This window comes from Zingiber officinale, chromosome 7B (genome assembly GCF_018446385.1).
Source record: "Zingiber officinale cultivar Zhangliang chromosome 7B, Zo_v1.1, whole genome shotgun sequence".
NCBI lineage: Eukaryota > Viridiplantae > Streptophyta > Magnoliopsida > Zingiberales > Zingiberaceae > Zingiber > Zingiber officinale.
Genome location: NC_055999.1, coordinates 42,993,123 through 43,065,211, shown reverse-complemented (window position 1 = coordinate 43,065,211; position 72,089 = coordinate 42,993,123). Strand labels below are relative to the sequence as shown.

The 72,089-nt window shown below is 38.8% G+C and overlaps 1 protein-coding gene across 4 annotated transcripts; it reads left to right on the top strand.

The window, feature by feature from the left end:
• Positions 1–16,403: 16,403 nt before the first annotated feature.
• Positions 16,404–46,119, top strand: LOC122005708 (3beta-hydroxysteroid-dehydrogenase/decarboxylase-like). Of its 4 annotated transcripts, XR_006118469.1 has the most exons (11): positions 16,407–17,030; positions 17,144–17,314; positions 18,286–18,402; positions 18,500–18,579; positions 24,867–25,062; positions 26,265–26,367; positions 26,523–26,697; positions 28,010–28,166; positions 45,207–45,273; positions 45,362–45,695; positions 45,811–46,119. XR_006118469.1 is itself a non-coding variant. In XM_042560838.1 (10 exons), exons 1-10 carry the CDS (start codon positions 16,557–16,559, stop codon positions 45,508–45,510), a joined length of 1,689 nt encoding a protein of 562 aa, XP_042416772.1. In that variant the 5' UTR covers positions 16,407–16,556; the 3' UTR covers positions 45,511–46,119. The 4 variants fall into 4 exon arrangements, 3 of the variants coding, with proteins under 3 accessions (XP_042416774.1, XP_042416775.1, XP_042416772.1); XM_042560838.1 differs by having other exon boundaries at positions 45,362–46,119; XM_042560840.1 differs by lacking the exons at positions 45,207–45,273; positions 45,362–45,695; positions 45,811–46,119 and adding an exon at positions 44,526–44,909 and having other exon boundaries at positions 16,404–17,030.
• Positions 46,120–72,089: the final 25,970 nt, after the last annotated feature.

Sequence of the window (72,089 nt, the reverse complement as noted above, 5' to 3'; positions counted from 1 at the left end):
CATATAGGATATGGACTGGGAGAGATGCGCAGGTGTCTTTTATGAGAATTTGGGGTTGTGAGGCTTACGTTCGACGTCAAGTCTCGGACAAACTAGGACCCAAATCCGATAAGTGTTATTTCATAGGATATCCCAAGGAAACGAAGGGATATTACTTCTACATTCCCAGTCAACACAAAGTAGTTGTGGCTAAGACTGGGTATTTCTAAAAAGAGACTTTGTTTCTAGAAAAACTAGTGGGAGTACGTTTAATCTTGAAGAAGTTCAAGATATGGACCATAGCACTGAAGCCTTAATGGAAGTTAAACTGGAGCCATAAAGAGTTGTGGATGATGAGATTGCTCCACAAGGAGTTGAGGAACAACAACCAGTTCAAGTAGACCTACCTCTTGGCAGGTCTGATAGGGTACATCGTCAGCCCGAGAGATACTCATTTCTCTTGTCTGACCATGATGACGTTATGCTCGTTGAGAATGAGCCTACCTCCTATCAGGAAGCTATGATGAGACCAGATTCTGAGAAGTGGCTAGAGGCCATGAGATCCGAGATGGAATTCATGTACACCAACCAAGTATGGACTTTGGTTGATCCACCTGAAGGTGTCAAACCCATTGGGTGTAAGTGGGTCTTTAAGAGAAAGGCTGACATGGATGGACTTATCTATAAGGGTCGTTTGGTAGCAAAAGGTTTCAAGCAAATTCATGGTATTGACTATGATGAAACCTTTTCTCCAGTAGCGATGTTTAAGTCCATTCAAATCATGATTGCTATTGCAACATACCACGATTATGAGATCTGGCAGATGGATGTCAAAACCACGTTTCTGAATGGAAACTTTCGAGGATGTGTACATGACACAACCTGAGGGTTTTGTAGATCCACAACATACTGGCAGAGTATGCAAGCTGCATAAGTTCATTTATGGACTAAAGCAAGTTTCTCGGAGTTGGAATCTTCGATTCGTTGATGCTATCAAACAGTTTTGTTTCATCAAGAATGAAGATGAATCCTGTGTCTACAAGAAGGTTGTTGAGAACACAGTTGTCTTCCTTGTATTGTATGTGGATGACATACTACTTATTGGGAACGACGTCCCTTTGCTGCAGTCTGTAAAGACTTGGGTAGGGAATTGTTTCTCAATGAAGGACTTAGGTGAAGTAGCACATATTCTAGGTATAAAGATCCATAGAGATAGATCTAAGAGATTGCTTGGCCTAAGTCAAAGTACCTATGTTGACAAGGTATTACTACGGTTTGCCATGCAGAATTTCAAGAAAGGATTTCTGCCGATGTCACATGATGTGAGTCTTTCGAAGACTCAAAGTCCCTCTTCTAGAGAGGAGAGAGACCGCATGGATAAGATCTCTTATGCTTCAGCCATAGGATCTATCATGTACGCCATGCTATGTACTCGTCCTGATGTTTCATATGCTTTGAGCATAATGAGTAGATACCAGTCAGATCCAGGTGAGCGTCCAGGTGAGCGTCACTGGATAGTGGTCAAGAATATTCTTAAGTATTTAAGAAGGACTAAAGAATATTTCTTGATATATGGAGGCGATGATGAGCTAGCTGTAAAGGGTTACAGTGATGTCAGTTTCCAAACTGACTAGGATGATTATAGATCACAGTCTGAGTTCGTGTTTTGCTTGAATGATGGTGCTGTGAGCTGGAAGAGTTCGAAGCAGGACACAGTTGCTGATTCTACAACAGAGGCCGAGTATATTGCTACATCTGAAGCAGCAAAGGAGGCAGTTTGGATCCGCAAGTTCATTACTGAGCTTGAGGTGGTTCCTAGCATAGTTGATCCTATAGAGCTCTATTGTGACAATAATGGAGCAATTGCACAGGCTAAGGAACCTCGCTCACACCAGCAGACCAAACACATACTACGGCGCTTCCATCTCATTCGAGAGATTATCGATAGAGGAGATGTGAAGATTTGCAGAGTACCCACAGAGGCTACCATCGCTGATCCCTTGACCAAAGCTTTGGCACAGAGAAAGCATGATGGTCACACTAGGTCATTGGGCCTTAAAGCCTACACTGATTAGCACTAGTGCTAGTGGGAGATTGTTAGTTAGAGCCCTAGAGCCAATCATGTGATTATTGTTGTATGGACTTGATGTATCATATTCCTATATATTTATAAAGACATTTCTTTATGGTTATTATACTTACTTGTATTGGTGTCAAATAACTAAGTATAATAGCGTCCTTAAGTAGAAGGTTCTTATATATATCAATCTATTGGTTGAATCGATAGTGAGATGATATAGGGAACACTACTCTTAATCATTCCTAGTCAAGTATTGACATTCAGGGACAATGTTAATGCGACGAGACTAGCATGTAGGTCAACTCGATGACTTGATCTCACAAGTCATGGATATAGAGATATCAAGTTGACACATGGGTATGCATTGGAGAATGTATACTGAATGACCCGCCATGAGAAAGTATCATGGATCGTTATATAAGTGTCATATACTTTCTCATGTGACTATTAGTATGACTATTAGGCCTTAGACCTGAAGTCACCATGGTTCTCTACATAAGGAGTTGCATACTTTGGCTTCATCAAACGTCACCCGTAATTGGGTGGACTATAAAGGCGATTACTAGGTATGTAACAAATTATATGGAGGGATGTGAGTGATGTAGATGTAGATGGGATCTACCCCTCCTATATGACGGAAGTGACATCATTATTCTTGATAGAGTGAGACCACTAAGAGCATAGTCATGCCCAAATGAGTCAATATGAGATATTGAGCTCATTTGATTAGAGTGAGTCTACTTGGAGTTCAAGATATAGATTGTTTAGAGGATGACACGGTCTATGCCTCAAATTAATCAATCTAGATGTCAAGGATAGAAGGACATTGTCACATATTATGAGAGTCACAATTAGTAGTCACAACGGTGATGTTGGATCTTAATATTCTTGTAACTTGGGTAGTAATGATGTGTTGCTAGATACCGTTCATTACTTATGTTTCTAAATGGGTTTAGGAGCATTGCCAACGTTACAAGAACCTATAGGGTCACACACAAAGGGCAATTAGATGGAGATTAGGTTCATAAGATGGACCAAGAGGATTAGGTTCATGTGATGAACCAAATTGGATTAAGAGTAATCTAAATTAGACTAATTGAGTTGGACTCAATTTGATTCATGTTTCCAATGAGTCTAATTTGATTATGATTCATTGAGTCAATTTAATTTAATGAATATAGATTCATTAAATTAAATTGGTTCGAATCAAATGGTTAGATTTGATCAATCATGAGAGATAAGAGGTCAAGTTTGACTTGATTAGAGAAGGGAAGATGAAGGGTCAAGTTTGACTTGACCAAATGCCACCTCATTATGACATGACATGGGGCCGGCCAATGATGGTGTTCCACATCATCAAGGCTTCTTTACTTGGTCAAGATTGGCTTGACCAAGTGCCACCTCATGAGGGAGACCAAGAGCCATGACTCTTAGTATCCCATGGAGGTTTAAAACCCTCTTAATGTGGCCGACCACATAATGGTGCTTGAATAGCATTGTGTGCTCATTCAATCTATCTTCTTCCTTCCTCTCTTCTTCTCTTCTCTCCCTCTCCTACTTGGCCGAGACTCCTTAGGGTGCTAGCATACTCTAAGGTTTCCTCTCCATCTCTTGTTCGTGTGGATACTTCTAGAGATGTGTACACTTGAATACACTTGAGATCCGACGGACCTTGGACAAGCGAGATTTGCGAAGGGTTTCGCTTCAAAGGTATAATCACTTTCTTGTAGATCTAGTGTAGATCTAGGATAGGAAATATGTACATGTAAATTTTTATATCTTTGCACGGATCCGTGGCAAGACTTTGGGATTTTCGCAATGCAAAAAGTAGTTTTTACGGCCCGAAAGTCCCAACAACAACCATGACACTTGCGGTTTCACATCAACCACAAAGGCAAGGACAAAGTACGTGACAAGGGTAATGATTTTAACCTCTTTAGATTTAGGATTGTTAATCATAGGACTCATTATGGTATACTTGATATGAGAAAAAATTGTCAATACATGATATTTAGATGATCATGTTTTGACTAGCCTAGGCCTTAGGGATAATATTGATTGGATGATAAGCTAAATAGGATGGAATGAATTGATAAGTATGACATATCCAACTTAACTTAGGATAATCCTTGAATTTAGAGGAGGTTGATATTTTGTAAGGTAAAGGATATCAAGAAGGTCGAATTACTTTTCATTTACTTAACAATGATCATTATATGACCTTAGAGGAATTTGAATTTGATTTTTATAAAAAAAAAATGACCTTGTAGTCAAGGAATATTATCATATGAGGATTAATCATTGCTGAAACATCCCTAATTTATCCCTCATGTTTTTTTTAGATAACCCCTTTCGGCATCTGCTATGTAAATAACCCCAATACAATTCCATTGAAACAGACTATCTCATTTAAAGTAAATGACAACATCCCAAACATAAGTTCAACAAATAAGAACAATGTATTCTCGAACATTTCTCTATACAAATAAAGAACCTCCCACAAAGGAACAAGTAAACTCTGCACTCCTAAATGTCCGAACAGTGCCTTGCATCCATCTCGCCTCCTCATCTACACCGTCCGCATGCCTTCCGTCATATCCTAGGTGATGTCCTCACCTGTAACGTAGGCATCATGAGTCTACGAACCCAGCAAGTATAGTCCACTATGAATAATATGACATCCGTAAAGTAGCAGGTATAGTAAATAGTAGGCAAATAAATTCTCAAATTCAGTAAACCGTAGAAAGATACGATATGTAAAGGCTCCTACATAGCTAATAATGGTGAATATGTCACATATCCGGTAACCACAATTAGAGCCAGTCAACAGTCTCATGAACCTAGAGGTACCTCCTAGAGAACATGCAATCATATAGCCGAAGCTAACATAAATTTCAATATCAGTCAAGTTTGGATGGGCCCTCCCCGGAGCTCATCCCGGGTCACCCATCCCATACTGCTACCACATATGCACATATTCAATCAACTAGCTACATAAAAACTTATTCTACTCATAACATAATATAACATTACCTCCATTTATCAAATTACAGTAGCCATATAATATTCCATATCAATCTGCATACAGTCTTATCATAACCTAGAAAGATTTATAAGCAAATTCAAAATTTCATATGCAAGAAAATAATTGATAATTAGCAACTAATTTGCAAAATAAAATGCTTGAAGAAAAAAATCATTACATGATCAATTTAAAACTTGTAATACAACCATAACTTACAAAAAAGAAATCAATTCATTTCAAAAAAGACCTAGAAGTATCCAACTCAATTCCCACTACTAGATGTAACTAGATCTTCCAGGAAATAAAACTTACTAACAAGGCTGTAAACTCTCAAAATCCGCACGAAGAACACCTCCACAAATGAGTCAGCTTAAATCTTTCTACACGTTATAAAGAAATCAACCAACAATACAACAAGACCTTCACGAAATCTTCGAATCAAAAACTCGGAACGATTTCATATAGCAGAGTAAGTGTATCAAGTGGACCAACACCAAGATTTCAGAGCAAAATTCTCAAGGAGACACAAATTCAACTCTAAATCTTCACATCATGTCCCAAACCAAAACTAGAACTCTATGGGAAACTCAAATCACAACAGCATTTCGGTCTAACATTTAGACAAACAAATAACGCGCAACTCACTAAACCATGTTCATCACTGAAATCACGAATTCAAACTCAATCCCCAACTCATAGAACACCAGCCAAAACATTCAGGAGAGTATACCGTGGAATACGAACTTCATCGAACTGAACTTACTGCCAAAACTTCAGAATCATATGCGAACCCAAACAAAATCTTCAGCCGAAACCTCCAACAAGACACATCTCTACAGAGAAGAAGCCAATCTAAAACGTCTACCAATCCAAAACGTCTACAAGGGAAAACCAATTGGGTGCTTCCATAAGAGAAGAAAACAATCGAAAGCGTCAACCAGAAAGCAAATCAGAACATCTCTGTTGACGAGTGGCTCATATTTGGATGAAGGGATGTCATGGAAGAAAAATCTGTTAAGATTTTTCGTAATAAAATTCTGTTAAGATTTTATATAACAGAATTTTGTTATGTTTTTCATAACAAATTCTGTTACGTTTTTACCGGGTCTAGGGGTTTAGCAGTATTTATAGGGATCATTGTAAACCCATTGTAGATCAGAAAACACAAGAATCATTAGATGTGATTTTCTTGTGTAGAAGAGAATTCTAATAAAGCTTCGGCCGTTTTATGGAGTAGGCAAGTCGCCGAACCACGGTAACTCTTTTTCTTTCTCTTCTTCTTCTCCTTCCTGGTGTTTGCTCTCTTTTGTGAGTCTTTGTCTTGTTGTTCCGCGCGATCTCTTTTCTCTCTTCCTCTTCTTCTGCGGTTCAGAAAGGTTGAGAGGTATTGCCCCCTTCTTTGCACAACAATTGGTATCAGAGCTCCAGGTTTTTGGCAGATTTCTTCAACATGTCGAGGACGACTTCTGCGAAGTTTGATATGGTGAAGTTTGACGGAACCGGAAACTTTGGATTATGGCAGAGAAGGGTCAAGGACTTGTTGGTGCAACAAGGCATGGCGAAGGCGCTAGGAGAAAGAAAACCGGAAAGCATGGAGAAATCAGATTGGGAAGAACTTCAGGCGAAGGCAGTAGCAACAATCAGGCTTTGTCTTACGGATGATGTGATGTACCATGTCATGGACGAGGAGTCACCGGTGACAGTTTGGCAAAAGCTGGAAAGCTGGTACATGTCAAAATCATTGACAAACAAGCTGTATCTCAAGCAGAAATTATTCGGGCTGAAGATGACAGAAGGAACCGATCTGAGCCAGCACATCAACGTATTCAACCAGATTGTAAGTGATCTGAAGCGGATTGATGTGAAGATCGAAGACGAAGACAAGGCGCTGATGTTGTTGAATTCTCTACCTTCATCTCCTACGTACGAGAATTTGGTTACTACTTTGATGTGGGGTAAGGAAACTCTCAAATTGGAGGAGATCACAAGTGCATTGCTAGGTTTTCACCAAAGGAAGAAAACAAGCGATGAAATTTCTCAAGGAGAAGGACTTGTGGTAAATAGCAACCAAGAGCGTGGTAGGAGCAAATCTCGACATGGATATGACAACAACAACAAGACTCGTTCTAAGTCGAGAAGGAAGAAGGTGATCACGTGCTACAAATGTGGAGGTAAAGGTCATATCAAGAGAAATTGTCCAGAGATAAAGAAATATGTTGCAGAGAACAAAAGTAGTTCGGCAAAGTCTGCAAACATAGTTGAAGAAGAAAATTTAGAAAGCGGTGATGGAGATATGCTATCAGTTATGTCAAGTTCGGAGCAGCTGACGGATGCATGGATTTTAGACTCTGCATGTTCATATCACATGACTCCAAACAAGGATTGGTTTGACACCTATAGGGCAGTGGATTCTGGTTCAGTGTTGATGGGAAACGATGCATCATGCAAGGTTATCGGCATAGGGAATGTCAGAATCAAGATGTTTGATGGTGTGATCAGAACTTTATGTGATGTCAGATATATACCAGAGCTAAGGAAGAACTTGATCTCACTAGGCACACTGGATGGTATTGGTTGTAATTACAAATCAGTGAGCGGGGTGATGAAAGTCAGCAAGGGAGCTCTGACGGTAATGAAAGGACAAAAGGTAGCAGGAAACATCTACAAGTTGATAGGGACTACAGTTGTAGGTGGAGTCGCCTCGGTGGAGTCTGAATCAGATAGTACTGTCTTGTGGCATATGCGCCTAGGGCATATGGGTGAACGTGGGATGCTAGAACTTCACAAGAGAGATTTGTTGAAGGGTGTCAAAACGTGCAAGCTTGAATTCTGCAAATTCTGTGTTCTTGGGAAACAGAGCAAAGTGCAATTTAAGACGGCAACAAACAAGACGGAGGGGATTCTGGACTACGTACATACGGATCTCTGGGGACCGGCCAGTGTAGCATCACGTGGAGGGCACTTGTATTTTGTGAGTTTTACTGATGATTTCTCACGAAAGGTATGGGTATACTTTATGCGTCACAAGTCAGAAACTTTTGCAAAGTTTAAATTGTGAAAATTTCAAGTAGAGAACCAAATTGGAAGGAAGATCAAATGCCTTAGGTCAGATAATGGGACTGAGTACACAGATTCAAAGTTTCAGGAATTCTGTGAGCAGCATGGGATAATGAGGCACTTCTCGGTTCGCAGGACACCTCAGCAGAATGGGGTAGCGGAAAGGTTGAACAAGACAATCATTGAGAAGGCAAGATGTCTCAGGCTCAATGCAGGGCTTGCAAAGAATTTCTGGGCGGAAGCAGTTAACATGGCATGTTATCTCATTAATAGATCACCAAGGGCAGCACTAGAAGGCAAAGTATCAGAGGAAGTATGGACAGGGAATCAAGTAGATTACTCTCATCTTCGAGTTTTTGGATGTCCAGCCTATATGCATATATCTAGTGAGGAAAGATCAAAGCTGGATGCAAAGTCAAAGCAATGCATTTTTCTGGGCTATCAGAAAGGAGTTAAAGGCTTCAAGCTTTGGGATCCTAAGGCAAACAAGGTGGTGATCAGCAGAGATGTGGTGTTTGACGAGAAAGCTATGTTACAACGTACTCAGGAAGAAGGAAAGGAAACACCACAAAGCAACAAAGAGAAAGATATTGTGCAAGTGGAGCTAGAGACTCATGACTTCGATGATTCTAGCTCAGAGCACATGGAGCATCGCACTATAGCTAGTGGTAGAACGAGACGAGTCGTAAAACCACCCACTAGATATGGATTCGAAAACTTGGTATCTTATGCACTTACCACTAGTAGCGGAGACCCTACATCTTTTTAGGAGGCAATACATAGCTCTGAGAAGGACAAGTGGACGGGTGTTATGGCAGAGGAGATGGAGTCGTTGCATAAAAACCAAACGTGGGATCTAGTGGAACTTCCTGAAGGAGAGAAAGCTATAGGGTGCAAGTGGATATTCAAGAAGAAAGAAGCAATGTTAGAGGGAGAAGAAGTGAAGTTTAAGGCTCGGTTGGTAGCAAAGGGGTATTCACAAAGAAAGAGGATTGACTATGAAGAAATTTTCTCTCCAGTGGTAAGACATACGTCAATTAGAGCGGTATTAGCTTTGGTGGCACATCACGATTTGTATTTGGAGCAAATGGATGTGAAGACGGCATTTCTTCATGGAAATTTGGAGGAGCAGATTTTTATGTCACAACCTGAGGGATTTAGTCAGTCCGGACAAGAGCAGTTGGTTTGTAAGTTGAAGAAATCGCTCTATGGACTGAAACAATCTCCTAGGCAATGGTACAAACGTTTTGATTCATACATGATTCAAAACGGATATAGGAGATGCGAGTATGACTGCTGCATATATGTGAAGGGCCTTGAAGATGAATCACTGATTTTCTTACTACTATACGTAGATGACATGCTCATTGTTGCGAAGAAGATGAGAGAGGTTGACAAATTGAAGAGGCTACTGAGCAAGGAATTTGACATGAAAGATTTGGGAGAGGCCAAGAAGATTCTTGGGATGGAGATTCACAGGAATAGAGTTGCAGGAGATTATGGTTGTCTCAACGTAGCTATGTGGAGAAGGTGTTGGATAGGTTCAACATGAAGAATGCAAAGTCGGTGAGCACACCCCTGGCGCATCACTTCAAGTTATCCAGTACACAGTGTCCAAAGACGGATGACGAGATCCAAGAGATGTCAAAGGTTCCTTATGCCAGTGCAGTTGGTTGTCTGATGTATGCCATGGTTTGCACGAGACCAGATTTGGCGCAAGCAGTTAGTATGGTAAGCAAGTTTCTCTCAAATCCTGGTCGACCACATTGGGATGCAGTGAAATGGATTTTCAGATACTTGAGAAATACAACTAATTATGACATCATGTTCAGTAGACAACCGGAAGATCCTTTAGTTGCTAGGTACGTAGATGCAGACTATGCAGGAGATTTAGATAACAGGAGGTCTACTACAGGATACGTATTCACTGTGGCAGGAGGACCTATTTGTTGGAAATCTATGATATAATCTATTGTTGCATTGTCTACTACGGAATCCGAGTACATGGCAGCAGCTGAAGCAGCGAAGGAAGCTTTATGGCTTACAGGGTTGGTCAGAGAACTGGGTGTTCAGCAAGGTGGAGTCAAGTTGTTATGCGATAGTCAGAGTGCTATCTATTTGGCGAAGAATCAGGTGTATCATGCGAGAACCAAACACATTGATGTGAGGTTTCACAAGATCAGAGAGTTGATTGCTTCCGGGGAAATTCAACTTGAGAAGGTTTACACTGCAGACAATGCTGCAGATATGCTGACAAAGCCAGTGACCACAGAGAAGTTTAAGCATTGCTTGAACTTGATCCATATCTCTAGATGCTAGAGGAAGGAAGCCCAGACCCAGAGATCCAGATGGAGTTTTGTCCAGATATTCGTATTCTTCGAAGGGGTGAATATTCGCCAAGGTGGAGATTGTTGACGAGTGGCTCATATTTGGATGAAGGAATGTCATGGAAGAAAAATCTGTTAAGATTTTTCGTAATAAAATTCTGTTAAGATTTTATATAACAGAATTTTTTTATGTTTTTCATAACAAATTCTGTTACGTTTTTACCGGGTCTGGGGGTTTAGCAGTATTTATAGGGATCATTGTAAACCCATTGTAGATCAAAAAACACAAGAATCATTAGATGTGATTCTCTTGTATAGAAGAGAATTCTAATAAAGCTTCGGCCGTTTTGTGGAGTAGGCAAGTCGCCGAACCACGGTAACTCTTTTTCTTTCTCTTCTTCTTCTCCTTCCTGGTGTTTGCTCTCTTTTGTGCGTCTTTGTCTTGTTGTTCCGCGCGATCTCTTTTCTCTCTTCCTCTTCTTCCGCGGTTCAGAAAGGTTGAGAGGTATTGCCCCCTTCTTTGCACAACAATCTCCAAGAAAAAATCATTCAAACCGAACATCTACAAGAAGGGAACAGGCGAAACCCATACCAAGCCTCACCTTCCTTAGGTTTCTCCACCCCTCTATACTTCATAGATCTCAAATTATCACAGTAGATACACTTGCAAAATGAATCAGCACTGTAAACCTTATAGGAAGATGCAATAACAGCATAGAAACTTCAAGCCACATTAGGACATCGCTGAAACCTTAAGAAATCTTTGTGTTGAAACCATAACACTGGACCACAATCCCTCAATCCACCATGAAAGGCCAATCTATTCCCGAACCAAATTATGAACGCTCAAATCCAAATCGGAAACCAGAACAATGCAAGTCAAACATGAGATCAATCGGGAAAAAAAAAACTCATATCACAATTCAAGCAATCGTTGAGCATCTCATTCGAGCATTTAGACAAACATATAAATCGCAGGAACCCGGAGCACTAGCACCACGGATCAGCAACCCAAAACGAACACAAATCCATTCACAGTCAATCAAGCTTTGGCATCGAACAATCGACTTCTACCAGTTTCCTAGACCTTACCTCACAGAAGTCATGTCCACATAAAAGAAGTACTTGCCTTTCCTCTTCCTCGTACCACCGCTCGAAGCTCTCGTCGAGGCTTTTGCATCGTCGGAGAAACCGTAGCAAGCTCCGCATCCAGTCGCGCCATTTCCAGAAGCTCATCCGCAGGTAGTGGCGCCTGACCGAAGCTTAGGGCATGGTGGGAAGCACCGTGCGGAGGTGATTAGCGAGGAGGTGTCGGCGACTTCGGGGAAACTGTGAGAAATCGGGTGAGAGAGGTGAATACCTAGGTCTTTTATTCCTAACCTTATGTTAATTAAGTTAATCAACTCCCAACCTAACCGAGTATCATAAACTTCCCTCAAATTTAATAGTTATATCCCTTAAAATATGTTGTATAAATTCAATTAAATTTTGGAAAAATTCCTAGAATTCATAGAATATTTCATAAATTAATCCTTTAATTAGCACTTGTGCAACCTTAGACAGTTTCGTAAATAAATTTGTTAATTTCACTCGTGGGTCCTTACAATTGCCATAGCCTGAGCCCTTGATTATGATTTGATTATGACTTGAGAAAGCTAGAGAAAATTCGAGGATTGTATGGAGTCTTGCATTGTAAAGCATATGACTATTTGGAATGGTGATTTTTCCTACTAGCTTCTTAAGGACCATTTAACCCATCTCCTGAGCCCCAACCTCAATTATCCACACAAGTTGTCATATTTATACATTCTTTTCTTTCTTTTGTTAGTTCTTCTATAGGGCATTTGGCATATGATTTTTTTGACATCATCACTACCCTCTCTGCCATTATAGAGGAGCAAACTAAGCAGAAATAATTGGAGCTGTACTACTAGAGAGACAATGATCATTATCACTAAATGGAGGAGCGCCCTATAGATGGGCAAATATCATCAGCAATAAAATGACTTATATTCTTTGCACACATTACTTGATAACCTCCTTAACTTCCCTCCTTTTCCACTTCCTCTAGAATAAATTTTGAAATAATTGAGGACAATGTTTTATTCAAGTCTAGGGGGTTTGGGTTTAGTTAGTTTGTTAGTCTTTAGTTTAGATTTGTTACTTTTTGTCATGTATTTTTTTGCATCATAAAATTTTCTTTTTAATCATGCTTAATGTTAGTATGCATGCATTACTTGTTTATTTCCTATAGCATCACATTAGCATGATAGACTTTATATTCTTATGATAGTATAAGTATGCTTAGCGATCTATTTTCTTTTATCAGTAGTAGTATAACTTAAGTAGTATTTTTGCCGTAAGAGTTTTGGTGTTGGCCTAGTTATTTAGGATCTTTTGTCACATCATGCTTGATTTTGATAGTTGATATATTCAAAAATAGTCATGCTTCATAGAATCGGACTAGTACTCTTGTTTCCTAGGTTATCTCTCATTGCATTTTGGTTATTAGAAAGCTCGAATCATGGTACTCATTGGGAAAAATCAAAATTCTAGAAAAAAAATGTGAATAAGCAAGTTTCTCAAGCATTGCACATTAAAGAGAATAAAGATTAAAATATGAGATAAAAATAGTTGACATAAGTGGAAACTGATAAGGTACTCCTTTGAAATCGAGTTAGGTTATTAGAGAAATACCTATCATGTTTCTCTTGATACCAAGTACTCCTTTAAAATCTTATGTAGACACTACATAACACTTTATGGGAATGAACCTTATGTGTGGCAGGTAAGTGTCTATCGCTGAAAGCATTAGTAACACCATTTTCTAAAGACATCGACAATGCAACGCTAAGCATCTCTTCTCCTCTATCTTCCATTTTGGATTGTAAGAATGCTTTATTTTGTCTTTGATTTGTAAATCCTTTACTATAGAGTAGGCCTCTGATTCTTAGGATGTAGGAAGTAATCATGATATGTTGTTGATACATGAACTATGTATTTGTTTATTTTCTTGTTCGATGAAGTGTTTATAATTTGTTCTATGTGTGTTGTATCTTGTATATGTTTGACAAAAATATGTATATGATGCATGAATGTAGATGTGAGGGATTTGTCTTTATGTTAAGTTTGACTGGACTGGATAACTAGGGGATCCTTAATGATAGAGGATATCTACTTTCTGGACATACTGTGCCCTTAGTGACAAAGGGCATCGATATTACCCCACTTTCTGGAGGCCTTGATATAGCGACCAATCATTTGCTAAAGAGGCTAATTAGAGCTTTAGGATTTTTTTTTCTCAAATTAATGTTAGCAAGTGACTTATGTAATCTAGCGATTGTATGACCGGGAGACTCTGTAACAGAAGGTATCCCTTTAATCAGACTTTTTAGGTTACCTCTTCTAATTAATATCATTAATCTATCATTAGGAAGTATATTAGATAACTTTAGCGATTGTATGACTAGGAGACCCTAGGATATCCCTTTATCCAGACTTTCTAGAGTTATTTTTTTACTTAATGGCCTTAGAACTATTGTTAACTCTATGGTGCAACCTATGCGAGGTTGTACCAGACTTTAGTTAGAATCCCTACACGAGTGTAAGCATGGAGTTAGGTCAATGAAAAATTTATAGGGTCATTAACTAGCATCATAGTAATACCGAAACCCTAGAATCTTCCCCCAAAACCAATTTCTCTCTTCAATCTCTCTCTCTTACACTCTCTTCTCTTCCTCTCACTCTCCTTCTCTCTTTCTTTCTCACAAGAGTTTAACGAAAACAGTTGACACACTGAATTACAAAGCTAAACTCAAATAGAATTGATTACAAGTGTTCTTACCTTTTCGGATCAGGGCTGTATTTATAGTCCTGATTGGGGCGCCTAGAAGGGTTTCAGGCATCTGGACGTCGATAAAATTTTATCCAGATCGTAATGGATCGCGACATGTTGAGTTTCGATAAACTTTTTGATTCGGGCACCTGGACCAGGTTGGGGTGCTAGGACTGTCTGAGCGCTTGGACTTGGTTTAGGTGCCCAGACTTAGGTCAACTTCCATGTTGACTTTTTAGTCCGGGCTCTCGTTCCGACTCTGCTCGCTTGGATGATTTCAACCATTCAGAATAGGGCTCACCGGAACCCATTTTTCAATCTTCTCGAACAACCTTTTGCTCTTGCTTCTCGTCCCTCAGAACCGCCACGCGCTTCCTTCTCATCCGCTAGCATAATCTTCGGCAGAACCTCGTTCCTCGAATGTACCGAGCCCGTCGACTCTCTTTTGTGTCGTCCTTCTCACTAGCTACGTCTTTTGCTTGACTTTCTGTGCTCCTAAACTTGTGCACACTTAGACACAAGGATCAAATCATAACAGAATCTAACTTGATTTGATTGATCACATCAAAATTATCATGAGGTATTTACATAACATACTACCACAACAAAATATGTGAGTAGTCCAGTACTCTCGTATAAAGCTACACTTAGAGTTTTCGTTTTTAGAACTTCATTTTACCATATTTATTATTCCATTAATCTTTTTTATCATTTTTATTAAATTCTAAGGGGGTGTTTGGTTTAGGGGAATAGGAGTGGGGAATGGAAATGAGAATTATTGATTGCCATTGTTAATGTTTAGATTATAGGAATAGGAATACAAATAAGGGAATGAATCCTTAAAATTGGGTAATAACTCATTCTCATGTACCTCCCCTTCAATGAGCCATTACCCTATTTTCATCAATCAAAATATTCTCTTATTCCAAAAATACTCTTGACCTAAAACTAAAATTTTCTCCCTTAATATCAAATATCAAAATTTATTTATTTATTTTTCTTCATATCACTTCTCTATCCTTGTTCTCTCTCATCATATTTTCTCTCTCATCATTTTATCACACACTTTCTCTCTCCTATCACACTCTCTTTCCTCTTTTTTCTAATTACACTTTCTCTCTCATCGTACTTTCTCTCTCCTCACTCTCTTCCATCACACTCTCTTCCTTTTTTTTTTCATCATACTTTCTCTCTCATCATACTTTCTCTCTCCTCAATCTCTCCCATCACACTCTCTTTTCTCTTTTTTTTCTCATCATACTTTCGCTCTCATTACACTTTCGCTCTCATTACACTTTCTCTCTCCTCAATCTCTCTTGTCACACTCCCTCCTTTTTTTTTCCTCAACACACTTTCTCTCTCATCATACTTTCTCTCTTCTCAATCTCTCCTATCACACTCACTGTTCTCTTTTTTTCTCATCACACTTTCTCTCTCCTCAATCTCTCTCATCACACACTCTCTCTCCCCTCATTTTTTCTTATTACATTTTCTATCTCTTCATCCTCTCCCATCATAATTTCTCTCACATCATATTTTGTCTCTCATCTTCTCTCATCATTCTCTCTTCTATCACACTCTCTTTTCTCATTTTCTCTCATCACACTTTCTCTCTCTTCATTCTTTCTCATCACACTTTCTCTTTTTTCATTCTTTCTCATCACACTTTCTCTCTCATCATTCTCTTTCATCATATTTTTCTCTCACATTCATCTTTCTCTCACATTTAATTTTTTTCTCTTATTTTCCTTTAAGGGTAAAAAAGGAAATATTGATTTATTCCGATAGAAAAGTATGCAACTAACCAAATATTACTTTTAAGAGTGATATCCATGCTCATACCCATTCCTATTCCACAATATAATGATTCTCATTCCGATTTCTATTCCCATGCTCATACCAAACGCCCCATAAGTTGATATCTTATTGATAATGTAAAGGTATTTTAATTAATTTATATTAAATAAAATATTCATTTGATTTTAATTGAAAATGGAAAAGCTTATTCAATTTTTTTTTTTTTTTTGAATAAGATGATTTTAGCCAAATAAATTTTAGTTTGCTCTTTATTTCTTGCTGGCTGCCTGGCTCGTGGCTACTTCCTTTCACAAAATCCTAAACTGGCAAAACCTAATTAATATCGCTCATCGTTTTGTTTCGCGAACCCGATCCTCAGACCTTGCTAAACTACCGTTACGTTGCTATAAAGCCGTTGCCTTTTTCGCCTTCTACTCCTGTTCGCCTGACTTCGCCATGGCGATCGCCGATCCCGACCGTCCTCCGACCTCTGCGGATCTCGCGATCTGCACGGTTGTCTTTGGCCATTCCACATTCCTTGGTCGATCTCTCGTCTCCTCCCTCCTCAGCTCCGGCCGCTGGACCGCCCGGGTCGCCGACACCCTCCCCCCTCCCTCTCCCGGCCCGATCCACCCAGACCTGGCATCCTACTGCCATGTCGACGTCACCGATCCCTCTAGCCTTCGTTCCGCCGTCGCTGGCGCTGTTGCCGTCTTTCTCGTTGATCCCCTCCCTTCCTTTCCCTCGCGGCCGCCAGTTGGGGACTTCCCGCGCCTCCATGAACTTTCCGTTATCGCCGCCAAAAGCCTCATCTCCGCATGCCGGCAGTCAGGCGTCCGGCGCCTCGTGTATACGGGCTCCGCAGACGTCGTCTTTGACGGGGAGAATGATGTTTGCGACGCCGACGAGTCGTTGCCCTACCCTGATGCGGTTTGTGCCTCTGGACGCTTTAGTTTTTATTCTTATTACTGATTTTTACAGAGCTACGGTGCAATTTAACGGGGAAAGACATGCGTTTTAAAGGTTTTGTTGATCTTCATCAGTATGAGGATGCGATAAATGAACTTCGGATGCAAGTGGAGGTATTGGTGTTGAGTGCTAATGGAATGGATGACTTGTTGACCTGCGCACTACGGCCAAGCATTATTTTTGGGCCAGAAGACCCGTATTTCGTGCACTTTATTGTGAAGGAAGCTAGATCTGGAATAGCGAAGGTTTGGAGATGGCTATCTTGAACTCAATTATTTGAATATTCTATTCCGTGTCCTCATTTTTTTTAATACTTTTTCAATAGAATAATTAGATTTTTTTAGGTTTTTTCACATATGAGTTCTAGTATTGACGGAAGAATGGTTAGCTGGCATGGGAGAGTAAAACAGAGATTCATCACTAGGCTTAGCCCCTTTCAAATAATTAACCATATATTTTCCTTCCTTGATCATGCATTGATTTCTATTTACTTGAAAAAAAATTTATTCAATCTCGTTCTATTAACATGGATTTTGCAGGATCCATTTGTGACTTCTGTCATCTGATCACAATTCAATTTTAGATAGAATTATTGCCTGGAAAAAGCTCATTTGAGTGAATATTGATGGAGTGGAAAGATCAACATAAATATAGTCTATATTATGTAATTGAACTGGAAGCTTCACCTTTTTGCTGATAGGAATTCAGCAAATCTGAACAGATTAGAGTTCTACAAATAGCTGAATTAATGATTTCTTTTCTGATGTCCTGCACTAAGGTTGGTATTTTTAGCTTTGCTCAGATCAATAAGCTATGAAAGTGCATTTATACATATAAGTTGAATTTCTTGACAGTCGTAAATAGGTAAATGTTTGTAGAAAGTGAAATTTTCATGTCTATTATAATTCAATTCTTGATTAATTTTGAACTTTTAAATGATTATTTTGGCATAGTTGAGGTAGAACTTTCAAAATGATTGATTGATGGGAACAAATGCTTAAGGCGATATAGAAGAGGATGGTAGGTTCATAAAAATAATCAAAAGATGACCATGAGGCTTGTATAAGACTTATTTCAAGGGTGAAAATTTGAAGTATTTCTTCTATTTGTCTTTTCTTGTAAGTCGACTATATTATGACTAATTTATGTACATCTACATAGTCGAAATGTTATGGGTTTTTTTCCTCACATCCATGTAACGATGCTTTTGTTCCAGTTTGTCATAGGAAATGGTAAAAATATTTGTGATTGCACCTACATAGACAATGTGGTGCATGCCAACCTTTCTGTGGAATCTGCTCTTAGTTCGTCACCAGCTTCTGTTGCTGGAAAGGTATTAGCATGCACTCTGCTGGATGGAAAATTCATGCTTCATATATCTGAACAAACTACAGCTGATGCACTACTTTTTATTCATTTCCCTATTGCAGCCATTTTTTATTACAAATGACGAACCAGTAGAGCTATGGGAGTTCATTTCTTACATATTAGAGAATCTGGGGTACAAAAGGTAATGTTCGAGGAGATTCATTTGATTTATAGTTAAAATTAGTTTATTGTTTGTGGTTATACCAAATTTACTTGTTATCACACTTGTATCCTAACTAGATGTGTTAATCAAATTAGAAAGTCAATGCTGAATCACACTAATTATTTTCCAATTAGTATTAGTTGTATACATCAAGTGAACTTTCTTTAGCACACTCATTTTCGTCCATGGATGAGGTTTGATTCTGATTTTCTTGTTGGACTTGACATCATGGTTTGAAATCTTGTCTTATGTCGGTCTGCACAATCAAAACATAGCATTATGATAGAGTATCAAATTTGAATATTAATCAACATAGATAATCTCTTTTGTGTTGATCATGCTGATAAGTAGTGTACCGCGCTGACACTCAGCATGTTTTAATTCAATTATTATCTAATTGCTATAATCATAACTAAAAGTATGCAAACTAAGTGGAAGTCAATTATAGGTGTCACGTCCCGACTATAAGGTTGCCTAATAAAAATCGGACAGCACCTCACTTGTAGCAGTGACAAATGAAACATGTATACAATGTTACAAGGCTACTCATAAGCTATCAATAGCCCACACGGCTGGAACATACACAACCATACAGTTATATACACAACCCACATGGCTGGAACGAAAAGAACATAACCACGCAATTGTATAATAAACAACCCACATGACTATACTAAAAACACAGCGAAAGACAAAAATAATACACAACCTACACTGCTAGTACAAACACAAACCATGCAAGATAATAGGCTGTCTATATGCCGGCATGACTTACACCACAATAAAATCCGAAAATGAATTAAAGTGGCCACAAGGCTCAAAATCATATATAAAAGAACATAACACAATACCAAATCCAAATACAAAATACCAATAGCACAAAATAAAATAGCAGTAGAAAATTAATCTCAGATGTGACGTGGGACTGGCGATCCCCTAAGCAACTCCTCCATCATCTACTTGTTATCTGGCGAAAGAAAAATCAGTATAAGGGGTGGTGAGTGTGGATCACTCAACAGGTAATAAGAACATGGTAGTGCATGGACAAAAAATGTAAGGCGATCAAAGATATACAGTCTTAGTAGGGAAATAAGATCATGATCATAAATGACATGATAAACACACATACCAGTATCGATCTAACACACATAATATAACGATCAGTAAATCACTAGGGATTAGCAACAAATCTGCTCATAACACCTAAGCAATATATATAACAATATAACCATGTATAATAAGACAGTAATAGATCACCAAATGTAAGAGCAACGCTCCATCACAAGAATTCGTCATATGTGGGAGCAACGCTCCATCATAAGCAATCCATCGTACGTGGGAGCAGCGCTCCACCACAAGCAATTCACAGTATATGGGAGCAACACTCCACCACAAACAATCCACAAGTGGCCAAAACATCTAGCTATTTAGCTAGGGGCTGCGAGATCACTTTTACCACATATCACTGTGAGTAGTTCGAAATATTAGGGTCCCTGTCTGCACGAGATCACTCTACCACAGATCACTGTGGGCAGACAGGAAGTAGCTATCTAGCTATGGGCTACGCAACTTTACCACATATCACTGTGGGTAGCCCAGGGTATAATAACCCGATGATAAAACCATAAGCAAACCATCATATATGGAAGTGATGCTCCACCACAAGAAAATACAAGTGACCAAGACATCTAGCTATTTAGTTAGAGGCTGTGCAAGTCACTCTACCACGGATCACTGTAGGCAGTCTGAAATATCAGGGTTCCTGTCTGTGCGACATCACTCTACCACAGATCACTTGGAGTAGCTATTTAGCTACAAGCTGCGCGAGATCACTCTACCACAGATCACTGTGGGCAGCCCAGGATATAACACTAACCGTCGACTGACTTTGACCTCAACCTACAACAGAAGGGAACCCTGGTCAATAGGATACATGCAAATCCAGATGCATAATAATCATTGTCAAGTGGCTCCGACTACAAGGGAGCAATGGTCGTCAAACTAACTCATACCACATTGGAGCAATGGTCGTCAAACTAGCTCATACTGCAAGGGAGCAATGACCATCAAACTAGCTTATACCGCAAGGGAGTAATGGTCGTCAAACTAGCTCATACCACATGGGAGCAATGGTCGTCAAGCTAGCTCATACCGCAAGAGAGCAATAGTCGTCAAACTAGCTCATACCACAAAGGAGTAATAGTCGTCAGCATGCATATAGTGCAATGATGAACATAATGTAAATAACCATGATACCGATACAATGATTATCAATGCAACAACTCCCTCAACATAGGTACAATATGTTGGTGCGGGAAGCATCCGACGATTGAACCCGAGTTTTGATAATGGCAAAGGATTCAAAGTTAAGGTGTGTGGTGATCTGACAGTCTGAATGAGATTGCAGGAAAGTCCTAAGTGTACTTAGGCAAAAACTCTAACTGTGGTTAGGCAAGGTAAAAACCCTAGGGGGTGGTAACCCTAGGTCATAGAGGGTGGTAACCCTATGCGGAAAGTCTTGGTGGATCGAGTGCTTCAGGCAAAAGTCCTAGGGGGGTAACCCTAGGTGGAAAGTCCTGGTGTCGCGAACCAGGTGAAAGACTGGACCAGCCGGGAAGCGGAAGTCCAACAGAAAGTCCGGAAGCATCGAGCGCCGAGCAAAAGTCCAGTCGATCTGGAGGATCACACTGGTATCAGGTAAATCTCCTGAGTGAAGTAGGTGAGGACGCGTTCCCCGTAGAGGGAACAGTAAGCGTCGGGTCGACCTAGGGTTTCTGGTCGGAAACCCGAAGTCAGACTCGGACAGTCCGATGATTGTTGTTCACTTATATTATTATGTTTTATGTACTAACTTTGTGCTGCAGGGTATATTTGGGATTAATGTATCTTGCAGGGACCAAAGTGCAAAGAATAGCCTCGGATGAATAGTTCCGAGGCGCCTCTATGGAGCTTGGAGGCGCCTCGGGTGCGAGCCGAAGCCAGCTGTCCAGAAGGGTTGGAGGCGCCTTGAAGGAAGCTCAAGGCGCCTTGAACAGGTGGCTTAAGGCGCCTTGGACAGTGATGAAGGCGCCTTAAGATGGATAAAAGGCAGCGGTCAAAGCTTCATCGCAGAGTCATTTCCGGGATAATACTTAGGGATTCAGGGCGCCTTAGAGCTTGATGGAGGCGCCTTGAACACCCTTTATAAGAGGGTCTTGACCAACAGCTTAGATCAACGAATTTCAAGCGATCCCTTTGCAACTAGCTGCTGACAAGACGACCCGGAAGTGCTGCGACTTGACACCGACAACCCGGAGCTCCGAAATCTTCAGATTACTATACTGTTGTCGGTATAACTGTCCTTTTTTCAAATTGTATTTAATTGTAATATTTGTACTCTATTCGAACTTATAGTTGTTGCCCACGGAAAGCGATCAAGGATCGCGGGCTTTCGAGTAGGAGTCGTCACAGGCTCCGAACGAAGTAAATTCCTTCGTGTCTGTGTGCTTGTTCTAATTTTCCGCTGCTTATTACTCTGTTATTTTTTTGTATGATTTACGAATTCGAAAAGTGAAAGCCACGAGCACTATTCACCCCCCCTCTAGCGCTTCTCGATCCAACACAATATAATCAACATGATTCTCTAATAGTACACACCAGACACGTGTGCATACACTACACGGGTATAATCAACATGATACCTCCAATAATATACACTAGACATGTGTGAACACTCAACATAGGCATAATCAACTAGAAACCTTCAATAGTACACACCAGACACGTGTACACACGCCACAACACAGGTATAATCGATAAGATACCTCCAATACTACTCATCAGCCACCCGTACACACACAACAAACACGTGTACACTCATAACATAGATATAATCATCGAGATACTTCCAACTAAATACACTGGATACGTGTGCACATAACAACAAAGGTGTAATCGACAAAATACTTCCAATAGAACTCACCTGACATGTATGCACACACAATAGATCCAAAAGCATAATCCATCAATCACATATAACCATATGCATGAAAAGATCCAACATGTGTCTACCACATCTACGATACGTAGCAACACCTATACACGTGCGCACACTAATATATGCATAATAAGCATGATAACTCCTATAACACACACCAACCTCATGTGTGCCCTACTGCATATAAACAATCTAAATGCAAATTCCTACCGTACATACTATACACATGTGCATCCTACAGAATAGGAATATTAAACAGTGAGACTGTATAGACAATAAAGAGATCATCTCAAAGATCAAGCATATAAATATCAAACACAGATAAAATACGAGTGGAGTCAAGATAAAACAACCTAATCTATTAGATAATCCATGCACTAAGTTCAAAGAACAATAGAAGTCAAAGAAGAAGTATCCGCCTTTATCTGTAGCTCGCGTCAAATAAACCTCATGTTAAGACACTCATCCCAAATCAAAGTCCTCCAAAATTTCTCCAATCTGAGAACACAGGTACTGACCCACGGCTAGAGCAGCTGGCTACCGGAAAATGGTGACCAGAATAGTGCTGAGGCCAAAGCTAAGAAGCAGGGCAATGATTAACACACAAAAAAAATCCCAATAAGGAAAATAGAAATAAGATCTTAACCATTTTAAGTCCAATCGTGCCTTACCCAATACTGTGTTGGTAGATCCTTCCCTCCTAGAGATTGAACCCCTGGCTGCCCGACAGTGTTGTTTACAGCTAGGCTCGACTTAAAGATGATGGGCGGCTGAAATGGGCTGGTGCTATGACGCTAGAGGGAGAAGGGCTCGACAATGGCGGGCTAGATTAAGAGGTGGCAACGGGTAGGGTGATGATGGATGCTTCACCGACGATGAAAGGGGGAAGGACGAGAGACTCGGCGGCGTGATGTGGCTGTGGACTAGGGCACAACTCGTGGTCGGCGGTGGCTAGCAACGCGAGAGGGAGAATTGGGCGATGTAGCGATATCACTGGCCTGATCGTGTTGTTGGTATTAGCCCTAAGAGTCAATTATGAGATGATTAGGTTTTTTGGGTTACTCATTGAGTTAGACTCAAATGAATCCACTCATTGGATTGAGTACTAATTATATTGAGTCTAATTCAAATTAGACACATTGGATTAATGGGTTAAACTCATTGGATTATTGGATTAATGGGTTAGACTCATTGGGTTATTGGATTAATGGTTAATCCAATATAATAATCCAACCCATTAAGAGGAATACAAAGAGACAAAAACTTGGAAAGACTCTTGATCTTTCCTTCTTCCTCCTTGGTCGAATTCTTGCTCTTGGCTGAACCTCCATGTGTGGCTAGCACCATAGTGGTGGTTCTTCTCCAAATCATGAGTTCGTGAGATAGACGGAACATGTTCGTGTGGATACCATTGAGGCGCGAACACTTGATTGCGCTGAGATCTGCATTCAAAGAAAAGTTGCTGTCGGGATTGCGAAGGGAAGACAAGAAAGGTATAAATCTCATCAAACTTAGTATATGTGTTTTTTCTCCTTCGCATGGATCTTTTAGAGAGGATCTAGTTTAGTTTTTCCGCTGCGCTTTCTGCGTGTTTAGCGCGCTAGATCCCTAACACGCGTGGCCTCCAACAATGGCGATGGTGTGGAGGCAACGACGCTAGGGCATGGCTCGGAGGGGCGGCGGTTCGGCACCGGTGATGATCCAACTGTGGCGACGCGAGTGGAGAGAGCGACGGTGATTGGGTGTGACCGACAACACCCTCGATGACCGATAGTGGCTGCTTCAGCGCCGACGGCTGCTTCGCTGGTTGGCGACGAAGACGAGATCAGCAAGAGGTAGAGGAGATCGGGAAGATGTGCTGTGTGGTGATGTGCGGTGATGAGAGGAGAAGGAAAAGGAGAATCAGATTTTAGGGCACAGTAAGTTTAATTATTAATCTGAAATGGTATTTAAATTGTTACACAATAAATGGGTTGGCAATTGACTTGAATAAATTGTATGAGTTGGTGTGCTGAGACAGAGTTAACAGTTGATGGATGGGAAAACTAAGAGATGATAAATTTATTAACTTTGTGAGAATAGGATGGATTTGGTAAAAGCTGAAAGTAAATAGTAGATTTTTAAAAGTTGAATAGTTTGTGACCATTTTAGTAATTAATCCTTTTCCTTTAGATGCTTCTTGATGCATAACTTATGACACTATGTAGTGTGTTGTGTCACCCTTGCAACGTTAAGGGTAAATAGCTTTTGCATACCTTGGATTTAGCTGATGTTATATGGAAAATTTCAGGCCTACCTTTCACATTCCTGCCAAGCTTGTATTGCTAGTTATCTCACTTTTGAAGAGGGTTGGCGACAAGTTGAATGGTGGAGTATCTAGTCATGTTCTTTCTGCTGCCACTGTGCATACGCTCTCTAGCTCGAGGACATTTGATTGTTCAAAAGCTAAGAACCAATTTGGTTACTCATCCATTGTTTCATTTCAGGTAATTCCTTTGATGATTTTGTGCTCACACTATTATCTTTTACTTGTGTTTTCTCTGTATTTAACTATAGTGAACAAAAAATTATTGCTTTTTATTTACAAAAAATGAATATGTTGCATTATACTTCTCAAACTAAATTGGTCAGTAATTTTTAATGAAGATAATATCAGTATATAAAGTACAAATTATTTTATGGAGGTTTTAATCCATTGTGCATAGCACATGTATCCATGTGCTTTCCCATAATGGACTAGATGGAATTTGCTTGATAGCCACAATATGCAATGAGTTCTTTACCTCTGTAGTTTAGTTACTTTTTTTTATAATTTTTATCTTCCCTAATTGTGGGATAGAAAGAAATAATATTTTATATTTTGAAAATTTTGTTTTTGTAGTTTTTAACTTTATAAATGTATTCTGCACTAAGAAACAAGGGAAATGACACCTACATGTTACCAGTAACTATATTCATCGTGTTAATTTGGACATGCTCTCCTTCCATTCTAGTATTGGCGGGTGTGCGTAATTATTTTTTATTTCCACCACATTAAGTTGGACAAGCTGACCTTCCATTCTAGTATTGACTGATTGTTCATTATTACATTTTATTTCATCAGTACATACGACAAAATTTTAAGAATAGGACAAGATTACAGGAGAATTAACTAGAAATTTATGAGCTTATAGGATCTTGAACATAGTCCAAACCATCACGTGAACATAGAATAAATATTTTTATCTAACCATTTGAAATTTATGTTGCCCATCACTTGGATGAATAATTATGTGGTTTCTAAACACTTCATTGAACAAGAAGTTCAATGTAAAGAAATTTAGATTGGCCAGATATATAAGTCATGCTCCATTAAATGAATATATCCTCTTAATTAAATCCATGTGAAAAAAAAGAAATCGATGAGGAGTCAACAGAAAATAGTTAACTGGGCTCTTTGAATTATAAAACAATTTATCCAAATCCGTTCACAAAACATGAGTTTTTCCCCCTTAATGAATGCATTGAGAAAATTTTCATTTATTTCTGTTCACTTATGTGCAATACATCAGTTTGTGTTTGGAAGTAACTTGAGAAGGATCTGGTCATTTATTCTAACCATTTTATATAGTAAATGTCATTTATGTGTGTCAGTATGCTTCACTTTCGCTCATGTTGCCTAACTCCAACTTATTTAAAATGGTGACAGAAAGGTCTAGATTTGACTGTGAAATCACTCCCACGATTAGAAGACTTGGGTAATTCACAAGAGACCAGATCAGAAGCGGATAGAATGTTGGGAAGTGGAGTAGGTTGTTTCATTTATTTTTTCTTGTCCAAGAGCATTTAATTTCTTTGATTCATAGATGATCCATCATTTTTTTTTCAGTATCGTTGTTGCATCCCTTGTTCTCTTTGCCTTGTATATGGTTTCTTCCTTGACTTCTTGAATTTGTTTTATTTTCAGTGGCTGATATACTTCTGTGGAGGGATGAAAAGAAGACATTTGCTTTGGTAGTTACCTTGTTCGTGCTATTCTATTGGCTATTCCTTTCTGGGAAAACTTTTGTTGCATCAAGTGCCAGAATCCTTATGGTGGTTTGTCTATCTCTTTTTATCCATGGAATTCTTCCTTCACAAATGTAAGTATCATGTTGTTTCATGGATGTTAGCAATCTTCTTGTTTTTAAAATTCCCAGTAAATCTACGTACGAGATGCATGTCCTGGTTTCGAATTTCATGTTGAATTGCTGTGTCCAAACTTTGTGAGAGCTGAGGATAGACTAATTAATGAAGTATACATACAAAACTTGAAACGATTTCAACTTTTAGTTTGCTGTTTGAAGTTTGTGGTCTTTAGTCAAAGCATGGTTTTTAATATCAAGCCGTACTGGTCAACATGGGCAAAACATCTTGACACGACTGATATGCCAATGGATTAGCAGAATTTCACATCGTGAGCACCGTCTGCAGAAGCTCATCACAAGAAGCTCTGAGATGCATCACAAGTTTCTTCCCTGAGAAGCTCCGAGTTCACATATCAAAATATTTCTGATTGCATCACGACTGTCCTTTGAATCATATCATCGGCACTCTCCTTAGAATTGCATTGTGAGCGTACTCCACAGTGCCTAAATCCAAGTTTACCCTATCTCTTACATCAACTAGTGAGGGAGATGCCGAGGTGTGTGTTGCCACTCATGTTTCTCTAGTGATAATGATGCCTCATCTAGGCATTCTTTCTCAGTTCCTCCTACTCTTCTTCTTTCCCTCCTCCTCCTTCGCCTCCTCATCCATCATCCTTCTCTTGTTTCTTATTGGGGCAATTGACACCTTCTGTTGGCACGGGCCAAAACGGCATGAAATAATTTTGTTCTGGATGGGCACCAAAATACGGCCCAGAATTAGATTTTAAACCTTGAGTCAGAGTGCCTTTTACATAGCAGGATATGAAACCCAATCTTCTATCAAGTGGAACCTATTAACTTTATTTCTAACTTATAATCAACTTCTGTAGGAAATGATTCAATGCTGGGAAATCTTGCTGATTCTAACCAAACATTGAATTTTTTTTTTCTATATTATCATTAATTAATTAGGTACTCTGTGCTTATTTTGCAAAGACTATTACACCCATCTTCCAATAAGTAAATAGCTCACTATAGACTCTCATATATTAGCTAAGAACACATTATTTTAGCTTGTAAGTCATAGTGGACTAATTGCTGACTACAACTAGTTTATTCTACTTTCTATGTGGAAATCAATCCTTTTACAACTCTGATTTTTTCATCAAATGAACCTGATAATTTGTTTTCTGTATTCCAGAACTTGAATACTTAAGCACACAAATTATAGGTTGTTTGATGTTGAACTGAAAACTTCAGTTGGAGACTTTCATTTTCTCTTCATGTGAATAATGTCTAAATCTGAATCTGGGAACACTTTGTGCAGGTTTGGTTTCAACCTTAAGAAGATACCCTCCTCCTGTTTTGAAGTCTCAGAATCAACTATGAGATGCATTTTTTTGACTTTAGCATCCTTGTGGAATCAAGGAATTTTAGCAATGAGGTTGCTAGCTCAAGGTGATGACTGGAGTATTTTCTTCAAGGTCAGAAACTTAACCTAGATACTGCAATTGAACTACTTTGCATGCAAGGTTTATGCTAATTTGATTTTGTAGAAAAATGCTATGTTAATTGTTTTGATTGGTTGGCCATACAATTTAGTATTCTGTAATAGCCTAGAAAGGAAAAGTGTAACGGATGAAAAAGGAAAGTGCAGTTCAAAGATGATCTTGAAGTCATCACTGCATCGCAAATCTTGTTCTGCATGCCACATTTAACCTATTTCTCATACTTATATTCTGTCATCCCCAGGTTTGAAATCATCAATTTTTTAAAATTATTTCTTCCAAGATTGCAAGAAAATTAGTTACTTTTGCTATTTCATCATCTATCAAATCACAACTATAGGTTAGAACTTTTCTCTCTTCTCTATTTATGACATATTTTTCTCTCTCTCAAGAGAAAATGACGAAATTTTACTCTAACCAAGGGCTTCTTCAGTTGGAAGGATGGATGGATCTACTATGACTACGTGGGTAGATAAAGATTATTTTGCCTTTCCACGTATTTGTTTGGACGGATGTATGGTCCATCCATTCATCCACTATTTCACTTGTTTAGTTGGAAGAATAAGTTGAAGGATCCATATAATTAAATTTGATAAAAACATAATATACCTTTTTCTCTATAACCCATGCTATCTTCTCTCTCATTTTATCCAACTTTCATACAATAATTTATAATCAATAATCTATAAAATAAAAATTATATAGTTTGTAAATTTTTCTTTTTAGATGAACTGAAACTTTTAGGTTTTAATAAATATTGTCTATAAATCAAATTTCAATTATGAATTAACTTAGCAAAAATAAATAAGTTTAAAGACTGCACATGATACTATAATTGAACAAGTTTTTAATTATGAATAAACAATTCATAAAGTAGAATGTATTTAATTTGTCGATGTTTCTTTTAGATGAATTGAAAAACTATATGATACGGGTTATAGTGAGCGAATCTAGAAGATGATGTGGTAGTCAAAGTCAAGGTGATGTGGCGATCAAAGTCGGGATAGAGAAACATTCCACACTTGGTCCTGTTGATCACATAGCCTTAAAATTCTCGGGTCCTGCCTGTGCGACTCTGAAGCATGGCATTCGGATAAGGCAAGTTGGGTATACATCCGGTCAAGTATAAGGACTCTAGGGTTTTACTTTGAAACTAAAGAAATAATGCGCTCGGTCAGTAAATAGCTGGCCGGGTTCAAAGGAGCCTAGCCGAATGAAAGGCCGTCTAGACACTAGGCACTTGAAGTCTTATAAAATTCTTAATATATGATCAGCTGGATAAAGGCCGGTTGAACATAAGACTCTCTGTGTACGCCCGGTTGGGCAAAGTTCGGCCGGGCCTAAAGACAGCCTCACAAAGACTTTAATATGCAATCAACCGGATAAAGGCCAGTCGAACATAAGGCTCTATGTACGCTTGGTCGGGTAAAGTCTGGCCGGGCCCAAAGATATAACCTCACAAGGATCTTAATATACAATAGGTCGGATAAAGGTTGATCGAACAGAAGGCTTTATGTGTACGCTCGGCCAGACAAAGACCGGGCGGGCTTAAAGACACTTAGTCTCATAAATCTCTTTATACTAAATCGGTCGGATAAAGGTCGATCGTACGTAAGGCTCTTTTTGCACGGCCAGCCGGGCAAAGGCCAGCCGGGCTTAGCGCCCTTAACCTCGTAAAGATCTTAATATAAGATTGACTAGATAAAGGTCGTTTGAACATAAGACTCTTTGTGTACGTCCGGTCGGACAAAGATCGGGCGAACTCAAAGACATTTAGCCTCATAAACCTCTTTATACTAGATTGGCCGGATAAAGGTCAGTCGAACATAAGGCTTACGCCCAATCGGACAAAGACCAGTGGGCTTAAATACACTCATCTTTAGGAAACACTGCATATACGGTCGGTCGGGCAAATGTCGACCAGATTTAAATTAATGCCATATTGTCCCTAAAATAAAGTTCTAACATACACGATGTTAGATCTTTAGCATATTATGGGTACTATATTAGTCTCTGAACATATCTTGGCAGTATTTAACACACAACAGAGTAGATTGATACCAATACAGATTAAAGGTGCTTCATTTCATAGGGCTTACTATAAATGCCCGGCCAAATGAAAGATCAGTCCAAAATATATTCAATGAAAGACATTCTAGTTAAATAGCCGGCTCAAGGACCGGCCAAGATATATTTAGTAGACAAGCAGAAAACATTCTGACCGCCTGTCAAAGTTGTCAGGGAATATTCCTTGGGGATTTCCTCACTAATTGATCCGTTACAACAGTATACTCCAACAACCTCATCAAAGGCCTAAGCTATAAATGACAAAAGATGTACATTTGTTGGTAGAAAAAAGATTCCTCGGACTATCATTACAGACTGCACTCTTTCCATCGCCTAACAAACTCTAACGCAATAGGTTACCTCATGATCACGGAGGTTGTGAGAGGTGATATATAAAGGGGGGATTCTCTCCGTTGATAAAGTACGCAATTTTGTATCATCTAGACCTTACTCTGACGCATATCCACTACTATTCTTCTTCGCCGACTCGTCGGAAAGTGTACTGACTTGAGCATCGGAGGGCCTTGCCAGGGATCCTTTCCTTGGTTTTTGGTCACTAACGCTTTATCGGATCGTCTGACTGTGTACAGGATTAGAGGAAGGTTCCATTCTAAGCTAAAGAAGTCTTCTGCATTAATAATCAAGGTTGTTATTGTCAATTATAATATTTCTCGTACTTTTATTGATACAAGCAGCTCAGTTAATATTATCTTTAAACAAACATTTGAGCAGCTGCAAATAGACCCGAGCGAGCTTCAGCCTAGGGTGACTCCTTTATACGGGGGTTCACAGGCAACGAGGTTCAGCCACTTGGCCAGATAAAATTGGCCATATCTTTAGGGGAGGAGCCTTGATGAGAACGCGTCAATCAATCTTTGTGGTAGTGGATGCGCCCTCCGCTTACAACGTCATTTTGGGTCGACTGACCCTAAATGAATTCTGAGCCGTAGTTTCAACCTTATGCCAAAAAATAAAATTCCCTGTGGGTGACCAAGTGGGAGAGGTGGTAGCGCGTAAGTGTTATGTGAAGATAGTGAAGATGGAGGCTAGTGCCGCTCGAAAAATGCAGAGGATGGAGGTCAATACTATTTAAGAGAAGCCGCCTGTCCTGATATATGAGGAAAAAGGAGTCCATATTCAACCTGGTCGTCTAGAAGCTGTTACTCAGATAGCAACTGACCGGGCTCCTGAGCTTAAGGCCGAGCTGGTGGAATGTCTAACATACAATAGTGATGTGTTTGTCGGGACTCCCAGAGTAGTAATGGGTGTGCCCCCAACCATCATGGAGCATGTGCTCCATGTTTATCCCAATGCCTGCTCTGTCAAGTAAAGGAAGCAAGATTTCGAGGCTGACCAGAATAAAATCAAGGAAGAGGTGGACAAATTGTTGGAGGCGGGCTATATCCGGGAGGTATAGTTCTCGAGTTGGCTGGCGATTGTTGTCCTAGTCTCTAAACCCTGAAACAAGTGGCGAGTCTATATCGACTTCAGGGATCTTAACAAAGCCTGCTCGAAAAATTATTATCCCCTACCTCGTATTGATCAAATAGTAGATTTTACTTTTGGCCGTGCATTCATCTGTATGTTGGATGCTTATTAAGGATATCACCAAGTCCTGCTCGTCAAGGAGGATTAGGAAAAGGTTAAGCTTCATAAAGGACACTTATTGTTATAATGTTATGTCATTCAGACTAAAGAACGTAGGGCTACCTACCAAAGGCTTATGAACAAGGTTTTTCAAAAGCAAATCGGGAGATATATGGAAGTCTACATGGATGATATCCTCATCAAATCTCTCTGAGTTGTAGACTTGTGCGCAGATATAGAAGAGACTGCAAAACTCTGAGATAGTACGGACTTAAGCTCAACCCCTGCAAATACTTATTTGGGGCCAGAAGTGGAAGATTTCTGAGCTACATAGTCATCGAGCGAGGGATCGAAACTAATCCCAACAAAGTACAAGCTCTACAGAACATGGTTTCCCCATGCAATCTGAAGGAGGCACAAACATTGACTGGTCGAATCACCGCTCTGTCTCGTTTCATCTCCCGATCGACTGATCGAAATATGCCCTTATTCAAGATACTTCGCTGAGCGACCAAGTTTTAATGGGATGTTGATTGTGACAAGGCGTTCGAGGAGCTGAAAAATTATTTAGCTACTTTGCCCATATTATCTAAACCAATAGTGGGTGCAACTTTGTGGGTTTATTTATCAGTTGGTGAGGCAGGAGGGAAAAGAGCAATAGTCTGTATACTTTTTGAGTCATTTATTAAAATGAGTAGAGTGCCATTATATCGCACTCGAGAAATTAGCGTATGGATTGATTTTAGCTGCTCGAAGGTTGCGTCCTTATTTTTTATCGCATTCAATCATCGTATTAACTAACAACACTTTGGGTCAAGTGCTTGTCAACCCTGAGGTGTCGGAAGATTGATCAAGTGGATAACTGAACTAGTAAGTATGACATACAATACCAACATCGAATAGCAATTAAAGCCCAGGTCTTAGCTGATTTCATGACAGCAGTGCAGGTCCTGAAATCGAACAAACTTGAAAAATATATATAGATGGATCCTTTACCCGATAGGGTAGTGGGATGGATATTCTTATTGTATCACCCTAGGAAGATTGAATGCAATTATCTATTCGATTAAATTATCGAACCACTAATAATGAAACAGTGTATGAGGTATTAATAGCTGGATTGCAAGCTATTCGACACGTGGGAGCGGCCCGAGTCTTAATCTATTCAGATTCTCAGGCAGTTCAGCACTGTCTGACAATTTTGAAATCAACAATGAACGACTCAAGTTATATGCAGAGACATTTTATAAATTGAAAGTTGAATTTCAGGAAGTAATTATACAGAAGATTCCTCGTTCAGACAATCAAACAGCAGATGAGTTATCTAAATTAGTCTCTGCTGTAATTTCTTGGAATTTGGATAATCCTGTTGAGCAAACATTATCAGTATCTTGCATTGAGCGGCAGGCCGATCTGGAGCTACAATGCGACTGAAAAACGCCAATCATCTTATTCTTACAGCAAGGTACTCTACCAATTGACGGGGAACAAGCACGTTTGCTCAAGAAAAGGGCTGACGGGTTCACTATGATTGGAGATCAACTTTATGAGAGAGCCTTCTCCTGTCCTTTACTCAAGTGCATTGGCTAGATGATATGCAGTACATTTTACAAGAAGCGCATCAAAGTTCTTATGGTAGTCATGTGGGAGATCGGTCTCTTGCTCGTTAAAATATTATTGACAAGGTATTTTTGGCTTACTTTACAAACTGATGCAGCTTAACTAGTAAGGACTTGTTTATCTTGTCAAAAGCATCATAATATCCCTCATCATCCTACAGAGTTGCTTAAAACCTCAATTGTTTCTTGTCCATTCGATCAATCGGGTATGAACATAGTAGGGCATTTTTCCTTAGCACCTGCTCAAAAGAGATTTTTATTGGTAGTTTTGGATTATTTTTCAAAATGGGTGGAAGTTAAATCCTTAGCCAAAATAATTGAGCAAATGATTATCAAATTCTTATGGCAACATATTATCTGCAGATTTGGTATTCCATATAAGCTGGTTTCCGACAATGGAAGGCAGTTCCAAGGCAGAAGGATTCGAGAATGATGTTTGGGATGTGGTATCAATTAGGCCTTTACTTCTATAGCTTATCCACATAGCAATGGTTAGATTGAAGTAACAAACAGAGAAATTATCAGAGGGCTTAAAACTAAATTAGATCATGTTGGAGGTAGTTGGGTGGACGAATTACCCTGTGTGTTATGGGCATATCGTACAACTCCCCGAGAATCGACAGGTATAACTTTTTTTCATCTGGTTTACGATGGTGAAACAGTGGTCCTAGTCGAAATTGGCATGGAATCCGACCGACGACACTTATATGACGAGGATAATGACGATTGACATCTTATGGAGACTTAATAGAAAAAGTGCAGGACAAGGCGACAGCTCGACTTATATCATATCGCCAAAGAATGTGGCAAAATTATGACAGAAGGATTATACCTAGATTTTTTCAGGTGGGTGATTTGATCTGGAAACTCATCAATCCGGTCTGAGATGTTAATAAATTGGAACCATAGTGGGGAGGACCATACAAGGTGATACAGAAGCTCGCCATAGGTTCTTATTATTTCTAAGATGTAAAGGGAAGAAACCTAGAATGACCTTGTAGTATTAACCATTTTCAGCTTTATAGAGCTTGACAAGTATGCCTGTAACTTACTTCTGTATTTTGTTTAACTTTTTATATATTTAATAAAAATGTAGGCGGATTCATCTGAGAAATTTTTTTAGCATCCCGAGCAATCGGGTATGTTCTATACAGTCGAACTGCGACTTTAAAGCATATATAGTCAAATGTCGAGCGGCGATTTTAAACTTTATACAATCGAACTGCGAGTTTAAACCATATGCAGTCGAATGATGACTTTAAACTCTACACAGTCGAATGACGACTTTAAATTTTATACAGTCGAGCGGCGACTTTAAACTCTATACAGTCGAACTGCAACTTTAAACCATATACAGTCACGACTTTAAACTCCACACAGTCGAATTGCGACTTTAAACCATATATAGTCGATGACGACTTTAAACTCTATACAGTCGGCGACTTTAAACTTTATACAACCAAATTGTGACTTTAAACCATATACAGTTGAATGACAACTTTAAACTATACACAGTTGAACTGCAACTTTAAACTATATCGACTTTAAATTCTATACAATCGAACTGCGACTTTAAACCATATACAGTCGAATGACGACTTTAAACTCTACACAGTTGAATTATGATTTTAAACCATATACAGCTGAATGAAGACTTTAAACCCAAGTATAAGTATCTATTCTGTTTATTTTGTTCGGCATTATGTGTTCGTCCGACTCATTATTTAGTCCGAGAATTCTTTATGAAAATTGTTTATGAATATTCGGCATGTTTATTTCGCTCGGCATTCTGTGCTCGTCCGACTCATTATTCAGTCCGGGAATTCTTTATGAAAGTTATTTCCGGCCTGTTTATTTTGTTCGACATTATGTGCTCGTCCGACTCATTATTTAGTTCGAGAATTCTTTATGTGAATAATGCGGTCTGTTTATTTCGTTCGACATTATGTGCTTGTCCAGCCCATTATTCCGTCCGGGAATTCATTATGAAAATTGTTTATAAAGGTCCGGTCTATTTATTTCGCTCGGCATTATATGCTCGATCAACCTATTATCCCGTCCGAGAATTCATTATGAAAACTACTTGGCAATATATGGAAGATACTATTGCTCGGCTAGACTATACAGCTTGACATAAATAATTCACTCAACAGTGTATTCAATCCAAGAATCCCTTATAATACCATTCATCTGCTTAGCTGGGTTATTCTACTCGATGTTATTGCCTCGCCTGACACTTTATACAGACTAATGTATATTTCATAAGGAACACACATGGGGTCTAATCTTATAAGTAATATTGGTGATTCTGAAGATACGCAAGGAGAACAGGTGCTACCTAATACTACTTAATACATAGCTCAGTATTTAATTGTGATTTTCCTTTCATAAATACATATAGTTACATATTAGGAAATTCAAATATATTATTCAAAATCGTTTAGGAGATCTTTTGGGAGCTCATCGAGAAGTTGTTGATTTATAAAATATAGAGGAGGCTTCGTAGGTAGATATCCTCCTAACTGTTGAATTACTCCCTTGGCCTCATGATTAAGCATTCTTGAAAACCTCTTGCCTAACTTTTCGTTAAACTTAATAGAATTTAAATAGGCTCCCCTCCCGGTCTCAAAGCGTTCATTTTCCCCAGCCTGATAAGCGGATAACTCGGCTTGAACAATGTCTGCTTTAGCTTTTGCAGCGTCCAACTGGGCCTGTAGGGATTCTATATGGATTTCTCGTACATTCAATTTCGTTTGCTGCTTTAGTAGCAAGAAATTCTTAGTAGATAGTTCTTGAGTTAGTTCAGGAGATCTGGATGCATGTGCAAGCCTTAGCTCCTCTAGTAAAGTAGCCTTATAAGCTAGGTCTGAAGGGCTTTATCTTCCATTGCTCTCTCCACCTGGAGCTTGGACTCATTGCCTTGCAACTAGAACTCTAAGTTCTGTATGTCTATCTATTGAGATTTCAATAGTTGATGGCAATCTTACAAAGTCTTTTCCATACCAGAAATGAGCTCGGCCTGTTCCTCTATTTTTCCTTGCAAGTGGGTTGTTTCGTTATCAGAAATAGTGGAGGCAGCCTATAGTTCTTCCACACGATCTTTCAAAACTTTGTTGGTCCTCTCCAGATCCGTAACCAGCTGGCCCAAATGTAAACCCGATGCGTAGAACTGGATAGAATAGCAATAGAGTTATATTTCACAACAGTAATCTAAGAAAATTCAATCTTAGACTTACTGCAATAGCTTTTCGATTGTGTTCATTAGCACACTCTGAAATTGTAGTCCTTTGTATTTGTCTATGTGCTTGCATCCATGTCTCAGCCAATGAACCCTTTAACTTGAGTATCCCATAAGGTAAAGGAGAAGTGGGGTCCAATCCTTGTTGGGATGGTAACCCATGGGATTGCTTGAAAAGATATGAATTATGAAGAGCTAGTTGAAGGTGTAAGCCTTGAAGGAAGAGCAAGAGGGAGCTCGGGCAATTGTGAATGAACAAGAGTTGATTGGACGGGTAAAGATGCTGATATTTGTCTAGCTGGCTCGAGACTTTGCTCGGGTATTGATCCTTCAGACCCCTGACCGGCCAATCGCCTACTAGGAGTTCGGTTAGACGGGGGAGTAGTTGAAGAAATGCTTTAGGCTGGTAGGGGAATAGTTGCGTAGTTAGAGGGATTGATGTTGCCTTGAGTGGCCGAATAATTAGGAGAATCACATGAGACATGGGTATAAGAAGGCCTGGCCTCATCATAGCAATTGTAAAACGAGAACGACTATGTTCTTGAGACCTAGACTCTTTACTTCGATCATAAGAGATCTCGGCCAAAGCAAGAGGAGATTGCTCGGTGATGGGTAGCTCAAGTACATCATGACCCGAAGCCTCTATTCGGGGCTTTTTGTGTCTGATGACGAGAGGAGTATTCGATTCTGAGGAGTCGAAAGGGGACTCACAAGTAGGTTCAGCCGAGGGGAGTGGACCAGTAGGCGAGGAAGCTTACTCGAGTTGACGCTCCTTCAATAAATCCTCCCCCATCTTGTTTAAGACCGCTCTTGTTAACCGAGTGTTTTTATAAAAAAAAAAAAAGCTAGGAGAATGACCTCAGCTATAAAAATAAGTAAAGGTTAAAAGCTTATATAACAAATAGTCAAGTAATAACAAATAATTAATTACCAGGAGGATAAGGATTTTTATTCACCAAAGGTGCCACTTAGTTCTAAGTTGACTGGAGTGAGTCCAAAAATAAATAAGAGGCCTTCTATGGTCAATGCGGGTAAGTTGAATTTTACACCCTTTAATCTCTCCAGAGCCTCACGAAGTGTTGGATCTGCGGAGATGCTACCTAAGTTAGGGAGAGGGGGAAGATCTTGTTGCCAGGTCACAGGGTAAGATGGAGAAGTTGGGAGACTTACGAAGAAATATTTATTTCTCCATTCCTCTTAGGTTGGAACTCTGTTAAACAAGATTGCCTTAGGGCGAGCCTGAAACTTGAACATACCATTCGCTACCTAGCGAGGGCAAAAATAATAGTGGAATAGGCGGGGGGAGATAAGGGAATATTAAGTCAGCGAAAAGTAATAACGATACCACTTAAGATGTTAAGGGATTAGGCGATAAGTTGGTGTAGCGGAATATTAAAATATCGGCTGACATCAACAAAGAAAGGATGTAAGGAAAAATGAAATCCTGATACAACTTACTCCCTAAAGATGGCGATGCTCTCTGGTGGGGGACGATGAGGACGATCTTTCGGAGTGGGAAGGACTATGTGGTAGGAATACCATAGTTGATGGTGAAGTCACACGCATCATCGATGGTGAAGCTGAAAGAACATTGCATATACCACTCATTATCCTCACTCATTTTTGAAAAGAAAAGAAGATTATAGGAGCCAAAGGAGGAGAGCAGAGAGTCGGAGAAGAAACAATGAAGACGAAGATTAAAAGAAAACTTAGGGTTTTTTTTGGTAGAATGTTTATAAGGATCTTGCGAAAAGGTGTTTTAAACAAGGTCGTCAGATCATAACAGCAAAAAAGACGGGATTAATTGTGAACCATGGAATAATGAAGATAAGGTGGTGGAAAAAGAAAAAATGGTACACCTATAATGACGTATACACACGTGTCACCAATAGAAAGCCCACAGTGGTAACTGATTCGATGGGCAATCATCTCGAGGTAGCAGTTCTTTTATAAGGTAAACCTGGTTTTCTGTATAACTCTTTAGCCATAGACCCGAATGAGCTTTTATAACTTAAACGGAAAAATAGTAAGTTAAGACTTGATCCAATTTGTGCGGATTAATTCTTCGCCCCAAATGAATTCAATTTTGACCGGACTTAAATATCTTTTAAATAGGAGTTTGTTTGTTCTAAGGATTCTGGTATAAGCTGGCGTAACCTTGAGCAAAAGTCCACTCAGCCTTGAGGGTCGGACGCCATAGTCAGCTCGACCTTAAGGGTCAGACACCATAATCCGCTCTGCCTATAAACAATCTTTATCTCATTTGGCTTATTGCTTAGATGAGCTTTAATGCATAAGCTAAAGAGGGGACATCAGTTACTAATCGATGTAATTTTAGAATAAAGGTGCTTAATAAATTTAACAAAAATTTAAAGACTAACATACAGTGAATATTAATACCCGAGTCATTAAATTCACAAGTTAATAGAAAACAAGCCGCATTATGAAAGATCAAGATATAGGTCAGGCGGAGCATTTTGAGTTATCTGGTCATAATCTACGGAGTTGGCGGGAGGATCAGGAGTTAGGAATCCGCCTTCTTTTAGCTGTTCCATTGCACCTTGTGCTCCAAGTATAAGTGCTCGGACGATGAAACGAGCAATCGATACATTAAACTCAGGTGTTTGGAAAAGCTTATTTTTCTTTGCTTTAAACCACACATCCTCCCCCGCCTGATACGTTTTTAACTCTGCACGGATTGTTGTCACCTCCATTTGGGCAATCATCAAGGAGTCCTGCTTGGCCTTTTCAGTCGCCAGTTCGGATTCTTTAGCAGTTAGCTCGGTAGTATGTGCGACCTCCTGTGTTTGTAATTGAGCGGATAGTTGCACATTCTTGGCAATTTGTTCGTCCAACTTTGTCTGTGTAGCCATTCGGAGATTTGTCTCCAATTGAAGTTGAGCTTTAACAGAATCCAGGGTGACCTTCCACTGGGTCACTTTCTCGAGCTCAACTTTGACCAACTCTCAAGCCTTTTGGAATTGAGCAGATAATTCTTTTATTTTTTCGGAGGCCCTTATGGAAGTTTGCTGTTTTAGCAGCTCATTTTCTTGAGCTAAATTATGCAATTGTTGAGTAACGCTCATACTAATTACTCAGTGTTGAAAAATAAGTACGGTTATAAGCAGTTGAAATAAATGAAAGATTGTCAATTAAAGTTACAATACCTTAGTTTGCTCATATGAAAACTCATCCGATAACTCTTTAGGGGGATGCTCACGAGCCGATTTTTGGCATCTGATCAAGCGTCTATTAGACGATCTCCTAATAATATGGAGAGAGTAGAGGGAAAGAGAGATGTGGGAGAAATTGAATCTTAGGCGGAAGGTAGAGAAAAAAGGATGGGTGGTGAGCTAGACTTTGCTTGTACAGACGTAATGGATTTTTCCTGATGAGAGGTCAATAAGTCTGGAGCTGCTGAATCACCCGGTAAGGGAAAATCTTCTTGAATATGAATAGGAGCAGGTGTTGAGAGGATGGGATAGAGAGAGGACAAAGTCTGTTCGAGAGATGACTCTCGTTCATCCTCTGGGACGGTATCTTCCGGAGTAGAGAGTGCTTGTCTCTTGGGAGTAGGGGCAAGGGTGAGTTTCCTCCCCTTGCGCTTTTTCTTTAGGGCAACTTCCTGCTCCGAAGGAATAGTGTCAGGTATTGAAGGTGGAGCAGGTGGCAACTCTCCAGAAACAGTGGCTTTAGTTGCGTGGCTTGCGGGAGTCCCACTAGCAGGGACGGTTGAGGGTAGATCTTGCTCGGTCAATAGCTCTTGCTCCTTAGTGAGGTGCTCTCCCTTGGCTAAGACAATCTCTTTAGAAATCAGGGATTTCAAAATCGCGGCCACTGCATAGAATAAAAAATGTCTCAATTAGTGGTAACAAAATAATCAAATTATTACAACTTACCAAAAGAGTAGGATAGTTTTTTCTGGATGGAGCTTAAACTAAATAGATACAAAAATCTCTCTTACAACCACTAGTGAATTCTAAACCGTTGGCTACTCAGTTTAGGAAGATAAGAAACAAAGATAGAATCTTGTTTAAGATTTGTAAGATCAGGAAAAGGAGGAAACGAAAATTGTCAAGCAGTAGACCAAGTGATAGAATCAGACATTTCTATGAAGAAGAAATGAGATTTCTAGCTCTGAAAAGGAAAGCCCCAAGTTCTAATTTTTTGGGGTAAGCAAATAAGTATAAATTGCGCGGGTAGGTGGAAGCTGAACAGGCAGAACAGCATAAATATCCCACATATATACTGGAAGGCATTCGGAACGAATTGTTGTAAGAGAATACGAAAATACTAACTTACCTCTGATAGAAAGGGGTGGACAAGGAAACGTAAATCGACCACTAATTGATCGGAAAAGAAGGTGACATGATTATCGGGAGGAAGGTGAGGACGATCTTTCTGGGAAGGAAGATGTATACAATAGTTATGAGGAATTTCATATCGGGAATATAGGTAAGCCCGGTTAGAGGCATTAAAACTTGAAGAGGTGGAGGAGTACCAAGGGACGAAAGATTCCTAGGCCATAATAGAACAAAACTTAGATAGAGGACGAGTAATTTATTGGGATATCTGGGTCTCGAGAAGGAAGGAAGGTCACCGGAGAGAAAGATCGAAAAAGATGCAAAGCAAAGTGCGGAGGGCACAAAACGTTTAGGGTTTTATAGAGAGGAATTTAATCGCCACCGTTAGGTTGAAATGACCCGCTTAAAGAGGATCGTTGATTTGTAAAATTGAGTGTGCCAGTGTATTATACGAGGCGGTCGACGGCAGCAAGCGTTGCAGAGAATGAGTGGTGAGGTCACGTGGCATGCACCCATAAACAGACATTTATGAGGGACGTGACAAGCAAAACATTTTGTGGCAAAAAATGCCTTTTCGCATATCCTCGGTACTAGCCCTAGTAGAGGGCAGATCGTTTTGGAAAAAAGCATCAAGTATCTAAGGCACAATCAAGAACATGAGTCTTGAAAATCACCAAGTATAGAAGGTGAGCGAACGAGATTAAAACTCGAGTCCAGTCAGTCGTCTGCATCTCCTTCGACTAGACTTAAAGGGGAGACTAGTGATACGGGTTATAGCGAGCAAATCCAGAAGATGATGTGGTAGCCAAAGTCAAGATGATGTGACCAGGTACACATCCGGTCTAGTATAAGGACTCTAGGGTTTTACTCTGAAACTAAAGAAATAATACGTTCGGTCAGTAAATAGCTGGCTGGATTCAAAAGAGTCTGGTCGAATGAAAGGTCGTCCGGACTCTAGGCACTTGAGTCTTATGAAACTCTTAATATACGATCGGCCGGATAAAGGCCGGTCGAACATAAGGTTCTCTATATGCCCAGCTGGGCAAAGTTCGGCCGGGCCCAAAGACATCCTCACAAAGACCTTAATATACAATCGGTTGGATAAAGGTCAGTCGAATAAAAGGCTCTATGTGTACGTCCTACCGGGCAAAGACCGGGCAGACTTAAAGATACTTAGTCTCATAAATCTCTTTATACTAGATCGGTCGGATAAAGGTTGGTCGAATAGAAGACTCTATGTATACGCCCGACCGGATAAAGACGGGTGGGCTTAAAGACACTTAGCCTCAAAAATCGCTTTATATTAGATTAGCCGGATAAACGTCAGTTGAACGTATGACTCTTTTTGCACGCCCAGCCAGGCAAAGACTGGCCGGGCTTAGCGTCCTTAGCCTCGTAAAGATCTTAATATACGATCGACCGAATATAGACTGGTCAGACGTAAGGCTCTTTGTGTACGCCCAGCCGAGCAAAGGCCGGTCGGGCTTATTGCCCTTAGCCTCGTAAAGATCTTAATATAAGATCGACCGGATAAAGGTCGGTCGAACATAAGGCTCTCTATATATGTCCGGCCGGACAAAGACCAGGCAGGCTCAAAGACATTTAGCCTTATAAACCTCTTTATACTAGACCGGCTGGATAAAGGTCGGTCGAACGTAAGGTTCTCTGTGTAACGTTCGGCCGGACAAAAACTAGGCTAGCTTAAAGACACTCATCCTTAGGAACATTGCATAAACTGTCAGCCGGGCAAAGATCGACCAGATTTAAGTTACTTGATGTTATATTGTCCCTAAAATAGAACTCTAACATACATGATGTATCATATGACTTCTTGAATGAATCTTTGTCTCTGAACTTATCTTGGCAGTATTTAACATACGACAGAGTAGATTGATACCAATACAGATTTAAGGTGCTTCATTTCGTAGGGCTTACTATAAATGCCCGGTCAAATGAAAGATCAGTCCAAAATATATTCAATGAAAGACATTCCAGTTAAACAGCCGGCTCAAGGACCGGCCAAGATATATTTAGCAGACAAGCAGCAGACAACATTCTAACAACCTGTCCAAGTTGTCAGGGAATATTTTTTGGGGATTTCCTCACTAATTGATCTGTTACAATAGTATACTCCAACAACCTTAGCAAAGGCCTAAGCCATAAATGACAAAAGAGGTACATCTGTGGGTAGAAAAAAGATTCCATGAACTATTATTGTAGACTGTACTCTTTTCATCACCTAACAAACTCTGACATAAGGGTCCACCTCATGATCGTGGAGGTTGTGAGAGGTGGTATATAAAGAGGGATCTTCTTCGTTGGCAAGGTACATAATTTTGCATCATCTAGACATTACTCTAACGCATATCCATTATTGTTCTTCTTCTTCGACCACTCGCTGAAAGTGTACTGACTTGAGCGTTGAAAGTTCTTGCCAGGAATCCCTTTCCTGGTCTTTGGTCACGCTTTGTCAGATTATCTGACTGTGTGCAGGTTCGAAAGAAGGTTCCATTCTAAGCTAAAGAAGTCTTCTGTCGGTTAACAATTATCCACCAGAGCCAGCGTGCCATCTCCCTAGCCTTCGGACAGGATCACTATATATTAACTATAAATCAAATTTCACTTATTAATTAATTTGACAAAGAAAAATAAGTTTAAAGGCTACACATAATACTATCAGCCTGATAAAAAGAAATAAAGAAACTGTCAATAATCAGACTATTTTAATGATTAAAACATTTTATTTTAATTTTTGTTAAAAAAACTTCCAAAATTCTTAATATAAATTTGTAATTCATCCATTTTTGTTCAAAAAATAAATCAATATTTTTAAAAAAAGATAGCAAAAGTTAGGGTAACAAATAGTGGAAGTTGCTACTAAGCTGGAGGATGATATTAGTGCATAAGCAATGTTGTGCAAGAAAAACTCTGAGTTTGTGGTGGCATGTGAGAGAATCCACAGGGGGACAATCAATTAATATGAATATAAAAGACTATACGGTTAATTTTAGAATCAACTAAGTATTCTCATCTATGCTTTCCTTGATCCTCCCAACTTGGGAAGGCTAAAAATAAGAGATAAATCAGAATCTTTTCTCTTCAATTTATACCACCCGACTGATCTATATTTCCAACTGAATAATATATTGATCTATCCGTCCACACATGCTTCCATTTTTATTTATCATCCAAACAAACAAGCCTTTAAGTAATTATTCTTTTCTTTTGGAGGTGTGAGTCTCTCTTTTACCCTCTACGTTTTCAATTACCAAGTTTTCCCCTATAGATTATAAGGTTTAAACTAGATTAGTTAAGTCTCTTTTAATGTCAATCTCTTTCTTCTCTTGTAAATTTCACATTTTCTTCTTTTCTCACAAATGAAATATGGGGGGAAAAACTAGTTGCATTTTTTCCTCTTCTATTTTTTAAGAGAAGATATGGAAACCCTAACATATGTCATATGTACAATCTAGCAATTCTCCTTCCCTAATTCAATGCTTCTTTCTTGGGAGATTATCAGTTTGAGAGGAAGTTAGTCAACAGACTTCAGCAAAGATCATACCTTCAGAATCTCTTAATAACTGTTCTAGTGTTGCATTTTCTCCAAGCTGAGCATGATCAATGCCTTCATCAAAAGTTTCTGCAGCACTCATTCTTCATTTTAACTCGATGGGTTGATAAATATGGGTGCAATTGTTCAAGGCACAGTTTCTGCAGCAGTCATTCTTCATTTTAATTCGATGGGTTGATAAATATGGGTGCAATTGTTCAAGGCACAGTTAACCTATTAAGTTTTTACAATTGGGGCTTGTTTACATGGATGCAATTGTTTTCTTTTTGACAATAATGAATTATTCCTTGAGTTTAAGCAACAGAACATGTGGTAGGTTTGGAAGCTCACTTTTAAATATTACCCCTTTATTATTAGACCATAGTATTCCATATCACTTAAAATTCTTTGGTTCATATATAACTAAACAGAAGCACAATGGTGAATAGAGAACTTCAGGTTTATTTTTTTTATATATTTTTGAAAACCTTCATTCCAGTGACAATGATGCTGCTGCCTGCTTTTTTGTCATGGAAGTTGCTCTTGGTTAGATTTCTTTATTTTTTCCCTTGGGTTTGGTAACCTTCTTGTAACTTCAAAGTTTTCAATTTTATTTATTTATTTATACTTATTAACTCCTTATTGATGCAGGCAGCTGGTTCTCTCTATTTAATCAAACTTTTGTTGCAAATTCCTATCTCAGTATTGGCCGGCGTCGGTAAAGAATCAACTAAATTTTTTTTCCTATATAGAGAAAGATTAAGCTTTTTCAACAACTAACATTCTTGTTATGTCAACATATGCAGGATTGACATGTCTATTCAGTGTCTTCATTATTTATGAACAGTGTGAGGAGGAAATTAACAAACTAAAAGAAGTAGCTATTATTGGATTTGAGATCTCAAAGGAAACCTTGATTGCTAGACTCCAGAAGTTCTTTGCAAAGAATGCCTAAGAGTTGACAGTGGCTTTGATTGTAGTCAGGTTCACGAATAAGCTATAAATCAAAATCACGATATTTTTCTCATCTGAAGCAATTGGGTTAAGCATGATTATTCACAGGAGCAATAGAGATATCTTTCCAGAGAATGCCTGGAATTGAATCTGAAGTTGGGTATTTCTCAATATCTCCACCATAAGGTGTTTTTCTTTAGCCAATCGATCTACATGTTCTTGGAACAAAATCCTATACTTCGCCTGTATATTTTAGGTGTCTTTGTTTTTAAGGTTGTTGAAATACATATAATTTTTGCAGTATCCATATCAGGCTCATGCGACCAAATAAGCTTCTATTAATATCAGTTTCACATCCAAGAAAGAGGTAGATCATGTTTCTCCTTTTCTTTGGTTATAAGGTGGGTATGTAGAAAGGAGTTTCAGTATCAGTCAGTGTTCTCTTATTTAGAAAAGAATCATACTGTCTTCAATTCATGCATCTACTGGACCTATGATTTTTGTAATTTTATTATTATCATAATTATTCTTATCACTGTCAAATTCAACAGAACTGTAAAATCTTTGCTTCCGAGGACATCATGGTAATCATACCGTCTAATTCATTTTATGCGATCTGAATGTGTATCATGTAGCAGTGCCATTTTATCAAGCACACAACACTCATTCATGCCGCTTTAATGCATATCATCGGTTGTTATATGTGATTATTTGTGTATTCCAAAATGATTCTCAGGTCACTAAATCCTAATCTAGAACTTAGTCAATGCCTAGAACTGGCCTACTCAGCATAAAGTTTATGCCTGTTACTCAGGTGTCTCTGTACGCTGTAAATCTCTGATGCTAGTATCCATCATCCATCTCTGACTCTTGTAGGATGTTGATATCAGATTTTGACATTAGAGTTAGCATCTAATGTCTTTTGATTCGTTTAGTTAGAATGTTTTATGTTGTGCTAATCATACGGGAATTTTAGTTGCTTCTGTTATTTTAATTTTTTAATTATTTGCACAAGGGTATTCATTTGTTTCAAAGGTGGATTGATTTTTCTGGTTGTGTTCAGAGTTGCAATTTTCTTTATGCCTAGTTCTCTAGGCGAGAAGGAAATACTTTAGAGAAAAAGTAGAGAGAATATTTCTCGAATCTTGATCTCCAATTGAAGTCATGGAAAACAAAATAGAGTTTTCCCTTTACTTTTTTTATAGTGAAGGAAAAATGAGAAAAACTTGAATTTAAAAATGAGGACCTAGGGTTGCTGATTTTAAGAGATGGCCATCGTTACTTGCAACGTTCGTGCGACTCACAATCAGGATCAAGTTGAGGTCGTGAGGTAGATGAAGAGAGAAAGGCTCTAATAAATCTGGCATCTAAACTGAGAAAATGGCTTTAATAAAATCTTGCATCTAAAGTCTACTAACCTAAGGTAGACATGACTGTGCTAGTTCAACCCAAGCATAGACTTGTTTAACCCTAAACATAGCAAAATAAGTTCAAATTAGCTGATTAAACCCAGCGACCCTTTTTTCTTACACTAAAAGACCCAATCGATCAAAAAAAAAAAGTTGGTTTTATATAGTTTTTATTAGGTGCTAAAATTTGAAATTAAATTATGAGTAAATGGAATAACATCTTCCCTTTAACATCTTGCCACGAAGCAATTGCACAAATACAAAGATGCTACAAGGAGACCATCAATAGGCTAATAACTATATGTTTTAAATGGATTTTTAAGATCTACTTGATTAACTCAATGGACTTCTATAACAAATGCCTACATTATGTTAATGATTTGACATTTATAAAACCAAATATGCTTATATAAAAAAGACCAAGAAAGGAAGTGCATTTGTAGCTTAGCAAGAGAAGGTGAAACACCAAAGAAAAAAAAGTACCTAAACTAGTTTAGGAGATGTTCCTTCAAATAGTATGGCTATTCATACTTATGCTTTGTTTACTGCAAGGTGCATATTGATAAAGGAAATGATTCTTTATGGAAAAAAACTTTTCCTGCAAAGGAAGAGAAAAGAAAGGAAAGAAAAGAGAAGGGAAGAGAATCATGTTGAAATGAAGGAAAAGAGAGAAGAAAAAAAACTCATGAAAGGGAAAAAAACAGCGAATGCAAGGCCTCCCTTCCCTTTGCGAGCAGTCGTGCAGGGCCTCCCTTTGTTAGCGGCCAACGACCACAAGCAGCGGTGTGAGGAGTTTGAAATTAGGTCGCTAGAGATATCATCACCGAAAGCTAAGCACTTCATGCTCGACAACGAATGCGGAGGCGAGCAAGCTAAGCTAAGATCCAACAATGGCCTGCCATGCTTTTGCAACACTGCTTTTTTGTTTCTTCGAAGTACACATTTTACCTTTACAATTGAGAAGAAAACAAATTGTTTCTTCCTTTTTTGTTTGTTCTTAGATCTTTATTTTGTTCTATTGATTTCTTTACTATTCTTCTTCCATCCAGTGCGAAAAACAGTTTAGAAGAACTTTCTTAATGTTGCTTGCAGAGAATCTCGATCTCTTTAAAAGTTAGTTCCCTTGTTGATTCTCTTTCTCTGAATTTTATTTTGCATTGCCTCGTGATGCTTTTGGTGCGCCCGCATAGTTGGCGAAGGCACTGGACGAGAGGATGCTCTGCCACTTGTTGATGGAGACGAACAACATCGGGAGCGGGCAGGGCATCCATTATGATGGTGCCAGTGAAGTTGCGACCGAGGTACTGCCACTTCTTAGGCAGCAGCAAGGCCACAGAGGGGGGGGGGGGGGGGGGGACGACGACGATAAAGAAGAAGAAGAACTGCAGGTTGGCGACGCGATAATGGGGCGGTGGAGATGCCCTGGTAGCCACCTTGCTTGGTTCGTGGTTGGTGGGCATGGTGGAGATGAGCGTAGAGGAAAAGAAAAGAGACATTCTGCCCAATTTGGACAGATGAAAAACAATCCAAAAAAATAATCCATAGATAGATTTACAAATCCATCCGTCCATTATTTGATAGCGAGTAAACAAAGGAAGAGAAGGGTAATCCATCTTTTCTAATGAAGTAAACTGTGAAAACTTTTCCTACAGAAAACTTTCCTTCACTTTTTACATTTGCTCTTCCAAGTAAATAGGACATTAGTGACAAATCTAGTGAAAAGACACGTAGTAAAAAGAATGATGAAGAAAAATTGACAAATGAGTACAACTAAGAGAAATAAAGATGAGATTAAGGAAATTAAAAAAAAAAAAGTTTCTGCCATCTGCTTGTGGCTTAGTGATGTGTGTCTTTCATACATATGTTTTCGATACTATTTTGCATGCATTTGTTTTATTGCACGAGTATATTTGACATACATTCATTATATTTGCGTTGTTTTTATTTTTTCAGAGATTTACTTTTTGCATATTTTTATTAACAAAACGCGAATTTAGAGCTTAAATAGAGACAAGGAGACTTGGAACTTGATTTTATAGCATAATGCATGTTATGACCATGTTCCTTGACACAATTGTGTATCATTTGAAAAGTTAGGTATGTAACAAAACGACAATTGGGTTTCTTGAAGGAAACATGGGCTGGCCATGTTTTTAAGTATGACAATGTTTCTCACTTTTGCTCGCTAACATGCCCTCCAATAGTCAATATAGTGGATCGTGCGGTGGCAATCTCCTCTTTTTATGGATTTGTATTTTAAGAAAATGCCCTAACTTTTTAGGAAAGTTGATTAGTTTTGGAATCTTTAAAGAACTAAGGGGACACTTGTTTAAAACATCTAGATATTAAGGGGGGTCTCCCTTTCTCTAAGAGGAGTTTTCTTTGTGACAAAGAACCCTAGGAGAGTATCGTTTCCAAAGAGCCATTGAAATTCCGTCCTCTCGAGAGTTTAAAGTTCATCCGAAGACACAAACACAAATGACAACTAAGCTTTCTCTCTCTTTTCTCTTTAATTTGAGTTGTAGAATGCCTTCTTCCATCTCTATGAAGTAGTTCTTAATTCTAGGATGAGGGAGTAGTCCAATAAATTTTTGACATTTGCTTTATATTTATTCATCTTTTTTATTACATGATGTGTTGATTTATGATCTGTCTTTAATATGCATACATGACTATAACATTAGCGTGAATTTTCATATCCCAAGGAATACGAGGAAGAATAGAGAGGTGAAATCAATTCCCTGACCCGTAAAGTTGAAGACATGAGGGGGTTATTCATGAAAATAGTTTAAAATCTCATAAGGGCACCATTGGCATCATAAAACTTAATGGGTCTATCCCGATTCGATGTCACAAAGTAAGAGATAGCACTTAAGGGACCGTGCGACATTGTGATAAGAGTTTCCTTGAGAAAGTAGTCACTTTAGTAAGGTTACCTTAAAAATTTGCACGACATTTGGGTATGCACACTAGTATTATTCTAAACATATCGGGTATCTCAGGATAGACCACCATAATTCTCTTGATTTTGATTGATTTAGATAATGCGTTTCACGACTTGAATTGGTATTCGATTTACAGTCCAAGTGGGTGATAATTTATTACTTGACGACAATCGTACACTTGTGAATTTCACATATCAAGTTCTTGGTGTTGTTGTCGGGTACTATTTCAAATCAAATCGATATTAGTTCTATTATGATTTGGTTCATCTAAATTTTTTTATTATTTTCACTTTCTTTCAAATAAAAAGCAAATGAAATAAAAGATTTGCTCTTTATTTTGTTCAGTTTGATAGCTAATATTTCCTTTTCATGTTTCGTGTTGTTGCTATTTTTCCTTTTTCTTTTTATTTTTACTTTAGCAGCTATTTTTTTATTTTTTTTTCTTTTATTTTCCTTCTTCTTGTATTTTTACTTTGTTTTTTTTACCTTTTACTGTCATTTTGATTCTTTTTCCATTTTTTTAGGTGAATAAATCTGATGCCAAAAATAGAAGCTCTAACTCAAAAGTTTTATATGAATCTAATGCTGTGAATTTTTTTAATTGTTATTGTAAGTTTGTGGTGCAATAGGTAATGCAATCGATAATTGTCCGATAATATTTGCACCTTCGTATGAAACAAGTGATACAATGGGATACCATCCTCAACTACAATTGGTGGGCGTAGGAGAATCCATATTCATACACTCGTATCCTTGGATTCCATCATACACCAAAATCTAACTTAGAAATCTTGATAGAAAATTTCATTAAATAAACTGAGGTGACCACCAAGCTATGATGGTCTAAACAACAACATCAAGCTATGATGGTGATGATCAAACGGTTGATAGATCAAATTTTAGATCTATTCGAGACTAGTCCTTTACTATAAGGATTGGTGAAGCTTGGGAGGAGCCTAACAAGAGCGAGGATAATGAAGATGATAAAAAAAAGCAAAGAGAATGAAGCCACTCAAATACCACCTAAAGAGAAGCTTGAAGAATTTAAAATTAAGACTTTCACAAAGGAGTGCAATATTTTAATTCAATTACTTTCAAATCTCAAGGATCTAGAGAAGCTTTTATTATGCACTGCCAAAGCCATAGTAATTGATGTTAAACTCTCCTTGACGATTGACGAAGGTAAAATTTTATTTGAACTATATAAGACTACTAATCAAACTTTTATTGAGCATGTTTGTTGTAGGGTAAATAGTTAATAGTAGGTAGCGATAGAAGGATACCGTGGGCATCCCACTTGTGAGCATTTGAAGTTAAATGTATTCAATAAAAGACTGAGAGTTGGAGTTAGCAGGTGTCTTGTTCCTCCACGAGCAAGGTTTAAGACATATGACAGATTGTGAGACCGAGCAAATTTGATGAAGGACAAAGAACCTTTGGTAGGAGGGTTCGCAAGTACCTTAAACTGACACGAGCAATATTTAAAGGATGCTCTATTAAGGAGTCCATTGAAAAAAGAGAGAGGCACAACTACCTCAAATCATCCATTCCTAATTAAAATTGACAGGGGCTAAACTAATGACCTAAAACAAATGATTCTTGAGAGGCAATTTAAGTTCTTTTTTATTATTTCTTTGAGTTTTTCTTTTATTTCTTCATCTTAGTTTCTTGTTTGATTTATTATAGGGCTAGGAGCATCCACAAGTTGGTCATGGCAACCACCACAGGTGTGTTAGGGGTTCCCGAATGAAACACAGCCTAGCCGTGTGGAAAAGCACAGCCATGTTCCATAACGGGTGTGGCAAATTAAAGGATCTGAAAAAACACAACCTAGCCGTGTGGAAAAGTATGGTCATGCCCCATAATGGGTGTGGAAAAAAGTAGCAAGAAACGCTGCTAGACCGTGTGGAAAAGCATACATGTGTTGACTTGATGTGACCAAATTTAAGAGATTATAATTTTTTACTTGGGATAAACCACAGAGTCCATAATCTATTAAATCAAAGCTCGTTCAACAGAAATACAAAGTAGAATCCTTAACGGCCTAGTCTTAGATATGAAAAACATCATGTAAAACCTTTTCAGAGGGACATACTTACTTGAGGACTTTAGAAGAAAGACTCAAGCTCTCACAACAAGAGGAAGTACAAAGCTTCGGATAAGGGTTACTATGCTAACCCCTTTTGACATTATTTTTCTAGATGCTAATCATAGGACTCGTTATGACATATTTGCTATGAGGAAAATTGTTAATACCCGATATTTAGACAATTATGTTTTGATTAGTCTTGGCCTTAGGGATGATATGTCGAGTAGGATGGAATGGATTGATGAGTATGAAGTATTGTACTTATCTTAGGATTACCCTTGATTTTTTTAATGCGATGGAAGTTAATATTTTACAAGGTGAAGGATATCAATAATGTCGAATTACTTTTTGATAATTTAACAATGATCATCATATGACCTTGGAGGAATTTGATTTAATTTTGAATACCTTATGGTGAGGAAAGGAGAGAGTTGAGGAATATTATCATTGGAGGATTGATCGGTATCACCACCATAGCCCAAGTCCTTGAATGTGATTTGACTAGATTTGAGGAAGCTAGAGGTAGCTAGAGAATGAATATGGAGGCTTGTGTAGCTATGCGCATAATTGTTAGGGATGGTGATTATTACTGATAGGTTCTTAAGGACCATTTACCCTATCCCCTAATCCTATTGATACGGAATCCCCACCTCACCCATCCACACGAGTCACCCCACCTAAATATTCTTTTATTTCTTTTGCTAGTTCTTTTTGTAGGGCATTTGATGTATGATTTTTCAAGGATCATGACTACCCTCTCCGCCATTAGAGAGGTACAGACTGAACAGAGATGCATCTCGGTATGCATAATGAGAGTGCGTAGCTATACTATCGGAAAGTCGATGAACACTAACATCGTGAGGAGAAGCACGACCGCTAGATGGAGTATCTCCAACATATTTATGAGATTTACACCGGGCACGTATCATTTGGTAACCTCCCTCATTTCCCTCTTTCACCTCCTCCACAATAAATTTTGTAATCCTTGAGGAAAATGCTATATTCAAGTCTAGGGTGTTAGTTAGTTTAGTTAGGTTAGTTTGTTTGTTTGATAACTTTCTTATTTTTGTTTTGCATAATTCATCATGTTTTTTTTCTTTTATTTGCCGCATCATCATGTTTACCATGTCATCATCCGTTGTTTGCTTGTTCATTATAGTATGACATTAGCATGATGGATTCTATTTTTTTTATTAAAAGCATGCTTGTATCTTTAGTGATTTTTTTTCCTATCTTAGGTGGCATAACATGAGTGCTGTTGAGTTGGATAATTTTGGTGTTAGCCTACTTGTTTAGTATCTTTCATACACTTAATGCTTGATTTTGATAGTTGATATATCTAAGAATAGCTTTGATTCATACATTGGACTAGCACCTTGGTTTTCTAGATGACCCTCACTACTTTTGGTTACTAGAGAAATACTCAGGTTGTGGATCTCATTGATAAAAATTAGAAAAAAAAAAGTTGAAAAGAAATTGTGTGTTGTTGAAAGCTTAAAAAAATGATGAAAAAAGTGTTTGGATCATGAGTGGAGATGACATAGTACCCCTTTGAGACATAGTGATTAGGGAAAACTTGAGTTAGATGATTGATATTTGAGGAATATTATGATTATTATTTGATTATATTTTATTTTGTAGGAATTGAAGAAGACAACAATTGAGAAGAAGAGCACCGGTTTAGTCCAAAGATGGTTTGGTTCAATTGCAATTGTTTAGAGGAGAGCAAGAGAAGAAGAATCCATTTGTATAAGCCTAAATCAAAGCATAATTCGAGGAACCTAATCTCAAAGCCCTAATTCAATTTTTTGGGCTGGTTTAGTTGGTTCCAACTGGTTCAAGTGAACCGGTCCATTCACTTGGAGGCTTAAAAAGGAAATAACCAGTTTAGAGTAAAGGGGACTCAGGCATTGTTTCATGTCTCTTCTTCGTCAAAGATCTCCCGACGCCCCCTCCCTGATTTTGTTATTTCTCTGATGGCAAGGGAGGCGATACCTGATAGTAGCTGCGAGCGACGGCGATGACACCTTCGGTCATGCTCAACTCACCGGGGTGGTTCTCTGACCTTACCAGAGTGGTTGCAAAGGAAGGGTTTTAAGGCGAGCGAGGGCAGCGGTGAGCTTTGATCTTCTGCACCTCACCGGAGTGGTTCTCCGGTGTGTACTTCATCTCCCAATGTTCTTCTGATGCCCCTACCTCATGTGGTTTGGATGGGCAGAGGAAGAAGAGCGGCAATGGTTCATCATTTTTCTCCTGTGAAGCCACCTTCTGAGATCCAACACTGAGGGCTACAGAGAACTCCCTGTAGACGTGGTTTGTGAAGGAAGGAATCTTCCTAGTGAACTCAGGTGTCTGTTCAACATCTTCTCTGGCAACAAGTTCTATATATATTGTTTCTTCTTCGGTTTCATCCAACCTGTTCAAATCAGTGTGGTTTGTGCTAGTGAGAGCATCGTTGACTGTATTAGACAATATCTCCGCATCTTCATTCAACTTCCATTGGAGTGGTTCTTTGGTGGGAGACTCATATCATTATCGTTGTTGAAGCAAGAGCCGCCAACATCTTCGTTGCTGTCCACTGGAGTGGTGGTTCCATCTCCGGACCCCCTTGTGACGGAGGGGGTAGTCATTTGATTTGATTGCGGAATTGGGTTTGGTTAATTTAGTTGAATTTCTTTTTTGATTTGTGTTATTTCCTTATCATGTTTGATTATTTAGTGTTGCATTTTGTTTAGCTTCATTTATATATGATTGTTAATTCTGTATCATAGGGTGATAATGTAGTGCAGCTTGATCATATATGCATAATTAGATTTAGTTTATTGTTGTTAAATTATTTAGTTCATTTATGCTCATATCATGCCTATTGAGGGTTATTCTTATGTCGTAGTATGACAATGTTGTGCAGGAAAATCTTTAATAGTTAGATAGGATAGTTGGTTAATTTCTTTATTCATGTTTATTCTATAGAAGAGATGCTTATAGAGTAGAGTGATACTGCGTTATGGGTGTATCTTTACTAGTTAGTTAGGATTTCATTTATTGCATGAGGGTTAGAAAATCCCAAAATAAACCTCTGGTTTAATTTCATCTGAAAACAAACATCCTGCCATTAGTTCCGCGAGAAAGATAACCCGGACCCTCTACTATACTGCCTTAGTATAGATTAATGGGTTCGACTGAGTATAAATTATTAATTTAATTTGGGCAAGTGATAGTTGTGACAACAATCGGTGACCCTTTAAGATTAGAGGTTATTGTGAATATTAATTAGTTTATCTCAAAGATGAGTGATCTTTTGAGATCTTGTGTAGATAATGTGAAGTATTAAGGGGGAGAATCCTTGCATGTTTGGCAGATAAGTGTCTCTTATACTCGAGAAGCTTTGGGAACACAATGAGATGAAGACTTGATTAGGATTGATAATTGAAGCTTAAAAGTCAAGTCACTTTTTCAATGTGTATAAAGAACATTCAGGTTAGGTCGCATTGGGATGATTCGTGTGTCTTTGCTTATTAATGAAACCACTAGATAGGATTTGATAAATTCACTAGAGATTATGATGTATCATTCACACACATAGGTTTAGATTGTAGGTTTTACTTGAGGACAAATAAAAGTTTAAATCTGGGGGTATTTAATGTGTATGTTTCATGCTTATGTTTTTGATACTATTTTGTATGTATTTGTTCCATTACACGAGCATATTTGACACACATTAATTATCTTTGCATTTTTTTCATCCTTTTTGTTTGGAAATTTACTCTTTACATATTTTTATTGATAGAATGCAAATTTAGAGTTAAAATGGAGGCAAAAAGCCTTAGAATGTGATTTTCTAGCATGATGTAGTGTTTGGCCATGCCCCTGACACAGCTATACATCATTTGAAGAGCTAGGCGCGAAACGGAGCAATGATTGGACTTCCAAAAGGAAACATGGACTAATCATGCTTTTAAGCACGATCGTGTTTTTCACTATTGCTCACTGAAGTGACCTCCAACAGTTGACATGACCTAACTATGTTTTTCAACACGACCATGGATCATGTGGCGACAATCCCCTCTTTTTATGAAAATTTTGTATTTTAGGAAAGTGTCTCCATTTTTTTAGGAAAATTTCTTAGTTTTGGTATCTTTGGAGGCTATAAAAGAACCAATGAGCACTTATTTAAAACATCCAAGGATCAAAGGAGTCTCCCCTCCCATAGAGGGGTTTCCTTGTGACAAAGAACCCTAGGACATTGTTGTTTTCTAAGAGCTATCCAGATTCTATCCTTCCCAGATCTTAGAGTTCATATGAAGACAAACACAAATGATGACTAAGTTTTCTCTCTTTTTTCTTTTATTTGAGTTATAACATGTCTTCTTCCATGTCTTTGTATTGAAACTTCATCTCCGTGAAGTAGTTCTCTTAATTCTAGGATGATAGAGTAGCCCAATAAATTATTGATACTTGTTTTATATTTATTCATCTCTTTTATTGTGTAATGTTGATTTATGATCCGACTTTAGTATGCATATATGACTATGACACTAGCGTACATTTTCATATCTCACAAGATACGAGGAAGGACCGAGCGGTGAACCCAATTCCTCGACCCCTAAAGTTCGAGACTTAAGGGATTGTACATGAAAATAATTCAAAACCTCATGAGGGCACAATTGGCTATCACAAAGCTTAATCAATTTACCTTGATTTGATATCACAAAGTAGGGGATAACACCTAGAGGAATGTGAGGCATCATAATAGGAGCTTCCTTGAAAAAGTGATCACTTTAGTAAGTTACCTTGAAAGTAGGCGTTGGGTTTAGGAAGACACATCAGTATTATTCCAAAAGTCTATACCGGGTACCTTAGGATATACCACCTTCATGATTATCAAACATAGAAGCAAAGGAGTGAATAATATTTAGGCATCAATGATCATCATGGTGAAATCAAAGTTCTAGAATTGCTTCCCCAAATAGTTTTTTCTCCTTGGAACTGTTCTTGGTTTTTTTAGTTCATTTTTTTTTTATCACGATTCTCTTGATTTCAATTGATTTAGATAGTCTACTTCGCGATTTGAATTGATATTCTATTTATAGTCTGAAGGAACGATATTTTATTATGCGGCACAGACGTGCACTTATGGATTTTAGACATCACCTAGCTTGACCCAACATTTCAAAATCTAGGCCATTTATGTTCCATGGCTTAGCTGAGCTTAGACAATATAGGTTGGGCTAAGAAACAAGAGCTTGACTCATATATTAGAGAGACCCCCATTTTTTTAAGTTGCACTAAATATCCAACAAGCCTTCAGCCTGACTAATCCTAAGGGTGATTGGTCTGGTTCCATGAAAGCTTTCTATCGGTTATCCAAGTAAATCGGGAAAGCATATGTGGAGGTTCATCCTGACATCTAGCATTCTTGAATCCGCTATTCATTGAGGGAAAATTATTTTATAATACATAGTCTCGAACTTTAGGTATCTAATTATAGTATCCCACCCTTAAGGGTTGAGAGGTTTGAATTAAGATGTAGATGTATTTTCAATAGTAAAAATCTGGGAAAAAAACGTTTCAATGCCACTAGATTTTTTTTTAAAAAAAATTGAAATATTTTAGTCTAACTTTAATCTAAAATTATCAAATTAACCTAAAACATTTTAATTTTTTTTAACATTTCCCTATAAAATACCTATAGAAATTTCCTTAAATTCTATAAATCATATTTTAATATATTCGATAATTATTGTTTTATTTTTATAATTCTAAAAATTCCCTATAATTATCATCTTCTATAAACTTGAACATGCTCTTACATATTCACTTTGCATTTAAAATATGCTATGAGTCTCATCTAGGAATATGCCCCCATTGATTTAAGGAGAGGCCCCATTGATTAAAGGAGTAGAGGTAGTAAAAATCCTTTCTTTTTTTAAAAAAGTTTAAATGCCCCTAGACTTTTTTTATAAAAAAAATTGAAGTATTTTGGTCAACTTTAATCTAAAATTATCAAATTGACCTAAAACATTTTATTTTTTTTAAACATTTCCCTATATACCTATAGAAATTTTCTTAAATGTTATAAATTTGTATTTTAATATATTTTCCTTATAATTATCATCTCCTAAAAACTTGAACATGGAATGAATGAAGCAACTCTGTTGTCCAAGTACCTATTTTGTGACTCTAAACCCTAAAATATTAAAAATTTGAAACATGCTCTTACATATTCATTTTGCATTTAATATATGCTATGAATCTCATCTAGGAATATGTCTCACGTTAGTACATTTAACCTCTTCCTCTTTTATTCACAACTTGAGATTAACTTCGGTATTCTCATGTACAAAGGATATTGATTATGTCAATCAAAGTTTTATGCCTATTATCATATTCTCAGTATATTTGCAAGAATTAAATGCATAATGTCTTATATATAAGTTAGCACCCAATTATACTATTGACATGCACAATATGTAACTCATTGGTATAGTTCTTTCCGGCGACACCTTAAGATGGAACCTTTAGAAATGCCCACATATGGAACCAATGGACGATGATGAATATTTTGATTTATGGGGAAAGTACATGACTTTTGGAGTTCACCTTGTTTAATTTCTTATACTCATGATTTTGATAGTAAGTTTTACTTACCTATCGAAAATGAAATGCCTCGCTACTTGTTTATACATTTAGTATGTTTTGATACATACAAAAGGAAGAAAATATTATGGTTTAAGTTAGTAAATCTCCTCTAAATGGAAAATAAAATTGTCATCTCAAATGCAGCTTACTTGGAGGGTGCAAAGTTCAATGGGATGGAGAGAGTGTTGGAAATATGAATGAAATAAATAGGTGGAGACGAAGACACTCTATTGTGCATGAGTTTTTAATCTCATATGAAGTTTCTTGGCTTTATTGTTGGTTTAAATTATGACACATGTATTGATATTATAAACCTATGCATGGGGAGAGACTCTCTCACACATAGGTGCACAGGGATGAGTGCAAATATAGAGCTCGGATTATACTGAACAAAGGTTGATTCGTGTGTGAGCACGACCTGCGCACGTCGAATGCCGGATCGGTCGAGGCAAGATTTGCCTAAACGAATAAACTAATGTTTTGCCATGTTTTTGGCTACTCAGGTGGAACAAATGAATTAATTTTAATTAATTCAATCCATTTGAAACTACTGACAATTAATAACAATAAATAGTCATTAATTCATTTAATTAAAACTGTCGACAATTAATGACAATAATGGTCATTAATTCATTTAATTGAAATTATCGATAATTAATGACAACAAATGACCATTAATTGATCCAATTGAAACTACCGACAATTAATGACAATAAATGAGCATTAATCAGTCATTTTATTATGGCCAAAGGTTGAGCCCTTATAAGGCTACTATCATTGAAAAGTTGCCTCCAAGATGGAAGGACTTCAAGAACTACCTGAAGCACAAACAAAAGGAGATGAATGTGGAGGAACTCATTATTAGACTTTTCATAAAAAAAAGACAACAAGAGTTCATAGATAAAGTTGTTCTCTTAGGCTACTATGAAAGCCAACGTGATTGAGTATGGTCAAAACTCGAAACGAAAGAACCCCAAGACTTCCAAGATGAGACCCAAAGGAGGTATTAAGAAATTCTCTAGGAAGTGCTTCAACTATGGTCGAGTCGATCATAAATATTCAGAATGCAGAAAGTCGAAGAAGCAGGAGGCCAACCTGAACGAGGGACTAGAAATGGATGACCTCTACGCTGTTGTTTCCGAACTAAACCTGGTCAGTTCAACCCCACGGTAATGGTGGATTGATACTACAGCCACCAGACATGTCTGTTGCAATAAGGAGTTGCTTCACAACTTTGAAGAAGTCAAAGGTGGGGGGATAAGCTGTTCATGGGGAACTTAGCAACCTCGGACATCATAGGCAAAGGAAAAGTGGTGCTAAATATGACCTCGAGCAAGGACCTTACTCTAAACAATGTATTGTATGTTCCAGAGATTCTGAAGAATTTGTTAGAACCCCATGGTTGTTTTGATGTGGTTAACCAAATTTAGTTTGGTCCTGTTGTGTTTGATTTTTGTGTCTAAGTGTGTAGGAGCATAGGAACACAAGAAGTTGAGTGGAAGACACAGCTAGTGAGAAGGACGACGCGGGAGAGAGCCGACGGGCTCAGTGCGTCTAAGGGATGAGGTGATGTGGAAGAGTACACCGATGGACGAGAAGGACGTGCGCGATGTTCAAGGGATGAGAAGTTGGGGAGGAAGCCTGCTCAAGGAGAAGGCCAGAAGATGGGTCCGGGTGAGCCCAATTCCGGATGGACGGAATCACCCAGGCGATCGGAGCAGCAGAAGAGCCAAAGGGGGAGCTACGGAGCTGCTGGAGGCACCCTCAATGTGGCGCTGAAGGCACCTTCGCGCCTTTCTATGGGAAGGCGCCTTCAACCACCCATGGAAGGCTCCTTCAACCCTTTGAAGGCGTCTTAGACTGGGTAAAATGCAATCGTTGGCGAAGATAAGACCTTATCTTCGCTTGTCTCGCTGGAGGTGCCTTCGACCTTGTTGGAGGTGCCTTCCAGCCTCGGATAAGATTTTTCAAGAGATGTAAAAAGACCCTTGGACCTAGGAAATAGACAATAACACAAGTATTCATTTCCTAATAAATTTTTGTTTCAACGAATGTAAGAGGCTTCTCCACCTTCACTGAAGGATATCTTTTAGTGTTTAATTGACCTTGGATTAACAACCACCTAGGTTGTAACCAAGTAACTTTCTGTGCCTCTTTATTTTATTAGTCATTAAACTACTTTAAGTTAATTGTGATACTAATCTTGTTTGAAAGATTGAGAAAGGTCCATTTACAATTTATAGGCAATTCACCCCTATTAGCACAACCTGCTATGTACAAAATAGAACCATAATAAATAAAACTTGTAATAAAACTTCATTTGAACTCTATTATAATAAACAACCTAATATTGAATACTTTAAAGTATTTGGATGTCCAACCTACATACAAAACACTAGAGAATACTTAGAAAAATTTACCTCAAAAGTAGAAGATGGAATCTTTGTAGGCTACTTATTAAGCAGTAGAAGTTACAGAGTATATACTAAAATTACACTAAGAATTGAAGAAACCACTAATATAAAGTTTGAAGAATCTACCTTAAACTTAGAGCCAACTTAGATTCAACCAATTAACTTTATAAGAGGTAGTACAAGTCAAGAAGGAGCAAGTGAAAAACTAAATCAAGAATATGAAAAGAAACATCAACCACAAGAAAATGAACCTAGTAGAACAATAAGGGTTAACCCAAACCATCTACTTGAACAAATAATTGGTGACCCTGACCAAAGAGTCCAAACTAGATCAGCTTTCAGAAACCAAAGTCAAATATCTTGACCCAGATTGGATCATAGCCATGTAGGAAGAATTGGCCCAATTTGAGAGAAATGAAGTCTGGGACTTAGTATCACTACCTGAAAATAAAAAAGTAATAGAAACAAAATGGGTATTTAGAAATAAACTGAGTGAAACTGGGGAAATTGTTAGAAATAAAGCTAAACTAGTAGCTAAAGGGTTCAGTAAAGTAGAGGAACTTGACTATGATGAAACATATGTCCCAATAGCCAGACTTGAATCTATTAGAATGCTACTTAGCTATGCAGTCCATAAAGGATTTAAGCTTTATCAAATGGATGTTAAGTCCGCCTTCTTAAATGGGCTAATAAAAGAAGAGGTCTATGTAGGTCAACCACCCAGGTTTGAGAGTCTAGATCATCCTGACCATGTCTTTAAACTTAAGAAAGCTTTGCAGTCTTAAATAAGCACCTAGGGCCTGGTATGAGTAGTTGACCTCCTACCTAATTTCTAAAGGATTTAACCAAGGAAAAATTGATCCAACACTATTTATAAAATCAATCAAACAAGATATCTTTATAGTCCAAGTATATGTAGACGATATAATCTTTGGTTCAACCAATTCAAAATTTTTACAAGAATTTATAATCCTAATGGAACAAGAATTTGAAATGAGCTTAGTAGGAAAACTAACTTACTTTTTAGGTTTACAGATTAAATAAACTAGTAAAGGAAATTATGTTTATCAACAAAAATATATCAAAGAATTACTTAAAAAATTTGGAATAGAAAATGCCAAAGAAATAAAAATACCAATGGCAACTAACAGAACCTTAGATAATGATCCAAATAGAAAACTTGTAGACCTAAAATACTATAGGAGTGTCATAGACAACCTCATATACTTAACTATAAGTCGACCTAATATTTTATTTATAGTTAGTATGTGTGCTAGATACTAAACCTATGCCAAGGAATCCCACTTAACTAATATAAAAAAGAATTTTTAGATATCTAAAAGGAACACTAAATGTAGGAATTTGGTATCCAAGAACAACTAATTTTGAACTAACATGCTACGCTAACTTAGACTATGCTAGCTGCAAACTAGATAGAAAGATTACAATTGGCGGATGTCAATTACTTGGCCCATTACTTGTCAGCTAGTTCAGTAGAAAGCAACATTGTGTTGCTCTATCTACTACTGAGGTAAAATATATAGCAATAGGAGAATGTGTTGCATAATTATTATGGATGATGTACACCCTAAAAGATTTTAACTTAGACTTCAAAAATAAAAAAGTACTAATTGACAATATTAGCTCAATTAACTTAACAAAAAATCCAATGCATCATTTTAGAACAAAACACATCCAAACTAGACACCACTTTATCAAGGATTATGTAGCTAAAGGCGACATTAAACTTAATTACATTGAGTCCAAGTCTAACTTAGCTGACATATTTACCAAACCTCTCCCTGAAAGTGAATTTAGCAATTTACATCGACAACTAGAAATGTGTTCTATAGAATAAGACTATTGTCTTCAAAAATAGTTTTCAAGTAATTTAAAAATTCTAAGGAAAAATCCTTACCTATATTTTTATAAAAAACTTCCATTTTCTTAGCATTTCAAAAATCAACTTTAGGATCAAATCCATAGAAAGTATGTTCCTATAGATTTAGGACTTGAGCATCTCACAAACACATTATGACTCCCTTGATTGTGTATTTTAAAACTTAGAACGGTGTGAGATGCATAGGCAGATTGCCTAGACTTCAGATGTTTATATCAGTGCATCAATGCATGTCTGAGTGTAAAATATCAAATACATAGTGATTAGGTTAAGTCATCCACTATTAGTTAAACACTAACTGGATACAATCATTTAACCTGACTAACCAAGTGAACACTGCTATCATTTGATAGTTAGTTAGTAACTAATGGTTAAACACTTAAGGATAATTTTTAGTTGATCAGATTATTTTCAATTAATATTAGGTTCAGGGAGAGGATATTTAAAAATAACTTTCAAAATATTTGTTGTGTTTAAACATACTTATATTTTTTCAAAAACTCTTTTTCAAAATGCTAAAATTTTCAAAATCATGTTTAAAATTGTATCACATTTAAAGCATTTGAAAAATGTTTTCTAAACCTTTTTTTAAGTATTTTGAAAAGCTATAATACTTTGAAACTTATTTTGTAAATTTCTTAACAGCTATTTTTAGTTGTATAAAAGTTAGATTTCAAAAACTTTCCTTTGACAAACTTCTAACAATTTTTGGTTTGAAAAATAAGTGTTTTGCAAATTTAATTTTTCAAATGATTTGAAAAAGTTTAAATTTCGTAAACTCCCCCGATAAACTACTTACTCTCCTTACTTTACTTAGCATTACATTACTTATGTTTTTTGATGAATGTCAAATAGGGAGGGTTAGAGATTAAGTTAGCAAACAAAAGAAATCAGAATAACTTAAACTCTAAAAAAAATTAGGAGAACAAAACTAATTGTCTCATCTCAAACTTTTTTCTTCTCCTAAAAATCTTTTTTTTTTTTGCGTAATTTGCATAGTTTTTTTTTTTAACTTAATAAGGTTATCATTACATCAAAAAAGGAGAGATTGTTGGTGCAGTTTGCACTAACGATCTAACTCAGGTTTTGATGAATGACAAGTAAGTTAAGTTAGGTGTGTTAGGACCTTCGGACGCGGCTAGAGAGGGGGGGGGTGTGAATAGCCGACCCCAAATTCTCGTTTCTTCCTACAATTTGAGTTAGCGCATCGGAAATAAAAAGTAGAAACGAAAATGGAGAAGATCAAACCTCAAACGCGACGATATAACGAGGTTCGGAGATGATACTCCTACTCCTCGGCGTGTCCGTAAGGTGGACGAATCCTATCAATCCGTCGGTGGATGAGACCCCGGAAAACCGGCTAATAAATACTCCTTCTGGGTGGAGAAACCTCGCCACAATCTCTCTTGCAACAGCAAGATCAGAGTACAAGAAATACAGCAAGAAGTCAAGAACAATATGAATGTAAAACACTAGTTTGCTTGCCTTCTCGTCGACTGTTGATGAAGCAGCAACTTCAATGATGCCAACCACAGCAGCAGCTGTTCAGTTAGAAACCCAGCCAAGGGAAGCTCACACGAAGCTTCAGCAGTGGAGAGCTCAACAAAACTCAGATCGCAGGAGCAAGAAGAGTAAAAAAAATAGCACTGTTGATGTAGAGGCCCTTTATATCCTGAACCTGCGAAGAAGACAAAGAAGAAGCAGAAATCTAGCCGTTGTGACTCAACGGCTAGACCTGGACCGATCAGGCTCCACCCTGATCGGTCCAGGGCGGATCTGATCGGTCTGGGGACCGATCAGGCCCTACGCTGATCGGTCCCCAGATCGATCCCAACTCTTACAGAGAGTTGGTTGCGATCCCTGATCGGTCTGTGGACCGATCAGGCCCTAGGCTGATTGGTCCCCAGACCGATCCCAACTCTCACAGAGAGTTGGTTGCCAGAGCCCTGATCGGTCTGTGGACCGATCAGGCCATTCCTTCTCCCAATCTGTTTGGTTACTGATCAATCATCAGATCGATCAGATGACCCACAGTGAGAATCAGTGTATCACTAGATCGGTCAGCAGACCGATCCAGATACCCATAGTATCACTGGATCGGTCAGCAGACCGATCCAATTTCCCAGCCTTAAAACCTAAAGCCTTCCTGATCTAGAGAACGAGCTACCGAGCCCTCTCTGACCTAGTTCGGAGAACGAGCTACCGAGCCCTCTCTGATCTAGTCCAGAGAACGAGCTACCGAGCCCTCTCCGACTTCCACGTCCGGTCCAGAGAACGAGCTACCGAGCCCTCTCTGACCTAGTCCGGAGAATGAGCTACCGAGCCCTCTCCGACTTCGTCCGGTCCAGAGAACGAGCTATCGAGCCCTCTCTGACCTAGTCCGGAGAACAAGCTACTGAGCCCTCTCCGACCTCCCATGCCAAGCTTCCATACTTGGACTTTTCCCCGTGCCAAGCTCCTTGCTTGGACTTTTCCCGTGCCAAGCTCCCTGCTTGGACTTTTCCGTGCCAAGTCTCCATACTTGGACTTTTCCCGTGCCAAGCTCCCTGCTCGGACTTTTCCGTGCCAAGTCTCCATACTTGGACTTTTCTACGTGCCAAGCTCCCTGCTTGAACTTTTCCCGTGTCAAGCTCCCTGCTTGGACTTTTCCGTGCCAAGTCTCCATACTTGGACTTTTCCCGTGCCAAGCTCCCTGCTTGGACCTTTCCATGCCAAGTCTCCATACTTGGACTTTTCCCGAATCAGGTCAACTCAAGTCGGGTCAACCAGATCAACCTTGACCAAAGGTTGCACCCACAATCCCCCAAGTTCCTATTCTTGTCAAACATCAAAATATAACTTCTCCATTCTTGTCAAACAACAAAATATACCTCGAGTCAGGTCAACTCGAGTCGGGTCACCCAGGTCAACCTTGACCTAAGGTTGCACCAACAATCTCCCCCTTTTTGATGTTTGACAAAAACCATAATCAAGTTAGGTTAACCCGATAACCTAACTTAGGTTTTCCAATAGTTCTCCAATATTCTTCCTCGAACATTCTCTGAACATTCTTCCCAAACTCCAATGTTCTTCCTTGAACATTCTCTGGACATTCTCCCCCTTTTTGACACACATCAAAAAGAGTGAATCAAGGTCAAGAGTTTCTTCCTAATGAAAGTCCCATACCTTTCATTGAAACCCTTAATTTCCCCCTTGATACTAAAATCAACAATCAACTTAGTGATAATCCCATATCACTCATCCTCAGAAATCTTGACGAGTAAAAACTCCCCCTAAAGGTCAACTCCTCCTTGACCATTAGGTAAAACTCCCCTAAAAGTCAACTCCTCCTTGACCATTAGGTAAAACTCCCCCTAAAGGTCAACTCCTCCTTGACCATTGCACCAACAATGTCTTGGAGAGTTTCAACCCTTTAGAAATCTAAAGCACCAACTTCCATAGCTGAAATTTCAGACAACAGTCGAAAATCAGCATTTTGGCACGCTCTGACTGATCAGGCCTCCACTGGATCGGTCACCAGACCGATCCACATTGCCCTGGATCGGTCCAGTGACCGATCCAGACTTCCCTAGACCGATCAGGATCTCCTCTGATCGGTCCACAACTCTCTGATAAGAATTTCTGATTTTTCTCCCGAAATTCAAAAACCCCTAAAAAATTACAGAAAATTCTAAAAATTGTAAAATTTTGAGGATACATTCCTCATAACATATATTATCATGAAAAAATAGTTTTCTATGAAAATAACTCCTATTTTTAAATCTTGATACAAAGTTCGAAAGACTTTGAAATAGCTCAAGGTTAATCCATCTTTGTATCAACTTGCTCAATGATGAATGCTATCACTAGAAAAGCTTCATCAAGGTTTTTCAAATCAATTTTGAAATGATTTTAAACCATTCAATTTAGGACCACAATCTTAGGGCTAAATGTACATGACTTGTACACAAGTTTTCCCTATGATCCTCAAATTCGAATTAGGCTCATCTAGGTACAAGAACTATGCACCTTGATCCTAACTCATAATCCTAATATCTCACACACATCTAAGGTGTATCAAACACATCCAAGTCAATTTTGATGTGAGATATGAGTTTAGGTCATCTTAGGCTAAGTTCTCATGCATTTTCTAAACAACAATTTGATCTCCATATCAAATTGTGTTTCTATCCTTAAATCAATTTAATTGATCATAAATGCAAGAGATGATGACATGGCATAAAATAATATCATAAGTGGAAACATGTGCCAATGTCATGATGTCATGACATAAAGTATGAAACTTAAATAAGGCATGACATATAACTAACCTAAGTATTATCATGACATTTCAAATGATAATAAGTTAAATATGATGTCATGACATGGCATATGACAAACAATGTATGACAAATACCATATAAAGGTATAGAAAATACCTAATTCTAGCCTTAGTTACCATTTTTGATAATTTTGGTCATTTTACCATGAATTCTATATTCCTAAGTGTAATAGATCTAAAATCATATACTAAAGATTTTTAGATCACTATGTGCCAATTAGATTGACCCTAGAAAACTCCTCAAATGTGGTTGACACATCCTAATCACCTTAGGAATAATTTTTAATTTCATTTTCAAGGCTTGATTACACCTTGAAAATTCCTAAAATGTCACCTTTTGCCATGAGTAGGTTAACTACCTATCCAATTAAGGTTGACACACCCTAAACCATCTAGCGTGAAGGAATCACGCTCCTAGGAACCCAATACCTATTTGAGCTCATTGGGTTCACTAAATATTCACTAGGGATGACTTCCCTAGCAACCCTCCTAATGACCCTCCTAGGCTTTAAAGCCTAAGTCATTTGGGACTCATCACGATCAACTCTAGGGGTGACTCTCCTTGTGACCTTGGTGATGGTCTTCCTAGCCCTAGTGTTGGTGCAGAAGCATCCGACGATCGAACCTTAGTTTTGATAATGCGGGCTTGACCACTTGAGACTTAGGTTTGTGACCCAAACCTCTCATGTCCTTGGGCTTTGATTTTTGACCCTTAGACCCTAGAGTTGACTTCTCCAAATTCTTAAGAGCCTTTTCTAAAGTGTCAAGTCTTGACCTCAAGACTTGATTTTCCTTCTTTAATACCTCAAGCTTTAATTTTCCATTTTTCTTTGAGGTATTCCTAGGCATATGTCTAGTTGTTTTGGGATTCTTATCTAGATTTTCCTTAACCTTAGATGAGTTAACTCTAGGGTTGGCATTTCTAGCATTGTCCTTATCTAGGCTAACATGTTTGGCACCTAAGCACATGTATCGGTTTCTATGGTTATCATGCTTATCATTATTGACAATTGTAATAAAACTACTAGTATGTGTCTTATTAGAATTGCAAGAATGTGCCTTAAAGGATACCTTAGGATTTGCCTTAGCTCCCCCATAGATGTGCTTGGTCTCTTGTCCTTGTGAGGTTGCCTCCCCCTTGGACATTGACTCCTATAATGTCCCCTTTGCTTGCATTGGAAGCACACCACGTGTTCCTTGCCCTTGCGTATCGGGACTCCGGCTTCCTTGACTTTTGGTGCCGGTGGATTCTTCCTAATCCTCTTTGGACATTTACTTTTGTAATGCCCATATTCCCTACACTCAAAGCACATTATATGTAATTTACTTGAAATTAAGTTACTTGAGTTACCTAGGGTTGAGGATGGATATAAGCTCTCTCTTTCATCCCTTCCGGAGGTAGAGGCTTCTTCTTCTTGCTCCAGTTTTGAAGAAGAACTCTCCTCCTCTTCTTCCTTAGATGTTGAGTAGCCCTCAACTTCTAATTCCATACCTCCATGATGTGAGCTACTTGGCTCACTTGACTCCTCTTCATGACTTGAATTGGAGCTCTCCTCATGGAACTTAGCCAAGTTGTTCCACAACTCCTTGGCATTGTTGTATCCACCTATCTTACACAAGATATCATTAGGTAATGAAAATTCAAAGATTTTCGTTACCTCGTCGTTGATTATGGATTGGTGGATTTGTTCCTTCGTCCACTTCTTCTTCTCGAGAGGTTCTCCTTCTTTATCCACCGGAGGAATAAAACCTACTTGTACACAATTCCAATTTACTAGGTTAGGCATAAGAAAATACTTCATTCTTACCTTCCAATATGCGAAGTCGTCGCGATCGTAGAAGGGTGGAATCGTGATGTCTTCTCCAAGTTGATCCATTCTCTAGCTCGTGCTCCCCCGGGTGTTAATCCGACGAAGAGCGACCTTGCTCTGATACCACTTGTTAGGACCTTCGGACGCGGCTAGAGAGGGGGGGGTGTGAATAGCCGACCCCAAATTCTCGTTGTTCCTACAATTTGAGTTAGCGCAGCGGAAATAAAAAGTAGAAATGAAAATGGAGAAGATCAAACCTCAAACGCGACGATATAACGAGGTTCGGAGATGATACTCCTACTCCTCGGTGTGCCCGTAAGGTGGACGAATCCTATCAATCCGTCGGTGGATGAGACCCCGGAAAACCGGCTAATAAATACTCCTTCTGGGTGGAGAAACCTTGCCATAATCTCTCTTGCAACAGCAAGATCAGAGTACAAGAAATACAGCAAGAAGTCAAGAACAATATGAATGTAAAACACTAGTTTGCTTGCCTTCTCGTCGACTGTTGATGAAGCAACAACTTCAATGATGCCAACCACAGCAGCAGCTGTTCAGTTGGAAACCCAGCCGAGGGAAGCTCACACGAAGCTTCAGCAGTGGAGAGCTCAGCAAAGCTCAGATCGCAGGAGTAAGAAGAGTAAAAAAAATAGCATTGTTGATGTAGAGGCCCTTTATATCCTGAACCTGCGAAGAAGACAAAGAAGAAGCAGAAATCTAGCCGTTGTGACTCAACGGCTAGACCTGGACCGATCAGGCTCCACCCTGATCGGTCCAGGGCGGATCTAATCGGTCTGGGGACCGATCAGGCCCTACGCTGATCGGTCCCCAGACCGATCCCAACTCTTACAGAGAGTTGGTTGCGATCCCTGATCGGTCTGTGGACAGATCAGGCCCTAGGCTGATCGGTCCCCAGACCGATCCCAACTCTCACAGAGAGTTGGTTGCCAGAGCCCTGATCGGTCTGTGGATCGATCAGGCCATTCCTTCTCCCAATCTGTTTGGTTACTGATCGATCACCAGATCGATCAGATGACCCAGTGTATCACTGGATCGGTCAGCAGACCGATCTAGATACCCATAGTCCGGATGATCGAGCACCGATCCCTTTCCGACTTCCACTTCCGATCTAGAGAACGAGCTACCGAGCCCTCTCTGACCTAGTCCGGAGAACGAGCTACCGAGCCCTCTCCGGCTTCCACGTCCGGTCCAGAGAATGAGCTACCGAGCCCTCTCTGACCTAGTCCAGAGAACGAGTTACCGAGCTCTCTCCGACTTCCACGTCCGGTCCAGAGAACGAGCTACCGAGCCCTCTCTGACCTATTCCGGAGAACGAGCTACCGAGCCCTCTCCGACTTCGTTCGGTTCAGAGAACGAGCTACCGAGCCCTCTCTGACCTAGTCCGGAGAACGAGCTACCGAGCCATCTCCGACCTCCCATGCCAAGCTTCCATACTTGGACTTTTCCCCGTGCCAAGCTCCCTGCTTGGACTTTTCCCGTGCCAAGCTCCCTGCTTGGACTTTTCCGTGCCAAGTCTCCATACTTGGACTTTTCCCGTGCCAAGCTCCCTACTTGGACTTTTCCGTGCCAAGTCTCCATACTTGGACTTTTCTACGTGCCAAGCTCTCTGCTTGAACTTTTCCCGTGCCAAGCTCCCTGCTTGGACTTTTCCGTGCCAAGTCTCCATACTTGGACTTTTCCCGTGCCAAGCTCCCTGCTTGGACCTTTCCATGCCAAGTCTCCATACTTGGACTTTTCCCGAATCAGGTCAACTCAAGTCGGGTCAACCAGATCAACCTTGACCAAAGGTTGCACCCACAATCCCCCAAGTTCCTATTCTTGTCAAACATCAAAATATAACTTCTCCATTCTTGTCAAACATCAAAATATACCTCGACTCAGGTCAACCCGAGTCGGGTCACCCAGGTCAACCTTGACCTAAGGTTGCACCAACAAGGTGTTGGTGTGATCTAACCACCTTACTAAGTGTGTAGGAAATTAACTAGATAGGTCAACGGGCCGACCGGATATTGGCACGAAGTCTAGATAGGTTAACGGGCCGATCGGATATCTGGCAAGAAGTCCAGCTAGGTTAACGGGCCAACCAGATAGCTGGTGCAAAGTCCAGCTAGGTCAATGGGTCGACCGCATAGTTGGTGCAAAGTCCAGCTTGGTCAACGGGTTGACCGGATAGTTGGTGCGAAGTCCAGATAGGTTGACGAGCTGACCAAATATCTGGTAGGAAGTCCAATTGGGTTTGCGTATCAAACAACTGGAAAAATGATAAGTAAAAGTAAGTCAATGGAGGAGAGTAACTAAGTGAGGACGTGTCCCGGTTGAGGGGATAGTAAACGTCATTCCAGGTTAGGTCCATTTCGGATCCCTAATCTGAGACTTTGACTAGTTTCTGATCCTAAGAGGATAGAAACTAATTACTACCACTTATTATTATGCTAACTTTATTTTACAGGGTAGATGTTTTAACTATTAGACTAACACAATTTGTAGGGTAAAAAGAAGCAAAAGCCTTCGGATGAACAGTGTCCGAAGGCGCCTTCAAGCAGTGAGGTGCCTTTGTACTGTTCATGAAAGGCACCTTCCATGGTTATGGAAGGCGCCTTCCAAGGGATGGAGTTTGGCGTTCGGAGCAGATAACATACAGAATTTGTGGGATAAAGTTTATCCCATTGGAGGCACCTTCAACACCTATGGAAGGCGCCTCCATGCTCTTTATAAGTCTGCTCACCCAAAGCTTCATCAAGAACTACTATACAAGCTACTACGTGTTCTTTTGAGGTTCCAACTGCTTCGGGCTCTTGCTACAACTTGGCTGCGAAGCTGCTATACCCAACGATTATTCCGAGGACTTCTAATCACGGCCAGTAGATTGACATCGATACACGAACAAGCCACTTTGATCCTAAGTGGCAGTAACACGTTTGTACTTAAATTCTGTAAACGGGAAGTGCAGTCTGTTGCACTTCTCTGATCTTATTTGTACTCAATTCCCTCTTTTGGAGGTACCAAAAGAGGTTTTTAGTGAATTACCCAT

Bases quoted from the DNA above. Each gene is read 5' to 3' on its own strand.
- LOC122005708 (XM_042560838.1), top strand. From the start codon at position 16,557: ATGGCGATCGCCGATCCCGACCGTCCTCCGACCTCTGCGGATCTCGCG. The intron at 28,167-45,206 runs GTCAGAAACTTA...TTATTGATGCAG, and splicing joins ACTGGAGTATTTTCTTCAAG to GCAGCTGGTTCTCTCTATTT. The intron at 45,274-45,361 runs GTAAAGAATCAA...CAACATATGCAG, and splicing joins CTCAGTATTGGCCGGCGTCG to GATTGACATGTCTATTCAGT.